Below are 72089 nucleotides of genomic sequence, written 5' to 3' on the forward strand. Positions count from 1 at the left end.
CATGCTAACGGCCAACAAAAGAAAGCCGGAGTAGCCATACATATATCAGACAATCTAGATTTTAAAATAAAGAATGTAACAAGAGATGAAAAAAGGCATTATATCATAATAAAGGGGTCCATCCACCAAGATCCAACAATTGTAAACATTTATGCTCCAAACGTGAGAGCACACAAGTATATAAATCAATTAATCACAAACATAAAGAAACTCTTTGATAATAATACCATAATAGTAGGGAACTTCAGCACCCCACCTATAACAATGGACAGATCATCTAAACAGAAAATCAACAAGGAAACAATGGCTTTGAATGACACATTGGACTGGATGGACTTAACAAATATATTCAGAACATTTCATCCTAAAACAGTGGGAAACACCTTCTTCTCAAGTACACATGGAACATTCATCAGAATAGATCACATACTATGTCACAAATAAGCCCTCAATAAGTACAAAAAGATCGAGATCATACTGTGCATATTTTCAGACCACAATGCTATGAAACTTGAAATCAACCGCAAGAAAATAATGTGGAAAGATAACAAATACTTGGAGACTAAAGGCCATCCTACTAAAGAATGAATGGAATAACCAAGCAGTTAAAGAGGAAATTAAAAAGTACATGGAAACCAATGAAAGTACTAACACCACAGCCCAAAACCTCTGGAACATAGCAAAGGTGGTCATAAGAGGGAAGTATATAGCAAGCCAGGCCTTCCTAAAGAAGGAAGATAGGACTCAGATACATAATCTAACATTATGCCTTAAAGAGCTGGAGAAAGAACAACAAATAAAACCCAAAACAGGCAGAAGACAGGAAATAATAAAGATTAGAGCAGAAATCAATGTTATGGAAACCAAAAAAAAGAAAAGAAAAGAAAAAAACAAACAGTAGAATAGATCAATGAAACCAGAAGCTGGTTCTTTGAAATAATTAACAAAATTGATAAGCCACTAGGCTGTTTGATCAAAAAGAAAGAGGAAATGATCCAAATAAATAAATTCATTAATGAAACAGGAGAGATCACAACCAACACAGCACAAATACAAACAATAATAAGATAATATTATGAGCAATTATACACCAATATAATGGGCAATCTGGGAGAAATGGACAAATTCTGAGAAACATAAACTATCAAATCTGAAACAGGAAGAAATAGAAAATATGAACAGACCTATAACCAGTAAAGAAATTGAATTAGTAATCACAAATCTCCCCAAAAAACAAGAGTCCAGGGCCAAATGGCTTTCTAGGAGAATTCTACCAAACATTTAAGGAAGAGTTAACACCTATTCTCTTGAAGCTGTTTCAAAAAATAGGAATGGAAGGAAAACTTCAAAACTCTTTCTATGAGGCCAGCATTACCTTGATTCCAAAACCAGATAAACACTCCACTAAAAAGGAAAACTCTAGACCAATTTCGCTGATGAACATGGATGCAAAAATCCTCAACAAGATACTAGCCAACTGGATCCAACAATACATTTGAAATATTATTCACCACGACCAAGTGGGATTTATACCTGAAATGCAAGGCTGGTTCCGTATCTGCAAAACAATCAATGTGATTCATCACATCAATAAAAGAAAGGACAAGAACCACATGATCCTCTCAATAGATGCAGATAAACTGTTTGACAAAATACAGCATCCTTTCTTCATAAAAAAACCTCAAGAAAGTAGGGAGAGAAGGATCATACCTCAATATCATAAAAGCCATATTTAAAACACCCACCACCAATATCATCCTCAATGGGGAAAAACTTAGACCTTTCCTCCTAAGGTCAAGAACACTACAGGGATGTTCACTCTCACCACTGTTATGCAACATAGTATTTGAAAATCTTAGTCTCAGGAATGAGACAACAGAAAGGAATAAAAGGCATGCAAATTGGCCAGGAGGAGGTAAAACTTTCCATCTTAGCAGATGACATGACATTCTATATGGAAAACCCAAAAGATTCCACCAAGAAGCTGCTAGAACTGATCCATGAACTCAACAAAGTTGCAAGATATAAAATCAAAGCACAGAAATCATCAGTTTCATTCTTATACACCATTAATGAAGTAACAGAAAGAATTATCGAGGAATCAATCCCATTTACAATTGTACCAAAAAAACATAAAAACCAGGAATATATCTAACCAAAGATGTGAAAAATCTATATACTGAAAACTATAGAGCTTATTCAAGAAATTGAAGAAGACAATAAAAATGGAAAAATATTCCATGTTCCTGGTTAGGAAGAACAAATATTGTTAAAATGTCAATACCATCCAAAGCAATCTACATATTTAATGCAATCTTTATCAAAATAACACCAGCATTCTTCACAGAGCTAGAACAAACAATCCTACAATTGGTATGGAATCAGAAAAAACCGCAAATAGCCAAAGCAATCTTGAAAAAGAAAACCAAATCTGGAAGCATAACAATCGCAGACTTCGAGCTGTATTACAAAGCTGTAATCATCAAGACAGTATGGTACTGGCACAAAAACAGACATTCAGATCAATGGAACAGAATAGAGAACCCAAAAATGGACTCACAAATGTATGACCAACTAATCTTTGACAAAGCAGGAAAGAATGTCCAATGGAATAAAGACAGTCACTTCAGCAAGCGGTGCTGGGAAAACTGGACAGTGACATGCAGAAAATGAACCTGGACCACTTTGCAACACCAAACAGAAAAATAAACTCAAAATGGATGAAAGATCTCAATGTAAGACAGGAAGCCATCAAAATCCTTGAGGAGAAAGCAGGCAAAAACCTCTTTGACCTCGGTCACAGCAACTTCTTAACACGTCTCTGGAGGCAAAGGAAACAAAAGCAAAAATGAACTATTGGAGCCTCATCAAAATAAAAAGCTTCTGCACAGTGAAGGAAACAATCACCAAAAGTAAAAGGCAACCTATGGAATAGGAGAAGATATTTGCAAATGACATATCAGATGAAGGGTTAGTATCCAAAATCTATAAAGAACCCACCAAACTCCACACCCAAAAAACAAATAATCCAGTGAAGAAATGGGCAAAAGACATGAATAAACACTTCTCCAAAGAAGACATCCAGATGGCCAACCGACACTGAAAAAATGCTCAACATCACTCATCAGGGAAATACAAATTAAAACCACAATTAGATATCACCTCACACTTTTAATGGCTAACATTAACAACTCAGGCAACGACAGATGTTGGTGAGGATGTGGAGAAAGACGATCTCTTTTGCACTGCTTGTGGCAATGCAAACTGGTGCAGCCACTCTGGAAAACAGTATGGAGGTTCCTCAAAAAATTAAAATTAGAACTACCCTACGACCCAGCAATTGCACTACTAGGTATTTATCCACGGGATACAGGTATGCTGTTTTGAAGGGACACACGCACCCCAATGTTTACAGTAGCACTATCAACAGTAGCCAAAGTATGGAAAGAGCCCAAATGTCCATCGATGGATGAATGGATAAAGAAGAAGTGGTATATATGTACAATGGAGTATTACTTGGCAATCAAAAAGAATGAACTCTTGCCATTTGCAGCTACGTGGATGGAAATAGAGGGTATTATGCTAAGTGAAATTAGTCAGAGAAAGACAAATATCATATAAATTCACTCATATGAGGACTTTAAGATACAAAACAGACGAACATAAGGGAAGGGAAGCAAAAATAATATAAAAACAGGGAGGGAAACAAAACATAAGAGACTCTCAAATATAGAGAACAAACAGAGGGTTGCTGGAGGGTTTGTGGGAGGGGGAATGGGATAAATGCGTAAGGGGCATTAAGGAATCTACTCCTGGAATCATTGTTGTACCATAAGCTAACTAACTTGGATGTAAATTAAAAAAAATGTATTAGGAATACATCTTTAGCACTATAATTAAACATATCTTTGTGTTGCTGACAGAGAACAATAAAAAGTATCACTATCTTAAAATTTAAAAAAAATGAAGATAAAAAAAGAAAGATAAACTTTTTGGCAGATACTTTTAAAAATATGCTCTTCTGATATAATAGTGTAGACATTTCTTATTTTGGGCAACTTACATACATTTTTTCAACAGATCTTTAAATTAGTCAATAAAAATACCGTTGGAAAAGATGTAGTTTGTGCTAACACTGGGCACGTATTTAGAAATGAGTTCTCATTACAACAATACAGTAAGAAAAAGTGATTTCAGGTAGATAAAACAGTTTATCCAAAAAAAAAAAAATAAAATAAAAAGGACATGAAACTGTATGATGTGCCAAAAAAGAATTAGCAATGGGGCCAGGTTTCAATGCACCAACATTTAGAAAATTCCATCTCTGTCATACCTGTCATATGAGGAAAATTGCACACATGAGAATTGAATGATCATCTAAAGACAAACAGGCCAAATTGATAATTGAGGTGAATAATTTGTGTAATAAAGTAAATTTATTTAAGGGACTTGATTACTCATATTCATTATCTGTATGATGTGAAGTGCTCTACTTTCAACTCTCCTTGAACCAATGAGAACATCTTAACATAATTGATGTTAATATTATCTTTTTTATGGATTTTATTATTTTTTAATGTATTGATATTACACACATTTTTTTATTTCCTAGGACAAGGATTTTTAGCATCTCTAAAAATTAACATATGTGATTCTATGATATATTGAGATATTAACCTATGTTTTTCTTTTCTCATCTATTTTCCCTGGAATTCTTTTTTCTTTGTTCATTTTCAAGTGAAAGCTATGAGACAGAAGACAAAAGTAGTCTGTAAGTCTTGGTGCTTGTTTCCAAAACCCTGTCTAGAAATGTTTATAAGACTGGAGTATTTAGTAGTGAAAGCAGGTGAGGGTGAATTTCAGATACCACATCACGCACAGACTCAATAAGGAAGAAATACTAAGGTTGGGATGATTTCTCCTTTATGAACTTGGAGAGTTGTTGCAAATAAAACAGTGGCTCAGGTTACAGAGATCTGATAGGCAGAATAATGCTGCCCCAATAATGTTCTCCTAATCCCTGGGATCTGTGAACGTGTCTACTTTATCAAAACACACTTTACAGATGTAATTATGTTAAAGATCTTGAGATGGGATGATTATCCTGGATTATCTGGGTGGGGTCCAGGTAATCGTAAGTGTTCTTATAAATGAAAGAGAGTTGCAGAGAATAAGAGTGATATAATGTCAGAAAGGCTGAACAAACCTTTGCTGATTTAAAGATAGAAAAAGTCCAGGGACTTTTCTGGCAGTTCACAGAAGCTGGAAAAGATAAGAAAATGGTTCTCCCTTAGATCCTCCAGGAAAGAACACCACTTTGCTGATACCGTGACTTAAGCTCAGTGAGATCAATTTTGGACTTCTGATATCCAGAACTGTAAGATAAATTTTTGTTGTCCTAAGTTGCTAAGTTTGTGTAATTCGTTACATCAACCATAGGAAATAAATACAAAGGAAATATCAGGAAGGTGGCAAGAGAACGGATGGAATGGTTCTGTGGTTGATGTGTTTAGCGGAGTGTGTGAGTGACAGACTCACAGGATTTCTTGCCCCAAGCATGGCCCAGAATCAGAAAAAGCAAGCCAATGGACCTGAAGAGTATGCTATTAGAATATCTCAATGTGGACACAGGGAAAGCTATGGCCAAATGAGTTTGGGGACCAAAATTAATTTTTTTTTTCAAAAATTAATTTTTACGCAGAGTTCATGACCTTATGCCGAAATTTAATACCATCCCTCATTCTGGGACTCAATCAGATTCTTTATTTTACTTACGTTTTGTGCACAGACAAATATTTAGATACATTATTTATGTGTATATTTCTAGTTCTTTAATTTATTGGCAAATCTTAAAATACTAATTTGATATTATTGATAATAAATAATACCAAATGCAAGTGTCTGTATTTCATTTATTTTTACTGAAAATCTATTTTAGATAGGGAGCCAAATATATTGTTTCTTTCTTTACATCTCATTAGAATCTCAATAAAATGTTGACTGCAAACTTTTGATGCATGCCCATAACCTAATTCAAAATATTATAGAGTTTGAGATATTTTGAAACTCTTAGGAAAAATAAAATACATATAGTAGACAAAGAGTATCTGAGACTATATACATGACAGTACTTACCGAGGGAGAATTTTACCAATATTTTTTTATAATTCTTAAGTTAATCACGAATTTAAAATAACACAGATATCTACATGGAAAATAAGGAAATATTCAAAATATATGTATAAACCCAACTGGACTCATTTTTTTCTCTTAATCAGTTTCAAGTTCAGGTTCTAGATTTTTTTTTTCAAATAAAAGATAGCTAGAACAAGGCCATTGGCATTCACTTTGCTATACCTTTAAAACTGACATTTATATTAGAAGCATTAAAAATGCTTCATATGAACTTAACAAGAGTTATCACCTGGTTTCAGATAGTTAAAACATTGGACATTATTTTTTAGTCGCATAACTTTACCCGTATTCTTTCTTCTAATTTTAATAAATACTTAAATTGATGCAGCATTTAATGAGCATTTTGATATTAAAAGAAGAATCAACCTTGCTAATTTCAAAAGAATAATAAGACTTTAAGATTATTTGTGAGAGTTGGGGGAGCACTTTGCCCTGTCAAGTCAATTTGGATGACCCCAAATATTCGTTTTATTATCATTGCACTTTAGAATCCAGACAAGGGAAACAATTTAGCATATTGATAACATTTATTTTTCTTGTATTGGCTAGACATATAGTATTTTCAATTACCTACACCAGGGAGAAGAAGGGAAAATAGACTCAAAATATCATTTAGTGTATATTTATTACATGGTTATGTCTGGTAGCAATTCAAATTAAGTTGGTTATTAAAAAGGTTCAGATCTCATTTTTCATACTATTATAAAATATGAAGGAAATATTTTCACTGTAAGAATAAAGGTAATTTATGGCAACAAAAAATATAATTGTATATTGATAGGGTATTAGTGATCATCCGATCTAAATTTTCTTTTTAATAGGAAAGGAAATTGAGAGTAAAACGTTTATTGACTTGCTCAGGGTTTTTAACTTCCTAGAGACATTTAAAGACATGAAACGTTGTCTTCACTTTAGTGCTTGTTTTTTTGTTTTTTTTTCCCCCCTTCAGGTTATTTCAGTCAATACATTGATTTTTACAGACAATACTATAAGGATGTTTTGCACATGATTTGTTTTTTCTTTGAGTACTATAATATATGTGATAGCTGTGAAGTGTGCATTTTATTCTGGCTTAAAGCATCTTCTCAGTCCTTCACCTTATACTTGATCACAGAAATCAAAGAAATCTTTTGAAGATTTAGTACTTACAAAATGAGTACACAAAACATCTCTACCCTTTCCCCAGTCCCTCCACGCAAGCTTCAACACTGGGGAAGGAAAATAGATGCAGAAAACACAGAATGAGTGGTAAAGAAAAAGAAAGAGAATTAAACACACCATGCCATTTCTTCACTGTCTACCTGAATTATGAGATCAAATGTGAACTAAGGAGACGGATGGTAATTTAACTAAATTTGGTATTAACGTTTTTTGTTTTTTTGGTTTTTTTTAACTGAGTATTATAGAATGAAGGTATCCACAGGAGAAAACAAGAAATGATCCTTTGGCTGCATTGAAGACACTGTTTTAATAGCCTAGTAGGGATAAAAATATGAAGACTTGCAACGACTCAAATGAGAGTGCTGCCACCCAAATAACTATATAAAGACAGGATCCCCCCAAACCCAGCTCTCTCATGGTAAGGGTAGGGTAGGAAATATAAAATAAGATTGCAGTAAAGCGTGACCAGAAGAGAACTGTACTTACTATCTTGACCCCTACTGGAGCTGGATACAATTAGAAAATAAATAAATAAAAAAGAAAGAGAGGAAGGAAGGAAGGAAGGAAGGAAGGAAGGAAGGACAGAAGGAAATAAATTTCCACCCAAATGCAGATCCATAATCTTGCCAGCACAGAAATTTGAGGGTCAAATGTATACACATACAGGAAACCTAAAGATTGGAGACGAACGTAAAGTGGACTCAACTTTGTTATACCCCAGTTCACCTAAAAGATATAAATACTAATTCTTTCTAAAGGAAGTCATCCTCAAGATATAACCTTCATAATTTTGTACATTTAGATCAGTTAGATAAGAGCTTGCAAACATAAATAGAAGAAAAATATGGAAACAAAACCTATAGCAAGACATGATTAAAGACATTAAGAACTATTAACAGCAGAAATAAACTTTGATGTTTTCAAATAGGATATTATTCAATACAAAACCTGGGCAAAAAAACTATATCGGTTACAGATAATTGAAAGGAAACATTTTGTGGTTATATTATATTGTTAAATAGACTTTAAAGCAAAAACAGCATTAGCAGCTTTAAAGGAGTGCATTATATAACTACAAAGGTTTCAATTAACAGAGAAAATAAGCATTCTAAATTCACCTGAAAGGAGCACCTGGTGACTCAGTTGGTTAACTCCCCCACTTTAGCTCAGGTCATGATCTTGTAGTTTGTGAGTTTGAGCCCCGCATCAGGCTTTCTGCTGTCAGCACAGAACCCACTTCACATCCTCTGTCCCCTCTGTCTCTGCCCCTCCCTTGCTTGCACTCTCTCTCTCTCTCAATAAAAAATTAAAAAAAAAACAATAAAAAATAAATAAATTCACCTAAAAAGCTGTCTCACTTCTATTTTTTTCTTTCATTTCTATTTTTAATGAGAAGAAGACATGCTCACTTTGATATTGGGGACTTTATCTCTATTTCCCCTTTATCTACAAAGTTCTAATAAAATATATATTCTCTATTTTTTATATAAATCATTCATTTATGACAAAGACACATGCATATTCAGTCCAAATTTATTGAGAGTTTCCAATACTGTGAATGGCCGCTGCAGTATGTGCCTATTGCTTTTTTTACCCCTTCTGATAAAGAAGTGAATCATCTTGGGGCGCCTGGGTGGCTCAGTCGGTTAAGCGGCCGACTTTGGCTCAGGTCATGATCTCGCGGTCCGTGAGTTGGAGCCTCGCGTCGGGCTCTGTGCTGACAGCTCGGAGCCTGGAGCCTGTTTCGGATTCTGTGTCTCCCTCTCTCTGACCCTCCCCTGTTCATGCTCTCTCTCTGTCTCAAAAATAAATAAACGTTAAAAAAAATGTAAAAAGAAAAAAAAGAAGTGAATCATCTTGATAGCCGCATTCTCCCTATCCCTGCCTTTGGGGGTCATGATAACTTTATCATTGTCAGAACATTTTTTTCACCTCCAGGAAACTGAATTCGAAATGAAAGTAAACTAAAATTAAGGACTAAACCTCATTTCACGTAATAGAAAGTACAGAGGTATTATGATTTCTGGCTATGGAGCACTCTATGAATCCATTTCTGCGTGGTTCTCTTGACTGCCACCTTCCACATGAGCATCAGCCTTGTGATGGTTGCCCTCCTCTCAAGAAGGCAGTGGAAGCTACTAAGAAAAGATAGTTCACATTCATATGGAAGAAGGGAAAAACCTTTGCCTAACAATCATTTTTTATTGAACTTTATTAAACTATTTTAGGTTATCTACATACACCTAGCCCATTGACTCATTAGATTGATGTGGATTATGCTCATGTTCCTGAACCAAACACAAACTCCTGCAAGAAATGGCATCACTAGGAATGACTGACACTAATCAGAACTCAGCTGTAAAATGAGGATTGGCTTCAGCTTCTCCTGAGTCACCTGCAGTTTGTAGGGCTGGATAAATACAGGATGAAAATCGTAGTTCTCTAAGTAACATTGACAGGACGGAATTGGTAACCCAGTGTGGGCATTACTTAAGGGTTAGTGTGTGGTTAGAAAAACAGTTCCTTTCGCGGTGCCTGGGTGGCTCAGTTAGTTAAGCATAAGACTCTTGGTTTCCGCTCAGGTCATGATCTCACGGTTTCCTGAGTTCGAGCCTCGGGTGGAGCTCCGAGCTAGCAGTGCCAAGCCTGCCTAGGAGTCTCTCTCTCCTTTTCTCTCTGACCCTCCCCTGCTTGCGCTAGCTCTGTCTCTCTCAAAAATAAATAAATAAACTTGTAAAAAAAAAAAAGTGTAAAGAGAAATAGCTCCCCAGTGCGTAGCGTGCTTGAGATTCTCCGTCTCCCTCTCTCTCTGTCGCTTCCCTGATTGTGCTTGCTCTGTCTCTCTCAAGATAAATAAATGAACTTAAAAAACAAAAGGCTAAAGAAAAGCATTTCCTTTCTCTTGAACGTAACTAAAAATCTTAAAATTCAATTTTTGCTTAAGAAAGAAAATTCTACAAAACAAATATATCTAATTTGTCTATACTATTTGATTTTATTATTATTTTTTAATGTTTATTTTTGAGACAGAGAGAGACAGAGCATGAACGAGGGAGGGGCAGAGAGAGAGAGAGGGAGACACAGAATCAGAAGCAGGCTCCAGGCTCTGAGCCGTCAGCCCAGAGCCCGATGCGGGGCTGGAACTCATGGACCACGAGATAGTGACCTGAGCTGAAGTTGGACGCTTAACTGACTGAGCCACCCAGGCGCCCCTAATTTGTCTATACTATTTTACAAACACTAATATTTTTATGTAATTCAAACAAAAATTATTGTTTTATTTTCAATTAAGCAGAGATAATTCACTTTAACAATTAAATCAGAGTCTAAAATTATCTTCAGTAGTTTGAATATTTTAAAATGTGATTAGATCATAGCACGACTTTAGGAAATGTGACTATGTTCTATTCATTGGAAGGTCTGTAAGATTAGCCTTGCACTAGTCTGGGTTCTCCAAAGAAACAGAACTCATAGGATGCTATATATATACATATACATATACATATACATATACATATACATATACATGTATATGTATATATACATATACATATATATATATACACACACACACACACACACACACATATTTAATTTTTTTTTAACGTTTATTTATTTTTGAGACAGAGCATGAACAGGGGAGGGCAGAGAGAGAGGGAGACACAGAATCTGAAACAGGCTTCAGGCTCTGAGCTGTCAGCACGGGGCCCGACTTGGGGCTCGAACTCACAGACAATGAGATCATGACCTGAGCCGATGTCGGACGCTTAACCGACCAAGCCACCCAGGTGCCCCACACACCCACATTTAATAGGAGAGAGACACAGAGAGAGAGAGACAGAAAGGAAAAGGGAGAGAGATTTACTGTAAAGAATTAGCTCTTGTGAGTATGGAGGGTGAGAAATCCAAAATCAAGTCAGAAGACCTAAGAAATAGAAAAGCTGATGCAAATTCCATTCCAAGTCTGAGTCTGAAGGTAGGTGATTAATTTCCCACCTCAACAAAATCATGTAGAGAAAATTCTCCCTTACTCATTTGCTTTTTCTAATTGTAGCATGTATTTTTATTAAATATGTGCTGCAAACCCAAGTAGATTATCAAATTTGGCTACTCTTTCTCCCTATAAAATACTTCATCCCAAATTATGCTTAAAAATATAAAAGTGCAGTTTTTGATAATCTTTTAAATGTGTCCTCATTTTAATGGCTTTAGAGGTATATGAATGTGATTGGACAATAACTTAATGTGGCCACGTGTCTGTACTCACAGAAAGTCTCTCATTATTTACCAAGCACTCAAATCTTCATTAACAAATACAGAATTTCCATTTCCTTTCTTCACATTGTGGCAATTAAATAATTATACTGCTAGCTTAAGAAATCAGATATTTTGATTAGATATATACTAAATGTCACCAAGTCACCTGATTTTATCCACTCATTGCTTTGAATTGATTAATTTTGTCCTATGCAATAATGAATTTTTCATATTCCTACAGTTAGTATGAGCATGGGCTCATGTACTTCACTTTGGATTATGGTGAACTAACTCTGCCCCCTCTGCCTCTTCTCTCTTTCTACAAATACTAGTTATGTGCAATTTAGGGAGACATGAATGTGTTTTGAATCGTTTAGACTATGAGCACGTTTCTGGTGCTATATCTAATCCATTCTTACAATGTTTTTTAAAAAGTTAAATTGAGAAGAAACTCCATTTTTCTCTTTAACCAAATTATTATTGCACTATCAATATTGTTTCTTGGGTTATTTCTATGTATACATCAAGGCCATCAAGATAATAGCCGTCTTTAACTACTCAGAGAGTCACTATTTACGCTTCCAAGTCCAAAGTATGACTGTCAGCAGCCTGGCCTAATCTATTCACATTACTCAGGTTTTTGTTCTATTCAGGCTTTCAATGGAATAGATGAGGCCCACCCACATTGGGAAAGGCTATCTGCTTTATTCAGTCTACTGATTCTAATGTCAATTTTGTCTAGAAATACACTCACAGAGACACTCAGAAATAACGTTTATCCAAATATCTGGCAACCTCTTGGCCCAGTCAAGTTGACACATAAAATTAACCTCAAAAGACTTACACAGTCAAGGAAACAATGTAAAATGTTTGGGAAATGCTGGGTTTTCAAAAGTACCTATTATCCAGTATGGACTGTGGAGATTTTATAGGTTTGCATTTCATGTTTCCAAAGAAACTGTGAACGTTGTTAGCACTGCATATCTGTATTTTCACATGAACTTGAAATCTGTTGGTGACCTTCACAATTGCCTTAATTAGCCAAGTCTTCCTAAGTGAAGGCAGTTACACTGGTTTACTACATTACTTAAATACGTTCATAGTTTAACACCATTTTCTTCAAAGGAAAACTGCAAATATGCCCTTACCTTGACCCATTTTATTAATTTAAGTGTCTGGAAATCAAACAGTATGGAAATGGGGCTTTTGTATAAAACTGGGGTTTAAATAGAAAGCACATTTAGGTAGTAAAACAATGAAGCAGTAAATCTGTAAGAAGATCCTATGTTTGTTTTTATGAATCTGAGATCATATCTGCTGTCCGTGCATATCTATATAATATACATAGTATTTACACACATATATAATATTAAATAATTAATAACTTTAGCTTATATAATTTATGGATTTTGTCTTTGATAGTCTACTAATCCTCTCTCTCCAGAGAGTAATAAACTGCCACTATTTTAATTTCTTTAGAAAAATGCTTTTCTAATGTTTACTCTGTCTTCTCCAAAAAGAAGTTAGAAATTACATTTTGAACAATCAACCACTTGGCCATTGATAAGCTTATGTTTATGAACCCTAAAGAAAAGGTACCAAAGTCAGCTGTAAGTCATTTAAAAATGTTTCTATGCCATTAAGACAATTAAAAACATTTTTTAAATCTTTATTTTTGAGAGAGAGAGAGAGAGAGCAAGTGGGGGAGGAACAGAGAGAGAGGGAGACACAGAATCTGAAGCAGGCTTGAGGCTCTGAGCTGTCAGCACAAGGCCTGATGTGGAGCTTGAACGCAGGAACTGTCAGATCATGACCTAAGCAGAAATTGGATGTTCAACTGACTAAGCAACCCAGGCGCCCCCCACCCCCCATTAGCACCATTTAAAATGTTTCTCAAATAATTTCAGAAAATGTTTTTGTTCATAAATTATATATATATATATATATATATATATATATATACACACACACACACACACACACACACTTCTTTAAGGAAGACACACTTTATGCCCACAGTTTCTAGCATAATTACTGACTTAACTAATCATAGTTGAGGTTCAGTAAAGTTTTGACAGTAAATGAATGCATGGATCAATAAAGGATAGAAGTATCAGGACTTGTATTTTTTCAACTTTCTAACACAGTTATATAGAAAATACCTCTTGCAAAATTATTATTACATGTCATGGGCTAACTTTATTTTCTTTTTTAACTTATTATTAATCCAAACAAAGTATGTTATTCATGGAAAAAAAAATTAAAGCCCAAGTTTCAAAAGTTAATATTGAGTGAATAGAACAAATCAAACCGAAAACTTTCCCATATGTTCAGTAGTAAAGAAAAAAGAAACAACAAACCTTAAAATATGCCTTCGAAAACACGAAGAGCAGAGGAGGTCCTGAGAGCCCAAGATAGAGTGTTTCAAATGGCAGGGGGATAATATGAAAATGTGAAATGTGAAAATGAGTGAGGAACACAGTCCTCCACTCCATCAACACTCTCTGAGATGCTGTAAAAGGGACATATGGGAGCTCAAGCTTAACTAAGAAGTGGGAATTTCTTTGCAGTGATCATAATGATTTTATAACGTTTCTTATACTTCGGAGGAGACAACGTGTGTTAAAGATAACAAAAAAATGTCATATTTATTATAATCTGTTTAAAATGTTTTCTTTTAAATAGACCATTTTACGCATGCATATATACATGAATATGAATATACACTTTCAATCATAATTATTGCAGAATAAATACATACCACCTATCTTGATGTTGCCAAAAATGTATTACAATAATAAATCACAAATTCTTTGTCAAAAATCTGCTGTGTTGGTTCATTTATTTTATATTTAAAAAGAAATTTGAAGATATTATCAGCATCTAGGGCTACCTTACACAAAAGGCACTTGCGTTCTTAATTCTCAGTGTGAAGTTAATAGCATTCTAGCTCCATCTACTAAACGTGAAAGCCCATAGATGACGCAGATATCGACTTATCATCTGGCATGGGAGTTGTAATAGTCCCTGGCATAGGTAGATAGTATAAAAAAGTTAATAATGCTATAGAAGAACGTGATCCATAAGCACAGATAACATTGTCCTGACACAAGCGCTTTTCTAAGTGACCCGTGGATATGATTAGGTGCAGTATTTGAAGAGGTTCTCCCTAGAAGAAAACAGAATATGCCAATATTAGTGATTTTACTAGTGCCATCAACGTAAAAAAAAAGTGGCACATTTTAAAATTATACATACATGCCTATACATTACATATATACATACATTTATATAAAATTGCATTTATATTCTTTTGTCATTCCAAAAACGTTTTCAAGAGATTATTCGTTGACTAGTCTGAACTAGACTGAGCACATCAGTACTTCTTTATATTGTTTCACTTTTGAACTATACAAAATGTTTTAGTTACCAAAAATGTAGCGGTGCTCAATATCTAAATTATGGCAAAACAAATTTCGTAAAGCCAATCTATTTTTGTGGTTCAATTGATGGACTCATTCATATAAAATTATAGTCAATGTATTTTTTCACATGTGCAAGCATGCATAGGTGATGAGGAAGAAATCTCAAGTATTAACTTATTTTATTTTATGCTTCACTTTTGCACTTAAATTCCCAAGACTCCAACTTCACTCAAGACCTAAGTCACTCATTTCCTCAAGGAGACTATTGTCTCTGTGGAATCAATAGAGTAAAGATGTAAGATGAAATTCTTTATTTTTCACGCAGATAGAAAAACTTTCATGAGCTAAACAGTGAGCATCAAACTGGGAAAAATCCCCTTCTCAGGAGACAATTGGCAATGTCTGGGGTCTTTTTTGGTTGCTGTAACTGAGGTCAAGGGGTACTATTGGCATTCACTGGATAGAAGTCAGATCTGCTGTATCCTACAATGCATAATACAGCTTCTTCAACATAAAATTACCCAACCTAAAGTGTCAATAGTGGTATACTGACAAACTCTTGGCCAGAAGAAGTAGGAAAAAAAAAAAGGGAACCTCATTAATATGAGAAAAAAGGCAAAAGCAAGAGATCACCGATGCTACCTACAAATGCACCCTTCTCTGGGATTAGGGAGGCCTGTGGAAATTGAGTCTGTCTGCAGAGAACATGAGTCTCCATTTCTGTAAGTACTCAACATCACTGGGCCAACAAGATACTATAGGTTCCTCCTCGTGGCAACCTAGTAAGGATTTTCCTTCTTAACAGTAGCAACCATGTCACCACTAATCGTCCAAGGAGTTCTGACGCCAACTTTTGACTTCACAATTTGTTACTTGATCAGATGAACTCTCCATAGTCCACCTGCATTTCAACAGCCCAGGACACTGGACACTGGACACTGTTAATGGTGGGTGGCTGGGAAAAGTCTCTGCATCTGGCCCAAGCGGTCTCGCACGGCAGTGGCTCAAGATTGACTCTCGAGCAGTGTGATGGTTGTGTACACTTCACTCCTCATGTCCATCTCATCCTCTTAGAAAGAAAAGTTTTTACCTGATGCTATCATAAAAAGAAATAATGTTTCCATCCTAACAAAAAATTCAAAAGATATTAGAATATCATATTGAAAGAAAATGATGTTGATTTGTATTTCTGTTTGCCTCATACACACAATAGTTTCCCTTGTAAGTTCGTGTCAATTTTCAGGAAAAGTCACCATGATGTAATTACTTTCATGAGATTGACAGCAGCAGCCAATCTATTATAGATTTTTATGACATGCTAATTTCCCATCTGTCCAGGGCACTTCTTTTCATGTGCCAATGTTTTAGAGAAAAGTTATAAGAATTGAAAGCCTGCTCTTCTTCTAATTGTGGGTTGAGAATTATTAATGCAATCTCGCTAAAGGAGAAGGCACGCCTCTTCATTTTTTAAAAAGGTCACTTTTATAAAAAAAAAGTTCATTACAACTTCTAAATTGAAAATTATTTTCTAGCAATATAAGTAGGTTCTGTCCCTCTTTCATGCATATCCCTGATCCTAAAATGACTCCCCTTTTCACATTTATCTCTAATATTCTCTGTGAAATTTCCTTTACATCAAGAACCTTTCCAAAAGGCTTCATTGCAACATACCATGTAAGGAATTACAAAGGTAATGTTAAGACTTTTATAAAAACATTGGGAATGCTATAAATGAATCAACCAAGGACAAAGTGAATGCTTTGTTTTCTCTCCTAGGAAAGAAAGCAAAGCGATATGCGTAGACGGCTTAAGAAATCTCAAGTTGGAGTAAAAATTTAAGCTACATCCGAAAAGATCATGAATGCTAGTGTTTATATTCCATTTTTCATGTTGCTGGAAGTGAGTTGCATTGGTGCCAGTATATTGCTGGTTGCAACCTGGGTTGGTTGCTTCACCTCACAAGAGACCTCATACTCTTATTCATGTGTTGGACACATGGTGTTTGAGTGGAACATCTGAAAAATGTTAACAGGCATTACTCCCTATTTCAGTTTTTAGATATACCACTTCATTATCAAGTAAATTAGAGAAAAACGAGATTGATGGCATTGAAAAGGAAGAAGAGAGAAGGCATGGAGAAGTAGTAGGGTGATGAGAACAAAATGCACAAGAAAAGGTACTGTTGAAATCATTGTAATTAGCGACAGCATACGTAGTGTTGTCGGCTAATGAAGTCTTTCACAACACTCCGCAAATGTATATGGTAAGCAACATTACAGAATGCAAAAGAAATAGACTAACATTCATAGGCACTTCAAAGGGATGGTTCTTACAAGAGAAGCAAAAATAATTTTTTTTGAGAAGCAACATTATTTTAGTATGACCCCACGATAGCTTCTCCCATGTAATATATCGTTCTATGAAAAAGCACTTTACAGTCTTCTTTTTCGTGATTCCGGAGGAAATCCTCAGTTTAACTAAAATGCCACTAAAATGATGTGACAAAAAAGAAAAGCAATATTAGCGAGAAAGGTAAATTTAGCAGTGCTGATTAGATAAATACTCAGCTGATGTGACAATTATTGAAACCGGCATTTGCAAGTTGCATTAGATCTGCACCCTTTTCATTTAATTTATTAGAATGCTCTGAATACAGATTAACTCCCTTAGCCTAATATTTCTTGGTTCATTAGCATTAAAATGAGAACTGCAAGTTCCTTGGAATAACCTTTAAATTGTTTCTTCTAACTTCAGCATAACTTCTGACAGTATCTCTAAATCTCCTTGAACTATTATTTTGTCATGTTCAACTCTTCTCAAGCTGTTTTTAATTTTGTCTTCACCAAGGGCTAGAGTTTTTAAATTGACTTTTAAAAGCAGCTACAAATTCTGTCTTGGAGACCAGGGGCACACAGCAAAGAACTTCCAAGTCTTTATTTAGACATGCTAGCAAAACTTCAGGCCATATGGTGACTTTGAGAATTTTTAAGTCCCTAGAATATACTAAGGGGCATAGTCAGGGTGGTCACACAAAATGTTTATGCATGATGTTTTCTTAAGGAGCAGAAAAGAAAGGGTAAACAGTAAAGTTCTTGTTACCATGTCTTTTGCTTTTTCAAAGGACTCAGAAAGGAAATTGGCTGAGGGTACTGCACGGTAGAGGTTACCCTAGATAGATGGCAAAGGAACTGCATCGTTTCAGAGAAAAATATCTGAAAATGGAGTAAAAACTAAAAAGGAGGTAGGGGAGGGAGAGAGAACCCTAATGAAAAGAATAAAGAAACATCTGTAGGCGATGCTGGAAAGAAAACAGTCTCAAGAATTCCCAGATGACAAACAGCTCAAAAGTCTGATACGGACAGCTCCCTTTTAAATCAAATGATAGTGGGAGTATGATCTAATAGTTTTCTTATTCATCTGTTTTGTTTTTAATAAATATGGTAGTAAGAGTGTGGGAGGAAAATCTAGTGCATTTAATTCAAACATTAAAAGTGCATTTCAAACAGCAAGCAAATGAGATTTTGTAAGTCCAAACAATCTTCAGAAAATAAGAATGAATTAACTTTATGAACGCTCCAAGATGAAAATGGACAAATCTTAAACTCCGTGATTTGTTATTGTGTGTGAGAGAGAGAATTTTTTGAAGCCTCTATAGGAAATTACATCTTTGTGCTTCTTTTTCAAAAGTCTTAAAAGTAAAACAATCATTTAAAATATACCACCCAATCAAACATTTTGACTTCAATTTTCAACAAACTTGAAAGGTAGTTGTATTATTGATTTGAAATTATTATATTTTACTAATTCTGATATGTCTAGTAGTTCAACAATATTAATTTGTCACGTAAAATAATAGGTATTTCAATGATTACTATAGATTTCTTAGGTTTTCCTATTTCTATCTGCAGGAGTCCCTAATCTTTTATCACATGTGAAACGTAATTTTATATCTTTTTATTTTATTCATGATATTTATTCTGTAAGATGTGATTGATCCACTCCAAATTAACGACAACAAATGAAATTGAAGATTGACTTTTAAAACAAATTCAATTTTTATGTAAGTGAAATTTTTCGGTCCCTGTGAGAATAACCATCAGTGCACATATGTCCCTAGTAGCCACATATCCTTTGCAAAACTCTGTTACAAGTAATAAAACGCAGTGAGGGGAATGGCTTTGGATTGTCACATTTGGTTTCCCAGTATGACCTTCACAGGAGTGTATTCTACTCCAGTCTAGTGCTAAGTGCTTAGAAAAGTTAGATCATAGAGCCTACTCATTGAAAAAACACTTTGTAATATATTTCAATTTCTACAGAAAGAATAGTTAACAAACATTGTTTCTTGCTGACGCCATTTTGATCTAGAATTTTTTTTTTTTTTCCTGGCAGGGAATATTTTTTCTATGCATTGCATTGCTTGTGTTATGTTGCATGTTCTACATTCTTATGCCCTACATTGCACACAGACGGTTCCCATTTAGGCAAACAATTTTGAATTGATTCTATTTGAAAATAACAGATTGAAATTAAGAAAGCAGCTATGATTTCACCTGCCCAGAGGAAATAACCTATTTGCCTAAACTTTGGCAACCATTTTTGTTGTTGTAGCTGTTGTTAACATAATTATGTCAGTTGTCGCATAACTACTTGAAAAAATGTAGCAAAATCTAACTCATTTGAAATATTTTCAAGTAATTATATTAATCATGGGACAACCTCTATTTAGTGGGTAATTAGATACGATCTTTTCTTAGCAAGTGGTATCACGGTACAGGGAAAAAGTTTTCAGATCTGTAATTAGCAGTTCTTGTTCTGCCTTTGAATATATAAATTTTTATTTTTTTCAAGATCCTCAGGCTCTTAGAAGCTGTGTATGCTTACCATAAAATCACGTCTGTTGTACTTGTTAGGCAAGTGCAAATCCCTGCCATCTTTTAAAACAAATGTGCTTTATTTTTTTAGTAAATACCTCCAGTGCCTCACTTGTAGCAGATGTGATGATGGATTTGAGTTTCCTTACTGGAAGCATGAGTTTTTTCTCTGGGTTTATTTTTCTCCTCTATAAAGAGTAATCCTTATAGTTATTTGATAGTCATTTTAGTGACATTCTACTAGTGATAAACTCTAATGTTTTCATATGAATAATTTAGGTATATTTTATTTCATTCTTAAATGATAGCTAATTCAGATGTAAAATTCTAAAATGAGAGTTTTGGGTTTTTTCCAGCAATCTTAAACTCCTACTGCATGCTTTCTGGCATCTATATTTACTAACGAGAAATAATGTCCTGAAATCATGTTTCTCTGGGTAAATTGCCTTTTTTCTCTGGCTTGAAAAATGTGTTTGTTGAGTTATAGTTTCACTTCATTGAATATAGTTGTACATTTATTTTTATAGATTTTACTTAGTAATCAAGAGCTTACGGAGGTAAAGCATATATTCTGCCCGTACAGGTACTCCATACCCAGAGGAAATCAAATGGACTCTGTAAAAAACTATCAGTTTTGAGGACTCTCTAAATTTTGGGTCAAAAAAAAAAAAATGAAAACAGGCAATGGGATTATTGTTCTGGACAACATGGAAGCCATTTTCTAGGTTTCTAGGGAGCCACGCTCTCAGTCACCAATAAGTCGGAGCCCTTGTGTTGGGTGGCTAATTCCATGTGATGACTTAGGTCCTGACATTTCTTCACATCATCTCCAAAGATTAACTGTTCATTTCTTTTTCTTGAGAACCCATTAAACCTGCACTACCACATTTTTCAATCTATGGCAAAGAATCATTATGGGGGAAAAAAGTGAAAATATAAATAGTTTATAATTCCCACTCTCACTTCATTTTTGTTTGGAGTGTTTTATTCTGATTTTTTAAACTATTAAATCCATTGCAGATCAATTTTATTTCTTTTTCTCCCATGAATTAGATATTATAGACTATCAAATAAAATGGCCATTTCTGTATTTTGGGATTTTTAGCTTTTTTATCAAGTTTGTGTTCTACCTCAATAAATTACTCTACTGATGGTGTTAGCTCTTGTTTGTTTCTCTCAAATAATGAAATTAACTGTTAACATGCTATAGGCATAGAACTATCTTCCATCTTTCTCACACACTAACAATTTTTATTTTTAATCAATGTCTGCACCTCTCTGTGCACCTTCTTCCCTCCTCTCTCTTTAACCAACTCTATCATTTTCCTTCCACAGAGGGTTGGCTATTGTGGCTTCTCTGACTTTTGGTATATGATATTCATTTAGATTTATCAGTTGGTCTATCCTAAAAATTGGCTAAGTCATTTAGAATATTTTAGATAAAATCCCAAAGGAACGAATCCAGTGGGTCCATGTCTCTGCCATGCTCATAATGTCCTGGCCACACTATTGTTGAGCTCAGCATGCCTGGATTCGTCATCTACAGCCCAATGACTGGGACGGTGCACTGTCAATCAGTAATTCAGATTTTCCAGGTAGTCAGGGAGAACAGACACATTTGTGAGTTGGAGAGCAAAAATAGTGTTGATCTTAATTTTCAATACATATATAGACTGTGACAGCAGGGCCTCTCAATCCTTCTGACCTTGGTTGTGTTCGGCAGGAAGTGTCAAAGGTTACCACAGTGATGATTGGAATGTGGTGGCCAAGTGTTTATAGCAACTCCACATTTTAGTCCTAAGATACTGGATCTTTGTTGTGAAGCCTACTTCATCAAATGCTGGGTTGTTTACCCACTACTAAGAATGTGAGCTGGCATTAGGCCATGGTGAGATATGGCAGTTTTACCCTACTGATTCTGCGATGTGTGGTTACCACAGAAATCGTGCTCCATACAAACAGAAAAGGAGGTAAGGATCTGTCAACAGCACGTATGACCAGTGCTATATATGCATATAATTTAAAGGTAAAAATTATATACAACATACATTGCTTAATGATGTGAGCAAAAATCATATTTGTTCAAAATGTATTTAAAATGTGTTTATAAGTGAGGGGTGCCTGGGTGGCTCAGTCGGTTGAATGCCCGACTCTTGATTTTGGCTCAGGTCATGATCGTGGGATCCAGCTCTTGTGTCAGGCTCTATGCTGAGCATGGGGCATGCTTGAGATTCTCTTTCTCCCTCTGCCCCTCTCCCCTGCTCATGCCCTCTCTCTAAAATAAAAAAATATATATATTAAAATGAAGAAATAAATAATAAAATTCGTGTATAAGTAAAATAAGTCAGACTGAGAAAGACAAATACCATATGATTTCATTCGTATATGGAACTAAAGAAACACAAATGAATGGATAAATAAAACACAAAAAGCAGAATCAGACCTATAAATACAGAGAACAGACTGATGGTCGCCAGAGAGAACGAGAGTAAGGGAATGGGCAAAATGGGTGAAAGGGAGTGAGAGATACAGGCTTCCAGTATTATGGAATGAATAAGTCGGAGGAACAAAAGACACAGCATGGAGAATATAGTCAATGGTACTATAATCGTGTTATATGGTGACAGATGGTAGCTGCAATATGGTGAGCATTAGCTTAATATATAAACTTGCAGGATCACTATATTCTACACCTGAAACTAATGTAACATTGTTGTCATCTACACTCAAATAAAATTTTTTAAATAAAATAAAATAAAATATGTATATGCATGTTCTCATGTCTAGATAAATATGTCTTTAGGAGAACATAGGTGAAGCAAGAGAGGATACCAGAAGAGACTGAATGAGTGGCAGGTACATGTAAGGTATAGAATAATTCTCTTAGTTAAAATAGGATAATTTTAATAAATTAATGGCAAGCACTATGTGTGCATGAGTGTGTGCATACTATGCATTAAGACTAGGTAGAAATTACATTTAGGATGCAGTGTGACACTTTTCCTTGCTGTATGAGTTCTACTCAATGTAACTTGCACATATTAAAAGCTTTTATTATGTGCAAGTTACATGCTAGTTCCTGGGGATACAGTTGTAAATGTGATAGATATTCCTTCAAAAAGTACTTAAATTCAGAAAAGAGTAACAAACAAGTACACACACAGAGATATGGTGTATTGCATGCTATGATGACCAATGATAGAAAATTTTTTTTAAGTTCATTTATTTATTTTGAGAGAGACCGAGAGAGGGTGGGGGAAAGGGGAGAGAGAGAGGGAGAATCTCAAGCAGGCTCTGCACCAGCAGCACGGAGCTCCACACGGGACTCCAACTCACAAAACTGGGATTACGACCTGAGTCGAAATCAAGAGTCAGGTGCTCAACCGACTGAGCCATCCATGCGCCCCCAAAGGTAGAAATTTTTAAAAGGAAAAGTCTCATTAGATGAAGAAGCACATAAAACAAGACATAAAGTCAAATGAAAGATTTTCAGATGAAAGGAGGTATAAAGAAGAATATTCCAAAAGAGAAGGCTATACATATAAGTACTTCAAGACAAAGGAGAAAGATCGTGAAATTACAGTCTCCAAATTAATTTATCTACCTGGAGTAAAAATCATGAAGAATGGGAAAGTGGATGGGAGTGGAGTGATAAGATTTGAAGTTCGATAGACAATAAAAGGCTCGTTCATATAGAGTTCATGCAGTTCATGTATAATGCTCTATATGTATATGCATAATAGTCTAAGGCCAACGGCAAATAAATAAACTTGGAAAGTAATGATGGGAGAAGAGAAACGTGATCATGTTTGCATGTTGAAAGATCTTTTTTATTTCAGTGTGGTAAATTTTTGAGGAAGGCATCTGTGAAAGCCAGTGAGGCCAAGCAGGAGGTAAGACAGCATGCTACATGAGCAGTGAGCCAGGAGTTTCAGTATTTTGTGTGAACCATAAGCCAAATAAGCAATCTGCTATGTATATTAGCAAAAAGAAGTGATTTAAAGTCATGTTTTATATAAGACTATTCAGAAATTTATTCAAAATGTTAATATTTCAGAGCATAAATATTGCTCATTAAATAGAATAAGACTTCCACATTTTTGTGACTAAATTCAGAGCTGTCCATGTTCTTCATAGATATACTATACCAGTATTGAACACTGTCTAAAATATGTGTAATTGAAATTTTTGTGTATTTTGCTGACATTTAATCTAATAAAATTTTCATCTGAACAGTACTTAAGACTCTTATGTCTATATGGGCTATGTCTGCCCTTAGCTTTGCCAGAGGCAAAATATATTTATGTTGCTAGAATGAGCATTATGCTTTCTTCTGGAATTCCCTACCCATTGCTTATTCAGTAGATTATTCTCCCTATTCAAAGTATTCTTCTTATGTTTTTTTTTCTTTTTTTCTTTTTTTTGAACACTGGTGAAAGCCTGTATGATTTTATTTTCTATGAATTAAGGTGATAGAGTATCCTTTTTCAAAATGAACTGAGTGGGATATAAGTAGACATTTTTTCTCAGTGACAAAGAAAATATTACAAGGAAACAAATCATGGGATTTGTATTATGAAAAAAATAAGGGTGTTCTATGACTTTAGAGAAACATAAACCGTTGATTCATGAAGATGATAATTATCTTATTTTAAAACACGGTACTTAAAATAGGGCTTGTGTGTGGACGTTCCTTCTTTTCAACATATCTTTTCCTTCCTCTTTCTTCATCTTTTATTTCTGCTTGGAAATATACTTAAGATACATAAATGTAAAGTGACTTTGTTAGATTATCTGTTTAAAACCTGAAATATATAAAGAAACATTTTCACATTTATATCAAAATTATACTGATGAAAAAATAAATAGATTTAATATTAATAATTTTAAAACAAATATTCACCACAAATCTGTTAATCCCATTGTACCAAAATACCAAGATATTTTCAGTAGTAGCTATTTAACTGTGTAGTGACTTTGCAAGTTTTCTAGTGTTTTGTTGGAATCAATTTGAATCTCCTCAAGAAAGTGAAAATATAAAGTTATGTGATAATTCAGTAATAAAGATTCAGATTTATATTTGTACTATGTGATAAAGGAAATACACTTGCTTTATCCTTAAAAAATAATATTCAGTGAATTTAAAAGACTCAGAGATGCACAGAGCATGTTTCTAAACACACTAAAAGCAAGTGAAATCAGTAACAAAAGATTTCATAGGAAATATCAAGTATTTAGAAATTTAGCATCACTCAGGAAAAAAATCAAACCTAATGATAATGGGAAAAATCGCATAAAAATTAATGATATACAGCCAAAATGCTGCTTAGAGAGAATCTTATGGCTTTAAGTATTAACATTGTAAAAGTAAAAAAGGTCCAAAACATTTAAAATCAATCACTCAAATTTTCACCTTAAGATACATAAAAAAAAGTAAATTATCCCCAAACAACAGAAATGAGGTACAGAATATAGAAAAATGGAAAAAATTATAAAGCCACATATTGACTATTTGAGCAGATTGAATTAAAAAAAAAAAAAAACAAAAACATGACAAGAACAAAATACAAACCTTTATAAGCTCTTAGTCAGATTGGTGAAAAGACAAATATCTTACAAATTATAATAATATCATGAATGAAAAAAAGATTATCGCTGTAGAGCCTACAGATAGTCAAAGGATCAATTTAATACCAACACATGGGAAAACTTTGATGACGTGGATCTATTCCTTGGAAAATGTAATCGATAAAACTCACATGCAACAAAAAAGGAAATTTTAATAGTCCTATGTCTACAAAAGGATAAAGAATTTGTCATTAAAAAACTTTGATAGGTCGCCTGGGTGGCTCAGTTGGTGAAACGTCTCACTTCGGCTTAGGTCACGATCTCCTGGTCTTGTGAGTTCCGCCCCACGTAGGGCTCTGTGCTGACAGCTCAGAGCCTGGACCCTGCTTCGGATTCTGTGTCTCTGTCTCCCTCTGCTCCTCCCCCTGCCCTGTCTGTGCTTTGTCTCTCTGTCTCTCTGTCTCTCTGTCGTGCTCTATCTCTCTGTCTCTCTGTCTGTCTCTCTCTCTCTCTGTCAAAAATAAATAAACATTTAAAAAAATGACTTAAAAAAAAACTTTGATAAAAAGGAAATTTTAGACACAGATGATTTTACTGTTGAATTTTATCAAACATATAAGAAGAAATAATACCAATTTTATAGAACTGCATCCAGAAAACAAAAATATCTCTTTCCACTTGCTTTATGAGGCTATAAAAAAGCACAATCTCCTAAAGACAGCAAAAGACAACAAAAGAAACTTATGGACTGATATTGGTCATGAATATAGGTATAAAAATACTTTAAAATATTGGCTATTAAATCCAAAAATATATCAAAGGAATAATACATCATGACCAATTAAATGTTATCTCAGTAATGTAAACTTGCTTTAAAAAACCTTTTTGATGATTGCAAGAAAAGAATAAGAAAATTCAAAGCCAATTTCTGTTAAAAACTCTAGGTAAGAAGAGTCGGGAACTTCCTCAATCTGATAAAAGACAAAATGATAAATCTATAGCTAATGTCATAATGGATGATAGAATACTGAACACACACCCCTAAGGATATCCACTCTTACCATTTCATATTTTGAGGAGTGCACAGAAAGGCAACTACAAATAACTGCATTTAGCACACTGTATAATACAAGTTAATATACAGAAGTTATTTTTATTTTCCAAAGAACTAAGAGCAAACAACAAACACAAAATGAATCTTAAAACATTCTATATATAATAGTGTCAAAATTCATGTAAGTTAGCCAAACATTTAACAAGAGGTAAGAGACAACTGTATAATGAAAACAAAACAAAACAAAAACCACAGATTTGCTAAAGAAATGAGTTATTCTATATTCACAGTTTGAAAGATCCAATATTTTTAAGAAATCAATTTACCCCCAAATGAATGATACATGTAATGTAATCTTAGTCACATTTCCAGTAAGCTTTCTCTTTGTTTGTAATAATCAACAGTTTCCAAAATTTACATTGGATACAAAGGGCCTAGATGACCAAATCTTACTAAAAAATGAAGAATTATACCTGATTTCAAGATGCATGCACATTTACATTAATCAAGACAGTGTGACATTTAAGTGAATGAAGACCCATAGAACATGGAATAAACTAGAAAGTGAACTGATAAGCAAACAACAATGAAGGAATATTATTTTAAATTGCATTTAATACTCTCGTAGGTAAACCTCTTTCCAAATATTTAATAACTATTCATTCAAATACTTTGTCATTTTATTTTGTTATAAATATTTTCTATATCTCCTATAAAGGTTTTTTTTTTATTTCTTGAGCATTCTCTATTTTAATCATGTTTATAGTAAATATTTATCAAGGGTCTTTGATTATTTTCCTGTTTTTGATATTTTATTATACAAAGTTGTTTTGAATCTTACATCATGAAATGCACCATGAGATGTTTCATCAATATTTTTTCACTAGTTTTGACTCTCCTCATTGTTATATGTCTTTTCCTTCTAATAGTTTACTCTCTTTAACTTAATCTGTAAAAAATATTATTTCTATTATTATTATTATTTTGAGAGAGAGAATGAGTGAGGGAGGGGGCAGGGGGAGGGAGGGAGAGAGAGAGAGAGAGAGAGAGAGAGAATTTTAAGTAGGCTTCATGCTTAGCATGGAGCCTGACACAGGTCTAGATCCCATGACCCTAGGATCATGACCTGAGCTGAAATCAAGAGTCAGACACTCAACCAACTGAACCACTCAGGTGACCCTATAAAAATTCTATTGTGTATTTTGTTTATGGCACAGTGATCATTTTGAGACACTACTTCTCACTTTCTTCTCCCCAGCTGTTCCTCTACTAGGACTTTTAGTTTAAAATGGTGCCAGCCTAAGCACATATAATATTGTCTCTCCTAACTTTTCAGTTAATCACATAAGAAAACACAGAAAGAACCAAAAATGTATAAAAACATCACTAAATAAGAGATATCAGTTATTGTCAGAATTCAAATCCAACAGCAAAAAATTGACAACTCTGAAGTAACGTAAAATGACAAAGTCATTTCTTACCAATTTCCTCAAGACACTGAAAAAAAATAGAATTTTCCATTCCAACTACAGTATTATTGCATCTTCTTTCCTTTATGTAGAAAGATTTTGGAGGTACATTTAAACTTCTTTTTATTAATTATTTATTAATTAACATTTCTTTCAAATTTGGATATATTTGCATCTAACAGTAAATGCAAGATTACCATCAGATGGCTGCCCTCACAGGAAATATGGCGAGTTGCTATTTCTGAGTGAAATTTGCCTATATCTTCATAAAGAATTAGCTAACTTTTTATCTTCGGTACTATCACTTTTGTTTCTCAACTCTTAAAATACAACTTCAAACATGCTATTAAAAATATTTTTCACTTCTTATACGGACTTGATTAATTTAAATTCAATATTTAAAAATTTCTCTTTTTAGGAGACTATTTGCAAGTTCTTTCATAGTCCGTTATTTAATGTTCTACATTTTATTTATTTATTTATTTATTTATTTATTTATTTACTTATTTATTTATTTATTATGAGACTGTGCACGATTGGCGTAAGGACAGAGGGAGAAGGAGAGAGGGAATTCAAACAGGCTCCACGCCCAACATAGAGTCCAACGTGGGGCTGGAATTCATGACCAGGAGATAAACCAAGCTGAAATCAAGAGTTGGACACTTTACTAACTAAGCTACCCAAGCACCCCTAATGTTCTATATTTTAAATAATAGAAGATTTTTTAAACTAGAAGAGATAGTTTCACCTTAATACTTAGTATTTGTTTGAAATGTCAGGATTAAAATCTTACAAGAAACTATTCATGTCATGTAAGTATTTATTCATGAGTATCTGCTAAATAATTTAATGTATAGATTTTGAAGCAGAGATAGATTTAATGTATAGATTTTGAAAGCATATCAATAGAAGCCACAATCTTTATTAAAAATGTCAGTGTATTAAACTTTTTAAGTATCTTTTTTTTAAAAAGATTTTATTTTTACATAATCTCTATACCCATCATGGGGCTAGAACTCACAGCCCTGAGATCAAGAGTCACATGCTCTACCTAGTGAGCCAACCAGGTGCCCCTGAGCTTATAACATCTTAATGGCTTCTCATCACTTGTTTTTTTAAAAAAATAAGTGAAGGATTATTTGAAAGCTCTTGTCTTTTGTATAAGATTTCATTAATTTTTGAGGTGAATATTTCCCAGAGATGGTTGAGTGAAGAACTGATTAAAATGAAAATGTGCCTAAAATACCTAACAAAACAGCTGACCTAAGACATGTTCCTTGAACATGTTTGTCAGTACGGGGCACCTGATAAGTTCTAATAAGAACATTTTTACTCCATTAAAAATAACATTGCACCTATGACCCATACGTAAAATATATGTGTACATTTTTAAAAATAAGAATATTTTGTAACTTAAGACTATCTCTGTGATAGTTCTGAGGTTCCTTTTTTTTCCAGTGGGAATTTATTTAAATCTTTCTGAACTTTTTTTTTTTTTGACATAATATTATAGGATTAACGCAGTGTTAATGAAAGCCTTTTTCATTCTTTGATTTGTTATTAATTCCAGTATTCTTTCATTGCCTACCACCAAGCATTATCATCATCTACTTGGAATATATTTGCACACCATAGATTTTATTAGCTTCTTCATTTGTTTAAGGGCTGCCTTGGCCAGCAACATTTGAGAGGTTTTGTTTTGTTTTGTTTTGTTTTACTTCACCTTTCCTGAGCCCTCTACTTGGTTTAGTATTTCTCAGTTAAACTATATTCTCACTATTTCTCAATTAAACTATATTTTACCCCAGATGCAGGTCACCACATGTCATTTGATAGTTGGTATTGATTTTCTAATTTGTGAACAAGTACATGACATCTTCTTCAAAAATTAAACCAAGTATTTGCTGCTAATGTCACCAAATCACATAAAAAGGTGTGTATAAGTACAAATACCCTTAAAGAGTAGTGAATATGTAAATTTCAAATATATCATGTCATATATTGTATAGATATTGAATTACTATAATTATGTGGTCATATTTTTGTTTTCAGTTAATTCAACATTCCTTTACAAGAATAAAGTAAATCTGACTTGTACAGCAAACTAAATGTTGAATCAGAGATTAGGATTTTGAAAAAATGTTAACACTGTTAAAAATTTAATGGCATTTTGCTTTGCTTTAAGTTGTGAGACCTTGAGGATAAAGTTATAAAAAATATAATTTCCATTTAAATATGACTTTCTGCTCCTTAGGGTCATGAAGCACATACCCACAGTTATAAACACACACAAGTAATTCATGGTAATTATAAGCCATAATCATGATGCTAACTTAGGTCTTCATAAAGTTAAGTGTAGCCTGTCTTAGGCTTCATTTATTAAGTTGTTTTTCAAAGGTTTCAGAGATGTTTTCCTTGGTGTAAAGTCCTCTTAGAGTTTTAGTTTCCTTCAGGGACAATTGAAGCAGGTGAGATGTTATAGATCCATTTTATAATAAGGTTCTGTATGGCATTCATATTTAAATTCATTATTTAAACTCTCATTTTATTCAGATAAAAAGTGCCATGATGAAGGAGATAAATTACAGTTAGCTTTAAATGGTGAATCTCATAGCCAGGTGCACATTATATTCACTGAGGAACTTTTGTGGAATGCTGATGCCCTGGAACATTGGAGTAATTGGTTAGGGATGAAAGTATCAGTATTTTTAAAGATCTCCAAATATTTTAATGGTTTAAAGCTTGAGCCAATAGGCTAAAGATTTCATAGCTATTACCTAAACTTGAAGGGAAGATTCTTCATCTTTGGTGAAATGCAAAATTGAGACCAGGATAACGTCTTATGTCTCTGTAGCTCACATTTCCAACCCTCCATCCATTCTTTGTTTCCTTATTCTGAAAATGCTAAATCTCATATTTGAAAATATGGCATCTTTTGAGGTGCCTGGGTGGCTTAGTCAGTTGAGCGTCCAACGTCAGCCCAGGTCATGATCTCTTCAGCCCAGGTTTATGGGTTTGAGCCTCACGTCAGGCTTTGTGCTGACAACTTAGAGCCTGGAGCCTACTTTGGATTCTGTGTCTCCTTCTCTCTCTGCCCCTACTCTGCTCATGCTCTCTTTCTCAAAACTAAACATCTTTATGGAATCTTTATGGTATCAAATTGCTGAATCAACCTTAAGGGTTTCTTGATATATAAGTAGCAAATGCTCTGTAGGTAAGTTTTATTTACTTACCACCAAATATATGATAACAGATTTAATTACTCAGGGAATAACTCAATATTTAGTACTTTTAGATAAATTAAAACAAAGTAAGTTTTTAATTTATTTTTTTTATTTTTTAAACATTTTTTTAACGTTTATTTTTGAGAGAGACAGAGCATGAATAGGGGTGGAGCAGAGAGAGAGGGAGACACAGAATTCAAAGCAGGCTTGAGGCTCTGAGCTGTCAGCACAGAGCCCGATGTGGGGCTCGAACTCATGAACCTTAAGATCATGACCTGAACTGAAGTCAGATGGTTTACCAACTGAGCCACCCAGGTACCCCAAAACAAATGAAGTTTTTTAGATAGTAGATTTAAATCATTGCAATCTATCATTTTCTTCCAACGAGTCATTCCCCAAAACCCAAGTTCTTCAAACTAGACTTAGACTTGCTGCTGTGCATTTTGACTAATGTCATGACCTTAGATTGCTCACACTGGGTTCTAATCATGTAGTTGCAGTTATATTTGACCCATCAAATATTATCAAACTAATGCCTAGTTTAAAAAGTGTGGAAAATTAAAGTCCAACCATTTTCTAGCATTTTGCTGTGTTCAGAATTAAATTATTTAAACATATTCATTGAGACCCATCCATGAATAGATTTAATGTAATGCACAAATGTATGAGATTCAGAATAAAACTTGTGTTCAAATCCAATCTTTGACACTTATTGATCATTTAATGGGAAAGTACCAGTGGCCTTTCTAAGGAGAACGAAAGAGTTAAAAAGATGGAATAACAGAGAGAATAACAGAGAGAAATAAACAGGAAGTGTATAGGATGGGCCGTACAGCTTTTGAATTACTCAGGGGTCTTTAACCCAAGTCTCACAAGAGGAAGCCACTCAAAAGATTAAAAAGATATAAGTCTAATTGTCATATTTTTAAAATTTTTTTTAAAGTGAGAGAGACAGAGCATGAGTGGGGAAGGGGCAGAGAGAGAGAGACACACACAGAATCCAAAGTAGACTCCAGGTCTGAGTTGTCAGCATACAGCCCGATGTGGGGCTCAAATTCATGAACCACGAGACCATGAAATTATGACCTGAGCCGAAGTCAGATGTTTAACCGACTGAGCCACACAGGCTGCCTGATAATGTTTATTTATTTATTGTGTGTGTGTGAGAGAGAGACACCTCATGCAAGTCAGGGAGAGGCAATGAGAGAGAGAGAGAGAGAGAGTGAGAGAATCTCAAGCAGGCTCCACACTGTCAGTGCACAGCCTGAAAGCCTGACATGGGGCTCGATCCCACAAACCATGAGATCATGACTTGAGCTAAAATCAAGAGTCAGATGCTTAACCAATTGAGCCACCCAGGCAACCTTACATTTTCTTCATATGAAGAAATGAAGGGAGGAGAGGTCAAATAAATTCCCACAAACAAATTATGTATAAACCGATGAAGCCAGGAGTAGAATGTTCCTCTACTTTTAGCACTACATCATACTTCAAAAATTCAGGTTGATATGTCATTTTTCTTTCTGATGCATGCTAAAACTGTGATAAATGAATATAGGGATATAAAAATGGGAACACATTAAAAATAAACAATAGGAAACTAAAGTAGTAGCCAAAGAAACAAAGCTGTAAAATGGTAGAAACCAAGACTGTTCAGAGCCCCTGAGGGACCAGCACCCAGAACTGGAAAGCCATTAGGACGCCTCTGTTTCTCTCTGCATTCCATTAGATAAGCTTTCCTTCTGAGGCAGGAGCAAGTGTGACCGTTTCTATTGTAGGAGCAAAAAGGACTTTATATCTTCAGTGCAATATGAAAAATAAAAATCCTTGTAAAGATCCTGATTGTCCTAAATAAGACAACAGGTTCGTGCTGTGACCACAAAGGTCCCATTAGAACCCAAAAAATGAGAGTTGGGAGTTTGGGGATTTCCTGGAAAATGTCCATAAATCAAAAGAAAACAAAATGGATTTGATGATTCAATCAAACAAGGGAAAATGTACTTGGAAGATACACATTAGACACCATTATATCATGTAAGGATTTTGGATCTTACACTAATTTCAATGGAAGCTACTGAAATGGCTTAAATAGGAGTAATGTAAACACTTATCTATTTTAAAAGGGTTTTTTTAGCCTCTGTGTGAAGATTGAATTAAGGAGACGTGTGTGTATAGACTAGGCAGAAGAATACAGCTTTGTAAGTGACCCTTTCCAAACAAAATTAAAAGGAAAATGAACTCCTAAGATGGTACTAATATTCATACAAATTTCAAATCTCAAATATATTGTAAGTCACAAACACATTGAACATACCTCTAATTCCAAATGATTATGGTTTTTCACATAATCTGCACATGAAAAAGTAGTTAGTCAAAGTTAATTATAAACAAAATGAACATTAAATAATATGACATGTTAGGTTTCCTTATGTTATGCTAATTATTTATTTTCTGAAGCAGTTTCTGTTTTAAAAAAATAAGTGAGGGGGTGGGAAAGGATTGGGAGAAAAAACATCAATGGTAGATTTGAGAAGAGATAACTTTTTTTAACCATTTGAAAATAATGGGAATGTAAATATAAACTCTTTTTTTCAAACAAGTTGGACAGATTAACTTTTTTTTTTTAAACCCAACAGACTATTATTCTTCATTAAAGTGTGCTTTATTTCTATCATTTAAGGTGGGCTTTGAAATATACCCTCAAAAAGGATTCCTTTCTTTAGTTTACTCAGACCTCCGAATCATCTAATGACCATTAAATGAACATTTCCAATTATTCTATTTCTGTTTGTTTTCCGAATTCTCTTCTCTGTCCTAAGTGTTTAAAAATATTGAATTTTGTGTGTGGGAGGGTGGGTTAAGCAGGTAATGAGGATTAAGGAAGGCACTTGTGATGAGCACCGTGTGTTGTATGTAAGACTTGAATCACTAAACTATACATCCGAAACTAATATTACACTGTATGTTAACTAACTGGAATTTAAAACATTAAAAAAAAAGTCAATTATAAATAAATTAAGACATTTTATGTCTGATCATAGGATGAAGACATGGGAAAATAGTAGTTAGAGTAGGGTCAAATATTTTAGTAAAAGGTTTCAGTTGCTATGTAATGAACACATCTCCTTCATTATGTTCAGCCACGTTTCAATGGCCAGAACAGTCAACTGAATAGTTTATATATTTATTACTCTTTATATTAATCTTTTAGTTTAATTTATTTGTTATGTGTAGTTTCATATGACATCCCCAAACCTATTGTCTTCCACATCAGAAATGATTGAAAGTGGATTATGTCTTACAATATATATCTAAATAAGTATAGCATACTTGAAAACTTTGAAAAGGTGTATTTGCTTTAGACACTGCAAATGTACTTGTTTGATATATGCAGGTAAAATCATAGGCAAACTAGTGAAAAAAAAGTGTGTCTTCTCCAAAACTTATCATTATCTCAAAGTTCTCTTCTGTCTACTTCTAGCTAGAGGCTCTGTGTTCCTTGAGATATATCTTCCTTGCCAATGTTACCCTGGACCTTTGAGTGGATAAATAAACATCTCAGGTCCCTGGGTGTGCAGTTATGTCTGCAAAGTACCTAGGGGGGTGATAACACTAATCCAAAGCTATATACAAATAAAAGAAAATTACTGGGACTTATTCAGAATCCAAATGTAATGCCAGCATTTTTCCGGGGTCTCGCTTGAGATAGACCCCTCCACCCACACTATGTTTTCAGTTCAGAAGAGGTTACTCAAGGGCAGAGGTTAAGACAAAGCAGAGGCAGGGACAGTGTTGTTCCCATAACAGAGGAAGAGATTTTCAGGAAACATTGAAACCCCATGCTCTTGTTCAAAATACTTCAAATTAGTCACTGCTTGCATAGCATATAAAAAATTCAAAAGGGAAAATAAATGGCTATGAGTGCCATAATATACACGGGATTTTAAAATCCATTATATGTCTGGACGCCTAGGTGGGTCAGTTGGTTAAGCAACCGACTTTGGCTCAGGTCATGATCTCACGGTCTGTGAGCACAGAGCCTGGATCCTACTTCAGATTCTGTGTCTCCCTCTCTCTTTGCCCCTCCTCTGCTCATGCTCTGTCTGTCTCTCCCTCTCAAAAATAAATAAACATTAAAAGAGTTTTGAAAATCCTTTATATGTCATATACACAGTAACCAGAAAACATAAAAATTGACTAATTTACAAAGATTGCATATTCCTTTTGCATAAGTATATGGGAATTTTTTTCTCTTCCAATTAATTTATTTATTTAGTTTTTTTATTTCTTTTTTACTTAAACTCAATTTAGTTAATGTAGAGCAAAAAATTAGTTTTGAATGCACGATAGTGATTCAGCACTTTCAGACATCACCCAGTGCTCATCACAGCAAGTGCCCTCCTTAGTCCCCATCACCTTTTTAAATATTTTTTTTAATTTTTTTTTTATTTTATAGAAAGAAAGCATTAGCAGTGGGGGAGAGGGACAGTGGGAGAGAGAGAGAGGAGAGAGGGAATCTTAAGCAGGCTCCACCCTCAGCACAGAGTCTGACACGGGGCTCAATCACGTGACCTGGGATCATGACCTGAGCAATAATCAAGGGTCAGACTGAGCCACCCAGATGCCCTGATACCCATCATTTATTTAACACATGCCTGCACCGACCTCCCTGCTAGTAGCCATCAGTTTGTTCAGTATATGGGAGTATTTTAAAAATTATTTATTTATTTTGAGAAAGAGAGAGAGAGAGAGGCAGAAAGAGAGAGGGGGGGTAGAGAGAGAGAATTCCAAGCAGACTCTGTACTGTCAGCGCAGAGCTGGACATGGGGCTTGACTCCATGAACTGTGAAATCATGACCTGACCCGATATCAAGTGTTGGATACTTAACCAAATGAGCCACCCAGAACCCCCAGTATATGGGATTTTTAAATCAGATAATTCTAAGTAAATTATTTTATTTCTTTGTAATACGAAATTTATAAATCTTCGTATTGTTTCGCAACATAACAATTGTGAGTAGTCAAAGATGTCTTCCAGATAAAAATACTTTTTGGGACATCTGAGTGGCTCAGTCGGTTAAGCTTCTGACTCAGGCTCGAGGCCCTGCACTGACAGCACCGAGCCTGGAGCCTACTTCAGATTCTGTGTCTCCCTCTCTCTCTGCCTTTCCCCTTCTCATGCTCTGTCTCTCTCTGTCTCTCAAAAATAAATGTTAATTTTTTTTTAAAGATAAAAATACTTTCTATCACTTACTATGAACCTCTCAGAAGATGTAGAGAAAAGTAGTCATTGAGGTAATTATTTGAGGGGGACGAAAACACAGGTGCAATAATAAAGACCAAGTAAGTTCCCAAAGTGGACTAGATAGGACCAGGATTTAAACTCTACTGAATCTGATTTCAGAAATTATTTCTTTATATCCCAGCCTTTTTTCTTAATGATTAAAACCAAGAGACACTAATAGTAAAAATTAACAAGATAACATTATTATAGAATTGGCTATGTTGGTAGGTTTTATATATATATATATATATATATATATATACACACACACACACATATATATGTGTATATATATGTGTGTGTATATATATACATGTATATAAACATATATATATACACATAAATATATGTATATGTATGTATATACACATATATACATGTATATAAACATATATACATACATATATATGTATATACATACATACATATATATGTGTGTATATACACACATATATATACACACGTACATATATATGCTTATGTACATGTATATATATATGTTTTATAATATTTTATACTAACCTAACAGATGGCACTGCCTCTATCAAATGATAGCATCAACATAGAAATTAATAGATTTAATTAACAGTTATATTTACATTAGAGAACTAGAGTATTTTCATAGCAGGGTTGGTTTAAATTTTATATGAAACAGAGAGATGAAAAAATCTCCATGTATACATTATAGAGCATGCATGTTTATGCATATATTATATACATTATATATCATATATTATGTATCATGCATATATAATACTACTCATTATATAATTTTAACACAAAAAGTAGCTTTACAGCTTGGTTAATCCAAGAATGCTTTGGTATAAGGAATCATTTTCTTGGCTGACAATGGTAGCATGTATTATAATAAGAATCCCCTTCACTTGCTCTAACAAGCAAATTCCCTGTTTCCCAGGAACATTCTTTTAGAGACTCTTGAATGTCTATCTGCCTTGAAAGGATGGCCTATCTCCATTGCCATTTTCTCTTTTTATTTTCAGTATTTGGGATTCAGCTCAGGTCGAGACCAAAGAAGCAATTCTACCTCGCAAGTGCTGCAGCTGGTTTCTTCCAGTGTCCCTCCATTCATAGCAAGGGAAGGAGTGACCGACTCATACAAGATTAGCTTAAAAGGAAAATCAATACCGCTCCCTCATCCTCATCAAGTCTTGAGCCACGCTGGCCAGGATCCAAGGAGGAAAGGCTCAAGTGGAAAACACTTGGCTGCCAGCGAGAACGATACTCGGAGATGCATACCAGGTTATTTGAACTTCTGCCAATGAATGCATCACTAGAAGTTGGAGGTAACGTGGCTTTCTTCCAACCATCTGGTTTAATTGAAAAATATAAATGTTGGAAAACAATAAACCAAAGCTTGCTTTCCTTGAGTCGTGTGGTACTGCCTGGTTATGAATTGTGCTCTTCAATATTAAAAGGTTTCTTAAATATGTATATAAATATAACATAAGAAACCAATAATAATTCATCCTTATTATACTAATATTATAATTTAATAGTGAATTTTATCAAAATCTTACTGATGTGAATTATGCGGATTTGCTCAATAGTATTTTTTTTCTTTTCCCTTTTTTTATAGACACGTTAGGAAATCTTAACCAGAACTCAAATCCAGAAATCCTTTCAATTTCATAGACATATATATTATTTCCTTATGTACATGGTTAACCATTCTAAATAAAAAGTGCCTAGTACCAAGCAGAATCAAAGGAAATGTAAAATCCTATCTATATGAAATGAAAATTTGACTGACATGTGTACATTTTTCTCAAGTTATGTAATTTTTCCTTTCTACAAATAATGCCCATCATGTATTAGATGTTGTATAAAACACTAAAAAGAAAAATAAAATAAATAAATAAAGATCATGTTCTCATAGAGATTTAATCAAATAGACCGAGACTGATGTTAATTTAACCCATGTAAACAAATCACTAAATGAGCAAAAATATAGTTTTCTTTAATCCTAATACATGTCTTTCCCCACTACCATAATTCCTCCAATTTGAGAATTACATAAGGAGAATTTTAAAATATTCTAAACAAGGGCGCCTGGGTGGCTCAGTTGCTTAAGTGTCTGACCTCGGTTCAGGTCATTATCTCACAGTTCAAGTCATGATCTCACAGTTCGTGGGTTTGAGCCCCAGGTTGGGCTTTGCGTTGTCAGCTCAGAGCCTAGAGTCTGCTTCAGATTCTGTGTCTCTCTTCTCTCTCTCTGATCCTCCACTGCTAACACTGTCTCTCTCTCAAAAATAAATATTTAAAAAATTAAAATAAATTCTAAACAAATATTTTGGGGTATTTTGATAGAAATGATGTTTTATTACTCTCCTGGATGAGGGTACACATGGACTCCTAAAATGCTCCACATTTTTATCATCATAAATAAGCAGAAAGCACAACGCTTGGTGACACAAATAATAATTACTCCAAATTGTTCAGTTAAGGATTAGAAAAAGTGAGGTTCTACATGACATAACTAGTCAATATTACACTAATAAATATTGGGAATTTTAATACAAGCGATTTAGATTTTAAATATCATCTTCAGAATTCTAAATATAAATGTAAACAATTTTAAATTAAAAACACCAGAGTAGGGTAACCTGGTGGCTCAGTCTATTAAGCATCCGACTTCGGCTCAGGTCATGATTTCGCGGTTTGTGAATTCAAGCTCTTTGTCTGTCTCTGTGCCGACAGCTCAGAGCCTGGAGCTTGCCTCAGATTCTGTGACTCCCTCTCTTTCTACCCTTCCCCTGCTCATGCTTTGTCTCTTTCTGTCTCTCAAAAAATAAGTAAACATTAAAAATATTTATTAAAAAATACCAGAGTATATGAAAAAATATCCTTAAAATCAAAATATATTCCAGGTGAATTGTTATATCATATATGTATATGTATCATGTATATACACATATACATGTATCATGTGTATATACATATATATGTATCATAGACATGTATCATATATATCATATGGATAGATGATAGGTAGATAGATAGATAGATAGATAGATTTGCCATTTATTATGAAAACATGATCTCTACCCTAAAAATGGACAGAGTTTACTGAGAAAACTATGAATGTTAAAAAACTTTCCCAGATTTACATAGTTAATAATTTTCAGTAACTAAATTATAAAAACTGCATTTCTCCCAACATTCTAACTCCTTCCCACCTATATATTTACCCCTTTCATACTGTCTGTAATAGGAAATAAAATCAGAAAAAAATAGAATGTAGAAAAATAAAACTTACATTAAGTAGCAAAATACTGGGGCACCTGGGTGACTCAGTTGAGCATTTGACTCTTGATTTTGGCTCAGGTCATGATCTCAGGGTGGTGGGATTGAACCCTGTGTTGGGCTCTGTGCTGAGTGTGGAGTCCTCTTAAGATGCTGTCTCTCTCCCTCTGCCCCTCTCCCCTACTTCCCCCTTCTTTCTTTCCCTCTAAAAAAAAAAGCAGCAAAATACTATTGTCATTAGAAAAGACATAATAAACAAGAAAACTATAAAGGCATAAACCCAAAATTTAAGAAGTCGTGTTAATCAGCTAGAAATGTTATAACAAATATTATAGACTAGGTGGCTTAAACAACAGAAATTTATTTTCTCACAATACTGGAGGCTAGACTTCTGAGATCATGTGATTATTAGGGTTTGTTTTTTCTGAAATTCTCTCCTTGCTTTGCAAATGGCTAATTTCTCTGTCATCACAAGGTCCTTCTCATGTAGGTGTCTGTGTCCTATAAGGACACCAGTCATACGGGATTAGGCCCACTTTGAAGATTTCATTTAACTTTAGTGCCCTCCTTAAAAGTCCTTTCTTCAAATGTAGTCACATCCTGAGGTATTGGGGGTTAGGACTTCAACATATAAATTTTGCAGAGACACAAATCAGCCCATAACAAAAGATAAATTATCTCTCTTTTAAATTAAAAAATGGTCCCTTTCAATGTAATTAAAATATAAATTTAATACGTATAAAACATTAAAACATGTATATAAAGTTTAAATAAAACTAAAGATTGTTGCGTATATATTTTAATCATCATGTACATATAAGCCATGATGACAAAAGACATTACATAATGACAATATCTAACTTTATGTTCCAGCTTTATGTTTTGAGCATCTTGCTATTTTCCATATGTTAATGATTTCATTGCTCAAAACAATTTTATGAGATTGGTTCAGTTATTACTTAAAATTTTTTGATATGGGAAACAAAGCCTAGACTTTTTATAACTTTTTCAGGGTCATATAAATACTAAGAAATTCAGCACAGCTATGTAGCCCATTCAGTTTTAGTACAAATCCGAGCAAGTATTTATTTCCTATAGAAAAGGACTTTTTGTAACTCACTATGCCATATCTTGGTTAAGAAATAAAGCATAATATAACATATAACATATTCTATACTTCTGGTATACGAAAATATTTTCGAGAATTCTCACAAGTAAAAGAAATATTTCATTTTGCTCTATCATGTGAATATTTGTTTCCATCATTACTTGTAGAGCATGATGATAATGAATTTAAAAGGCCATATTCTGGATAAACCACTGCAATATTTACTTTAATGTAATCTGCTTGGTGACACAAATACACAACGTAAGTAAAAATAAAACTTCACATATATTTCATGTAATTCTATTTCACTTTTCAGTCAATCAATATTTATGAAGTTGGAACTTTTTTTTACTAAAATATTTCTTTATTTGAATAAGGTCAATGTCATTTCTTGAATTTCAACTAACATCAAATAACAATCAGAAAAAAAAAAACTCTTGACAAAATGTTGTCCAATTGAAATTAACAGCGAATAGAAAACCCTTTTAAACTTTAAAAGAAATACATCAAACAGGCAACATACAAATCTAAAAAGTTCCAAGTGGTGATTTTACAGTAGATCTTATAAATAAAAGTAACATATAAAAATTTTTTGGTATAAATCATTTAGAATCCTAGATCTATCATTTTTTTCCACATTATTGATTTATACTAATAGTGTCAGTCTGACAACAAAAACTTCAATGTTGACTCTATTGACTATAAATCATTGTTTTTCTTTCAAGGCCTAATTGATATTAGAAATCCAGACTTCAAAATTAAATTTAGTCTTCTAAATAGTTTTTCTGTGAACACAGCATTGAGACAGTATCACAAAAATTATTCCCCTTTTGTACAATATTATTATTTTTCAACATACAGACAAAAATTTTGGTGTTGACTTTTGGTTTAATAGGGTATTTTCCCACTTTTATCTTATCTTAATATTTTTGAGCAAAGATAAGACACAAATACTTACGTTTTAAAGTGGAAAACAACTTTAAGCTTTCACACTCAAGACCACTTTACAGGGTCAATAATGCTATATAATATGACATATTTCAAATAAATCATAATTTTTTGAGTTCAGAAAAATGAAGAGCAACTGTAGTAACCAAATTAGATGTCACACTGTGCTAAATATGCAAGAAAAAAATCTTTGTGCAGATGGTGAAAATCAAATCCATTCTCAACTTCACAAGCCATGTCTATATGATGAGAAATATCAGCTCAACAAACTATCCATCTGCCGTATTCAATCATGTTAAAACCAAATAAATGAAATGTAAATATCTTATGACTAATTGTACAGAAATGTTTTGACTTTTTAAAGATTATAAACTATAGATGTAATTCCATTCAACAATTCTTTGATATTCCCATTGGTTATAGTCACTGATAAGATGGATATGGCATAAAGTATATTTTGGATATTTTGAAAGTGAAGGCTTTAATATAAAATGAAAGAGAATACTTACCCAATGGGAATATATATATATATATATATATATATATATATATATATAAAATCCCATTTCTTCTCTTCTGAATTAATCTTACAAAACAAAAATCAGACAAAAAAAAACAATGCCTAATGTTCACCTATAAAATTGTGTGATATTAACATTTTCTTAGTTTATACAGTGACTACAATGCTGGTTTGGTATAAATCATTTTAAATAGTATATGTGAAATTATTTTGCAACAAAAATTGATAAAGGCAGAATATAAGATATTTTGTAATGAGATTATTTGGGGGAAGAAATGCAGTTACTGAATGCTACGGACTTTGCATTTTCCAATGCCTGTCATTGGAATCAGACTCACGCCTACAAGAAGGTTGCTGGATGACTGTGAATAAATCGATTAAAATATCAGTGTTTCAGTTTTATTTCTTCAAAAAAAATAAAACCTACTACTCTTAAGGACTCTTGTTTCAAACTGTTTTGAGCCTATGATGCTACATATGCTACGGTAGACCTATGTTTAATTGAAATAGATGGCTGCAAGTTAATCACAAATATAATAGTGTCATGTAACTTAATATTTAAATATGTTTCAAGTTAAAACAAGCATGCTTATTTAACCTTTATTCACATATATAATTATCTCATTCTAAGTGATAAAGTACCTGTATCAAACTCAAAGTTTTGGTGTACGAATGACTAATGTATAACAAAGGAAGCTCCACTTTCAAAGTATACCAAAGGAACATTTGCATATTGGTATTAATACTTTGTATCAGGTGACATAAGGCTATCCATTATTGAAGAGAACATTTTAAATGACCATGATAAAACGGATGAAATAGCTAAATGTGAGACAGGAAACCATCAAAATCTTAGAGGAGAACACAGGCAGCAACCTTTTTAACATAAAGTATAGCAACTTCTGACTAGACATGTCGTTGGAGGCAAGGAAAACAAAACAAGCATGAACTATTGGGACCTCATCAAGATAAAAAGCTTCTTCACAGCAAAGGAAACAATGAACAAAACTAAAAGACAACCTATGGAATGGGAGAAGATATTTGCAAATGACATATCTGATAAAGGTTATTATCCAAAACTATAAAGAACTCAACACCCCAAAACCAAATTATCCAGTTAAGAAATGGGCAGAAGACATGAATAGACATTTTTCCAAAGAAGACATCCAGGTGGCCAACAGATACATGAAAAGATGATCAACATCACTCATCATCAGGAAATAAATCAAAACTACAATGAGATATCACCTCACACCTATCAGAATGGTTAACAACACAGGAAAAAAAAAAGGTGTTGATGAGGATGCAAAGAAATGTACTTACAGTGTTGTAGGAAAGTAAATTGGTGTAGCTGCTCTGGAAAATAGTATGGAGGTTCCTCAAAGAGTTAAAAACAGACTTACCCTACAACCCAGCAATTGTATTACTAGATATTTACCCAAAGGATACAAAAATACTGATTCAAAGGGGCACGTGCACCCCAATGTTTATAACAGCATTATTAACAATAGACAAATTACGTAAAGAGAACCCAAATGTGTGTGCGTGTATACATACATATATATGTCTATAACTCAGCCGTAAGAAAAAATGAAATTAAGAATCTTGCCATTTGCAATGACATGGATTAAGTTACAGTATATTATGGCAAGAAAAGTCAGAGAAAGACAAATAGCGCATCCTTTCACTCATATTTAGAATTTAAGAAACAAAACAGATGAACATAGGGGAGGGAGAGAGCAAAAGAGAGGGAGAGAGGCAAACCATAAGTGTTTCAACCAAAAAGAACAGATTGAAGCTTGATGAGGGAGGTGGGTGAGGGATGGGCTAAATGGGTGATGGATATTAAGGAGGGCACTTGTGATGAGCACTAAGTGTAAGTGATGAATTACTAAATACTAAGACTACTAATACTAATACTGAAACCAACAAATATTACACTATATGCTAACTAGAATTTAAATAAAAACTTGAACCAAGCAAAAAAGCAAACAAAAATAAAATAATGGAATTGTTAAAAGTACCAACATTTGGTATAATAACCAATTTAAACACACCCTAGGTACATATTAAATATGTCACATAGAAGCCTAGATTATTACATAGAATCAATTAAATTAATGTAGAGACTGAATTTAATATTACTTTTAAAAATAAATATTTATGCATTATCAAATAATAAAACGAAAAGGCCTGCTTCCTAATAGAAAGAAAAGCAGAAAAATATCGAAAATAGAGACTTTTCCACACATACACACATAGCTGAATGACTGCGTGACTGAATCAATAGCAGTCACTTTAGTGGAGTTTGGATGTGGTTATGAAGAATCTAATATCTTTGACAAAAGATGGAAGATTTACCAGAAAGGAGTAATACAGAAAAAGCAAAATTAATAAAGCAATACTCTTCTGAAGAAAACACAAAGTAATCCAACTTTTTTTCAGAGACAAAAGTAAAGCTTGATTTTTATTTATTTATATTTTTAGCATAGAGTAATACACAAAGAATAAAGTAAGGAAGATTCTAGCCCTAAAATTAAGAGGTCTTTATTGTAAATATGGCTTAAGTTAAACTGTTCTTATAAAATTAATATGAGTGTGGTTTCTGTTTTGACTTTTTTAAAAAATTAAATAAATGTGACTGCATTACAATATAATAAAAATGGAGTCTGTATGTAAGTGTTGAATCTCTAAATTGCACACCTGAAACTAATATGACACTGTAGCTAACTAATTGGAATTTAATAAAAACTTTTAAAAATCTTAAAAACAAATTGCAAATATTCAATTTTTTAATTATTAAAAAATAAAAAATAACAACTTGAAGATACAAATTTTATCTTATTTTTCTTATCCTTTACAGATATCTGTGCACATCACTATAGCTCAACAAAGAAGTCAAGGACTACCAGTGAGATCATTTAAACTTGACTTCAGTTACTACTAAATAGTGACCATGATTAGTCTTCACAACATTGTACATGGAATTAAATAAACTTTTCCTTTTTAGAACCTAGATTTGACAATTCAAAAGACAAATATTAATCATTGATTGCAAACAATAGTCATAACTAATCAACTAAAAATAAGCTATGTTCTATACTTCTTAATTTCACATTTTTATCAGTATGTTTACATGTTTATGTTTGCCTTCCATATATTAAAAACATTCTCTTTATTAATCTATGTATCATCTATCCATCTACCTATCTATGTATCTATCTCTTATCTGTCTATCATCACAATATGTCAGTCTCACAGTACTATTGACGAAGGCACGGAACAACTAACACCCTGCCTATTGCTAATGGGAGTGTAAAATGTTTTGCCACTTTGAGAAATAGTGTGGATTTTTTTTATATATATATAAAGTTAACATACACTTACTATATAAATGGCCAATTCTACTCCTAGGTATTTATCCAAGAGAAATAAAAACAAAACAAGAAAAAAAAAACTTTTACACAAATGTTCATGAGTTTTATTCATAATAGCTTTAAACTGGAAACAACTCAAAAACCTATTAATAAGTGAATGATAAATAAATTGGGGTATATTTATATAATAAGAAAAATGGATCAAACTAATGATACATTCATCCACACAAATGAATCTCTTAAGCATTATTTTTGAATGAACAAATCATATGTAAACTTACTTTGTGAGTCTATTTTTGAGAAATTTTAGAATAGACTAAGCTATATTAATACGAATCAGATTAATTGCTAGCTAGGTTAGGCATTAGGTAATTTTATTGTACAGGTTGTGTTACAAAAAGGGATATAATGGAATTTTCTGGGTAGGTGGAAGTTTTCTATATATTGATTTTGGTAGTAGTTGCACAAGGGTATGCATTTGTTGAGAATTACCCACTGCACACTGATTTTTAAGATAAAAACTCAAATGATTGAGAAACTTGTGATATAGTAACATATTCTCATGTTTTCTGGAGACACGCTCTGTTGAATCATGTGATTATGACTTTGTTAAGTGTTTTGTAGTTTAATTCAAATAAAAAAGAAGTCAAGGGGCTCCTGAGTGGCTCAGTTGGTTAAGCGTCCTACTCTTGACCTTGGCTCAGGTGGTGATCTCACAGTTTCGTAAGCTCAAGTCTCACCTCAGGCTCTGTGCTGACCATGTGTAGCCTGCTTGAGATTCTCTCTCTCTCGCCTTCTCTCTCGGTCCCTCTGCCTGCTCGTGCTTTCTCTGTCTCTTTCATAATATATAATATAATATAATATAATATAATATAATATAATATAATATAATATACAATTATACATAATATATAATGTATATAATACAATATAATATATATTTAATTTTTATTTAATTTTGAGAGAGAGAGAGAGAGAGAGGAGTGGGCAGAGAGGCAGACACAGAATCTCAAGCAGGCTCCAGGCTCTGAGCTGTCAGCACAGGGCCTGACGCGGGGCTTGAACCCACAAACTGTGAGATCATGACCTGAGCCAAAGTTGGAAGCTTAACCAACTGAGTCATACAGGTACTCCTCTATTTCATAATAACTAAATAAATATTTAAAAAAAAGACTTCAAATTATAAATTTTCAGGGAGTATTGTGACATAGCAAGTGTCACCTATAAATATGATTATTAATGAGTCTTCACCTTGCAATAATATATCACAACTATTTAAAGATTTTCTTCAAAGATACTTTTTATCAATTAGAAAATGGGACACATGTGCCCAAATCATCTTTAACACAAAACGTTTGAACACTGAAATGTTATGTATAAACACGGTGCAATTTCTGTCCTGTGTTTTACAACTTGGGTTGTTTGTTATATTCAGCCAACATTTAATTCTAGGCCAGGAGATATGCACACAGCATATTTTCATAACAGTGTACATCATTCTGTTTACCTAAAATGCAGTCACCCTGTGTGATTTGAAAATATGACAGGGGTAGGGTGAGAGTCTATTTCAGGAACATGAGCATTTTGAAGGAATGTATGAAATGTATAATAAGTTTATATAATAAGAGAACAATTAATAAGAAAGAAAAGAATAAAACCATGTAAATTAAAGTCATTTAATGGAGAAATATGAAAATCTAGCAATAGTGGCTGCTTTTGAAGTTTTATGAAGAAATAATTTATATAAATTCTCCACCTTAAACTTAACTTCTAAAGAATAGATATTAAAACTATATTAATCCAGAAAATTTATAGTAATGGAAAATTCCAGATCATATTTTGCAGAAAGAAATGAGAGAGAAGAGTGAATCTTTGAAGTGATCTAAATGAAAAAGCAGCAGTATTTGTGGTTTAAATAGACAGGAAAGTAGGGTGAGAGATCAAATGATAATTCCAAGATTTTTTGCTTCTTAGAGCAGGATGCTGGCAATATGTTCTGCAGATATCAAAGTCTGGCAATGGAAAAATACAAAGCTGCCTCACTATCTTATATTTCAAGTGGTGAAGTTACATCAGGATTTTAAATCTATATTTGATTCTTCCATTTCATGCAATGGTATTTCACATGACAATCACTTAAATGGAAAAGTATTTCGCAGCATACTGTAAAATTATATCTTTATTATCATGATGTAAAAATCCTGAAATAAATGCTATTTAGTAGGCAGATATATGTTAGGTGCTCAAGGATTTAAATGCTTTTTTTTCAGGAAAAAGATTACATGGTGTTCAAGTAGAGAAACACTCATATTTGGCTAATGTTAAGAAAAAATTACTTTCATGTTAGATTTAAAAGTTTTAAGCCTTTTCTGACACAATCCAAATATATAGACTTATTTAATAGTGGTACTTGTGACAGTATTTATTAAGTAAGCAATTATACATGATAGACTCTGCATTAAATACATGGAATGTCATATTTAACATCCATTAAGATTTTCTGAATTAATAATATTAATCTCTGTCATTCATGTTTGAAAGAATCCTTTTGAAGGTATCATTTCATCTGTAGAGTTTATCATTTCAGTGGTCAAGATATGCTGTAATTACATGGTACCATGAACAGATTCATGGTTTAGAAAGACACATTTGACAATACATAAATTTGTAATACACACAAAAAGTTATGAGTTTTGTCTCTGTATTTCCTGTCACTACTGTCAGCCTCATCGCTTTCACATTTCACGTGGCTTCATGTAAAATTAACCATTGTAATCTTATTGAATGTTTGCTGTGCTAGGCATTCGTAAAAAGCAGAGGGGGATGAAGACACGCATTAGAGACACAGTGAGAGAGAAAGAGAAAGCAAGAAAGGGAAAGAGAGACTTTATCTCAGTTGCTCATTTTTCTATGGAAGACATTTTTTCTTGTTTTCATTAATAGTGTGTGTGTGTGTGTGTGTGTGTGTGTGTGTGTGTGTGAGTTCATACCCTAATTTTTCCTGCCACAGAAGTTAGTCTTCTGATTTGTTATTTGCCTTTTCATTTTGCCTGTTTTTGAATTACACACACACACAAAATTTTTTGTGTAGACAGATATAGATTATATTTGTTTTCATAGAACTCTTTTCTTTTGTAATTTTGAGAGGTGGGTGCGAAGTGATCATTGACATTAAGAGTTAAGAGTCAGACATTTAACTGATTAGGTCAAGGTGCACCAAGTTTCACTCTTTGTGCTCTACAGTTGAATGAGTTTTGACAAACGTATTGCCATGGACCCACAAATACAGTATCATATAAATTAGATTCATTGCTCTATGATATTCCTGTGTGTTCAGGAATTCAACACTCCCATTCTGCCTCAAACCCTCCACAACCACTGATATCTTACAGTCCCTATAGTTTTGCCGTCTATAGATTTTCATATAATTGTAATTATATAATTTTTACAATTTTCAGGCTGGCTTCTCGCACTTAGCAATATGAATTTAAAATTCATTAACATACTTTCAGACCTGTTACCTCATTTCTTTTTATCATTGAATAATATTGTATTGTTTGCATGTACCACAGTTTGTTTACCCATTCACCTTTTTGGAAGGACACCTGGATTCCTTCCAGATTTTGGCATTCATGCTGCAGGCTTTTGTGTGAATAATAGTTTTCAAATTAGATGAGTAAATATCTAGGAGCAAAATTGTTTAGCCTTTTAAGAAACTGCAAAAACTGTTATCCAAAGTGGCTATGACATTTGTATTTCCAGTAGCAATGAAGAGATGAATAGAAGTTTCCACTGATTCACATCCTCACAAGTAATGGGGAATGTCAGTTTTTTTAGGTTCTTTTTTTTCTTTCTTTTAGTCATTTTAATAAGTGTGTAGGGATACCTCCTTGTTTTAATTTGCACATTCTTAATGACAAGTTCTGTTTAAGGGTTTTCATGTGTCTGTTTGTCATGTATATGTCTTCTTGGATGAAGTGTCTTCTGATTAGATCTTTGCCTAATTTTTTAACCGTTTTCCCCTCTTTATTTCAGAGATCTAAGAATATATACATAACAAGTTCTTCATCAGATATGTGTTTCACAAATTTTTTTCTCCCAATCTGTGGCTTTTTCTTTTGTTCTCCTAACTATGACTTTTGCAGAGCAGGAGTTTTTAATTTTAATAAAGCCCAACTTACCCATTTTTTTCTTTCATGAATGATACTGTTGTATTATACCTAAAAATGTAACTCTGGATTTAAAATAACTTAGATTTTCCCTTTGTGTTAAAAAGTTTTATGCTTTACATTTAGTTTATGATATATTTTGGTGAAATTTTTGTGGAATGGGTAAAGTTTGAACTTACATTTATTTTTTGCATATGTACCTCCAATTGTTGCTTTGCTACTTTGTCAAAGACCAGTTGTCAATTTTGCCATCGGTCTAATTCTGTCTATACTGTCATAGGTCTATTTTCTGAACATCATGTTAGTTTCCAGTTTGCTGAGAAATTTTATCACAAGTGGTGTTGGATTTTGTCAAATGCTTTTCATGCATCAATTGATATGATTGTATTACTTTTGTTACTTTGCATGTCAATGTGGTGGGTTACATTGATTACTTTCGGTTATTTTGAGGTACAGTTGACACAACATATAATATGAGTTTCAGATGCACAACATAGTTATTTGAAAATTCTATACATTACTCAATGCTTACCACAATAAGTGTAGTCATCATATAACGTTATAACAATATTATTAATCATATTCCCCATGCTGTATGTTTTATCTTCATGACTGATTTCTTTACTTAAGAATCTTTTTTTTTTTTGGTTGTTGTTGTTGTTGTTGTTTATGGATTAGATTTTGTTGTTGAACCAGCATTGCATGCCTAAAACAAATTCCACTTGATCGTGTTGTACAAATCTTTTCAGAAATTGCTGTTTCCAATTTGCTAATATTTTTAAGGAAATTTTTGCATTTATGTTCATAAGTGGATGTTGGTCTGTATCGTGCTTCTTTTAATGTCTTTAGTTTTGATGATAGGGTAATGTTGGTCTCATAGAATGAGTTAGAAAGTAATCCCTCTGCTTCTATTTTCTGAAAGCTATTGTGGAGAATTGGTATTATTTCTTATTATAAAAGTCAAAATTTATGTCTTTACTGTCCTTTCCCTTTTAAAGCTGGCCATATTATATAGTGGTAAGGGAGTGACAAAAGGGAATGGCCTGAGTTAAATCAATACAAGAATGAGAATAAAAAGTATGAGAGGGTGGTTCTAATATCATTGGTGTTTGCTACAGTTTATGTAAGGTGGAAATTTTCAGCCATTAAGATGGACTAAATCTCCCTCCTTTTTGTTTGAAGTTGTTCAAAAAAGGTTAGCAAAACACAGCCTCCAATAGTTTTTAGTGATGATACCATGTCTTGTGAGTTTATTTAAATTCTCCAGAACTTATCACATTATACAATAACCATCTTTAATGTATTACATTGTGATTTTGAGCAAAGTGTTTGCTTTCATTATTATTTTAATGACTATTTGTGGAGAGAAACTAATTTGCCCATATTCTCCCCTTATATCTAAGAATTATTGGTTCTTAAACTTTTGAATGCCTTCCTCAAGAATGCAGTGAATAGCATTAGTAGGGATAATAAAAAGCTGGTAATAACCAAATATCTAATAATAGAAATCATATTAAGTATTCTTTATCTATGCATAATTTTGAATTATATTGTCACTAAAGATTTTTTTATGAGAAACATTCTTAAGTTAAAAACTGCCAGTTATCTTGTGAAGTACAAAAGAATCAGAATGCAAAAGATTAACAAATACCTCATAGCCTTTAAAAATGCATAAACAATTGAAAATATAACCAAAGGCACTATATTTTTCCTTCTATTTTTATTTTTAAAACTTATAAAACTGACATGTTACTCATATAATTAGAAAATATAAAATAAACTTTTACCTAACATTAGTACAGTGAGTAGCTTCTACCTAGTTTTTTGTTTTTTGTTGTTTTTTTTTTTTTTTTTAAAGAAAGAGAGAACGTGCAGGAGCATGAGTGAAGGGGGTGTGGAGGAAGGGGCAGAGGGAGAGAGAGAATCTCAAGCAAGCCCCACTCTCAATGCTGGGCCAGATGCTGGGCTCTATCCATGACCCTGGAATCATGACCTGACCCGAAATCAAGACTTGGGCACTCAACCAACTGAGCCACCCAGGCACCCCATCTTCTACCTAGTTTTTAATCGTATCTATTGCTAAAGCTAATCAAAGAAAAATATTTTCAAAACGTTGCCTTGCAATATCCAGATTGTATATGAACACAGAGTAAACTAAACCGTACGGCTAGAATTATTTTTCTTAATTTTTAAACATACATTTCTCAAACAGATTTTTAGTCTGTTCCAATTTGCAGAGAGCACATTGATAAGATCGTGGATATGGATATACCAACAAGCTGATTTTTTTTTTCTGAAGCTATGAATGTATCACACAACTTTCTTTTCCAAAAAAAAAAAAAAAAAAAAAAAAAATTGAAGCACCACTTCATTTGCATCACAAGGTTTGAAGGCTCTTTAATGAATATCCTAACCTAAATCTGGTTTGACATTCTTTTAAAACACTGACCTGCCTCTGGCCTACTGCCTGGGCAGTGTATGGAGATCACATCCTACAGCTTCTGGTGGAGATACCTGAAGACTCCCATGCGTCAAACACCTCTTCTGTGCAGCCTTGAGAAAACAAAGTGATAGATCACGAGCATTTCACACTTATGTAGAATTTTAGCATAAATTAGAAACTCTTTCTCTGTAGATGGTCACGTGCGTATTTTAGGCATTGGAGGCAACACATGATCTCTATTGCAACTATTTGCCATTATAGTGAGAAAAAAAGCCATGGATAAAACTTGAACAAATGGATATGGCTCTGTTCCAATAAAGTTTATTTATAAAACAGACAGCCAGCTAATAGGCCACAGCATGCTAACTCCTAAATGAGATTACAAGATTGACATTATGTCTTGTACATAAGAAGTTTCATGTTAAATATTTATAAGATATAGAAATAATTGTTATGTTTTTTTTAGTTTGCATTATCAAAGATTAGGTACTTTCTATATAACTCACTATTTGAATAATTAATTATAAAAGTGGTTATTTTTGAATCATTATCTAATATCCCTTGGTATTAGGGTGAGAAGAATTCCATTTTATTTTTTAATACACAATACTGCTAGTTGACCAATCTAACGATAAGTAATAAAACATTCATTCTTCAGGTGGAGAATTACCATCCCATACACATACACAAGTCGAGAACACTTCCTTAGTACAGTGATGAGCTTTCCTTGTATAATTCCATACATGTGTTAGCCCACATTTCACATTCTATAAAATTACATTAAAAATACATGGCAATAGGTGCACCTGGGTGACTCAGTCTGTGTAGCCTCTGACTTCAGCTCAGGTCATGATCTCAGGGTTCCTGAGTTTGAGCCCCGCGGGGGGCTCTGTTATGACAGCTCAGAGCCAGAAGCCTGCTTCGATTTTGTGTCTCCCTCTCTCTCTGCCCTGCCCCTGCTCACGCTGTCTCTCTCTGCCTCTCAAAAATAAACAAACATAAAAAAATACATGGCAATAAATATGGTAGCCATTTAATTTGTCAAATAAACCAGGACACTTTTGAGAATGAAAGAAGACACTGCTCATAATGATTCCAGAAACAAAACAAAAAAACCAGGATTGTCAGGACCCATCCAGGAATTAAGATCATCCTATTTATGGGAAAACAAAAGGGAAGACAACTGAGAAAATATGCAAGCTTGTACCAAAGCTGTAAGTTAAGCAGTAATTGGTCTTGGGGGAGGTAGTTTAGACCGCTTAGGCAGGTCAGCCTGGTTAGAGGCTGCACCTGAGATATTAAATACACATAATAGCAACAATATAGAAATGCTGACAGTGGTTGACTTAGAGCGAAGGCTACTCAGCTACTATGAGCACAAAACTAAAGTGGAGCGCCCCCCCCCCCCCACCATTGGTGCAGCCGCCATTCAAGTCAGCACAGTGGGCTGTGCAACCTTGTCAGCAGCCCAGAGCTGCACAAGAACAAGAGTACGCCTCTGCGTGGAAGAAACCCCAGGGCCAGCGACTCATTTTGAATTTCGTTGAAATCCAGTCCAAAGAGGTCTGGCTTCAGTAAACCACACTTTGCTTTTCCTGTTGGAAATTTTAACTCTACCTCTATTATTTTAACTTTCCTTGCTTGGGCAAGATTGAGAATAAAACAATGCGACTTGCACATATCCCTGATGTTTCCCTATTTAGCAATTTTACATGAGAATTCATGTAATAAAAAAGGGCTGTTTTGTTTTCCTGCATCTCCAGATAAAACAGTGCATTAAATTAACTATTTTCAAGATAATTTTGGATTCATATGCAGCTGTATGAAATAACACAGAAAGAGCTCCTTTGTACATTTTGCTCTGTTTTTCCCCAATATTTTGTAAAACTATAGTATATCATAACCAGGATATTGGCATTGATGTAATCCATGAATCTTATCCAGCTTTGCCTAATTTTACCTATAGTCATTTGTCTTTCCTCCACCTCCAAATTTTCTCATTTCAAAAATACGATATAAATGGAATCATAAGTGTGTAAGCTTTGGGTGCTGGCTTTTTTTTATTGTTGTTATTCAACATAATTTCTAGGAGACTTATCTAAATTTTTGCATGTATCAATGGTTTGTTCCTTTGACTATGGATTTGTATTCCACCGAATGGATGGAACACTGTGTATGTAACTCTTCATCTACTGAAGGACTTCTGGGCTGATTCCAGGTTTTGTCTGTTAGAAAAAAAGCTAGCATGAACATTCCTGTACAAAATGGTTTTGAACATAAGTTTTTATTTATCTGTTGATCAATACCCCGAAGTACAATTGCTGGGTCATATGATAGTAATACATCTAGTTTTTACAAGAAATTGCCCAACTGTTTTCCAGTCTTGCAGTACCATTTTATATTTCCACCCCAAGTCATGGGTGATTTTGTTTTCTTACAACTTTTCTACTAGTGTTTGGTATTGATATTTTCTCTCTTTTTACTTTTAGCCATTCTTATGGATTTTTAGTGATATTGAAGTTTTGATTTTCATTTCTCTGATGGCTAATAATGTTGAACATATTTTATGTGTTTTGCTATGTTTTTATGTGTTTATGTATTTGCTACTTGAAGTACCCACTTCTTTTTTGCCTATCTCCTAATTAAAGTGCTCTTTCTTCTGTTGAGTTTTGAGAGGATTTTATATTCTAGACCCTAGTCAATTGTTGGATATGCAGTTTGCAAATATTTTCACCCAGAATATAACTTTTTTTTTTTTCATTTTCTTCACATGAGTTTTAGTCTTGATGAGATCTCATTGAATAGTTTTTCCTTGTGTGGACCAAGCTTTTTTTGGTCAAGTATTATAATTTTACCTGGCCAGCATCCTATGATTTTCTCGGATTTTTTTCCCTAGAAGTTTGATAGTTATATTTTATCTTTAAGTCCACAATCCATTTCAAGTTAATTTTATATAAAGTGGAAGGTTCGGGTTGAGATCTAATTTTTGGCTATGGATATATGACTGCTCCAGTACAATTTGTCCTCTATTCTCCCTTGATCTATGTGTTTATCAATTCTTGAATATCACATTACCCTGGTTATATACCAATCCTTGATACTTTGTAGAATAATTCATCCCATTTTAATCTTTGGCAAAATTGTTTATTTTAAACTTTAGAATACGTATGTCTACAGAACACTTTGCTTAGATTTTGGTAGGAATTCCATTACAAATGTAAATCAGATTTGGAGGGAATTGTTATCTTTACCATATTTTTTTTCTAATCTACGAATATAATATGTTTCTCCATTATTTAGCTTTTTATTTCTTTCATTAAGAATTTGCAGTTTTTAGCTATAAAACATCTGTAATGTTTTATTAACTGTATATTTAAATATGTCATTGAGTTTTGGGGTGATTATTGTAAATAGAACTGTATGTTTTATTTCAGGGCTCTCATATTCATTGTTAGCATATAGAAATACAACCGTGTGTGTGTTTGTGTGTGTGTCTGTTGCTCTTGCATCATGTAACCTTGCTGAATTGCTGGAAGCCGAGCTACCCAGCCTGAGTGGCAGGGCCCGGGCTGTGGCCGGATTGGTAACTGCAAGGCAGACCACTGACAGTGAAGCTTCTTGTACTCCCGCTTTTAGGTAATTTGGCCTTAAAAGTACCCGGGGTATTGTCTGTTGGGGAATTTTCCTCGGCAGGCCCCCTGGGAAAAGAACCATGAGGGAAGAAAATAAGGTTCCGCAAGAAATGGTGCGGCCTTACGTTTAGCCCTTGCCATTCCCCATGGAGACTCCTCTACTTGCAGGAAGGATAGCCTCATGCATTTGTCAGCAAAGAGGGCCTGTAAAGGAGAGACATGGATTTGAAAGCCTGACTCTGGCAACTAAGGAGTGTATCTCTGGGCACAGGTGACTTCAACCCCTAGGCCCACCTGGCCCTCCAGAGGCATTCCAGATGATGACTAACCTAGTCGGTTAAGGTACAGAATGGTTCATTGGTCCCTAGGTGCATTGTCTCTCTGAGAATGTGTGAGGCATGGGTTTCTAAGGCATTTTCAGCCCCTTTCTGGCACCTCAGACCAAGGCAAACACACTGTTCTTCTGGCCTCATGTGTTTAGGAGGTCATGTCCCTGTAACTGTTCCACTTGAGGTGTTGAGAAATGGAGGGCCTTTCACGAGAACAGCAAAGCAAATGCTTTGTAGATTATAGATAAACGCAGATGCATAACGGAATAATGTAAGAAATTAATCTATAATCAAAGGGTATGCGGGACAGTTAGGGGAAAATCACCATGTTATTTCTTAAAGGTCGTTTATACATAGGAACATTTTCAAAATTAAGTAATATTAGAAAAACATAGATGACGTATACTACAAGGAAATCACTAGCATATATAATGCCACGTTTGCTACAATAAATCGGCCAGTTCAACACACTGCCATTGTCTGTGCCCATTTTTATTTTAGTTTTAGTTTTTTATTTTATTTTATTTTTTAGTTTTTAGTTTTTTATTTTAGTTTTCTTTTATTTTCTCCGATGCCGTTCTTCCTTCGGGAACCCCTGGTTGCTGGAGCTGGTCTCCAGCACTGAATTCATTTATTAGTTCCAGGAGTTTTACTGAAGATTTCTAAGCAGACAATTTTGCATCAGCAAGTAAAGACAATTTTAGTTTTTTCTTCTCACAGTATAAGGCTTTTATTTCATTTTTTAAAATCTTATTTCAGGGCAGGGACTTTAGTATTATATTGAATGAGTGGTGAGAGCGGGTGCCCTTGCCTTTTTTCCCAATCTTTTGGAAAAAACTATTCTGTTTTTCACCACTAAGTGTCATGTTAACTGTGGGTTTTTTTTGTGTTTACCATGTTGAGAAAAGTTTCCTTTATTGTTAACTTGCTTGGAGTTTTTCCCATGAATGGGTGTTATAATGTCAAGTGCTTTTACTACATCAATGGATATAATATATATTTTTTTCATTTTTAGCTTTCTGATACAGTGGATTAAATTGATTGATCTGTTTAATGTTGTACCAGACTTGTATACTTGGAACATATTCTACTTGCTCTTGATATATAATTCTTTTCACACGTTTTTGGATTCTGTTTGAAATACATTTATTTTTGAAAATACTTTCTTTTGTGGCACCTGGGTGGCTCGGATGGTTAAGCTTCTGACTTAGGCTCAGGTCATGATCCCTCGGTCCATGCGTTTGAGCCCCCTGTCAGGCTCTGTGCTAACAACTCAGAGCAGGGAGCCTGCTTTGGATTCTGTGTCCGCCTCTCTCTCTGCCCCTCCTCTGCTTGTGCTCTGTCTTTCTCATTCTCAAACATAAATAAACATTATAATTTTTTTTTTAAAAAGAAGAAAATACATTCTTTTAAGCTCATGAGAAATATTGGTAATTTTTGTTCTTTCTTTTTTCTAAATGTGTTTGTCTACCTTTGGTATTAAGATAACCCCGGCCTTATAGAATAAGTTGAGAGTGCTCACATCGTATTCTGTTTTCTAGAAAAGATTGAATAAAATTGATATTAATTATTTTGTAAATGTTTTGTTATTTGTTTCATACAAGTTGTTAATTGTATGAAATTGTATTGACAAATTGTATGAAATTATCTGGGCCTGGAGATGTCTTCTTGGTAAGATTTTCAATTATGAAGTCAATAACATTATTGTTATAAGTTTACTCAGATGATCTATTTCATCGTGGTTGAATTTTGGAAGTTTATGGTTTTTGAGCAAAGTACCTTATATCTAAATTGCCAAATTTATAAGTATAAAGTGAATTGCAGAATTCTTTTATTTTCTTTTTAATGGCTCCAGAATTTTTTTAGGAATATATCTGTTTCATTCCTGGTATTGATGATTTCGTCTTCATTTTTTATTTTTATGACTGTGGCTGGAAATTTATAAATTGTGTTAATTATTTTTTTTTCAATGAACCAGTTTTCTATTCCATTGGTTTTATTTTATTTTAATATATTCAATTTTATTGATCCCTGCTCTTTATACTTTTCACTTGTTTGTTTGCATTACATTTTTTTGGTCTTTGGCAAAATTTATTTATTTTCTAGTTTCTGTGGTAGAAACTTAAATTATTGATTTTAGATCTTTCCATTTTTATAATCTAACAATTTCATGCTATAAATGGCCTTCTCAGCATTGTTTAGATGCTTCTCAAATCTTTTGATATGTTGTGCTTTCATTTTCATTCACTTGTATGGATTTTTTATTTCCTTTGAGACTTCCTATTTTATTTATGGATTATTTTAAAATAAGTTGTTTTATTTCCATATGTTCAGAGATTTTCCTATTGTTGTTTTCTGTAATTGATTCCTAGTTTTATTCTATTATGGTTGGTGAGCATGGTCTGTTGATTTCAATTATTTTAGATGTGTTGATATTTGTTTTATGGCCCTGGTTATGAGCTCTCTTAGCTAATGCTCTATTGGCCTTTAAAAAATATATATTCTGAAGGGTACCTGAGTGGCTCAGTTGGTTAAGCATCCAAACTTCAGCTCAGATTGTGTTCTCACAGTTTATGAGTTTGAGCCCCTCATCGGGCTGTCCGCTGTCAGCACAGAGCTGGCTTTGGATCCTCTGTCCTCCTCTCTCTGCCTCTCCCCAATTCACTCTCTCTCTCTCTCTCTCAAAAATATAAACATTAAAAAAGTTAGAAAAAAATTCTGTTTTTTAAGTGAATACAAACCTATTCACTTTCTTGGATGAAATGTTATGTGTCAATTAGATCTTACCGGTTGATTCCCTTATTATCTTTTATGTCCTTGCTAAATTTCTAAAGACTATTTATTTAGAAGTTCCTACCAGTTACTGAGAGGGAAGTATTTAAGTTTCAAACTATAATTGTGGACTTTTCTATATCTCCTTCAATACTAGTAGTTATTGTTTCATATATTTTCGGGCTCTTCTTTGTTTTCTTTCTACTAAATTAAACCTCTATCATTATATAATATTCTTCTTTATCTCTAGCAATTTTCTTTGTTTTGAATTATAGTCTATCAGGATTTAATTTTTGAAAATTTAATTTTTTAACTAAATTGATTAAAAACCTTACTACGCTTGGGCCACCTGGGTGGCTCAGTTGATGAAGTGTCTAATTCCGGCTCAGGTCACGATTCACAGCTTACGAGTTTGAGCCCCACATGGGGATCTCTGCTGACACCTGAGAGCCTGGATCCTGCTTCAGATTCTGTGTCTCCCTCTCTCTTTTCTCCTCCATGCACATATTCTGTCTATCTCTCTTTCCTTCAAAAATAACCATTAATTTTTTTTTTAAACTTCACTAAGCTTTAATTTCCTGTTTAGGTGAATCATTTTGAATATGTATACTTCCTTAACATTCATTTTAATCTCTAACATTCATCCCATGTAGATGTACATTATAAAATAAAGTTTATTTTTAAATCAAATATTACTTTAATTTTTTTTTAATGTTACTTATTTTTGAGAGACAGAGAGAGAGAGAGAGAGACAAAGCACAAGCAGGGGAGTGGCAGGGAGAACAGGAGACACAGAATCCTAAGCGGGCTCCAGGCTCTGAGTTGTCAGCACAGAACCTGAAGCGGGGCTCAAACTCATGAACCATGAGACCATGAGATGATAACCTGAGCCGAAGTCAGAAGCTTAACCTAGTGAGCCACCCAGGAGCCCAAAATCAAATATTACTTTTAAGTTGTAATGCCACAACATCTATGGGCTTACCACATATCTATCTTTTTTTCTAGATGGGTCCCCTCGGGCAAGGAAACAAGCAAAAATAATCTTTTGGGACTCCATCAAAGTAAAAAACTTCTGGATAGCAAAGGAAAAAGTTAACAAAACTAAAAGGCAACCTATGGAATAGGAGAAGGTATTTGCAAATGACATATGTGATAAAGGGTTAGTATCCAAAATACATAAAGAACTTCCCAAATTCAACCTCCAAAATGAAATAATGCAATTAAAAGTGGTCAGAAAACGTGAATAGACATTTTTCCAAAGAAGACATCCAGATGGCTAACAGATACATGAAAAGATGCTCAACATCACTTATCATCAGGGAAATGCAAATCAAAACCACAATGTGATATCACTTCATACCTGTTAGAATGACTAAAATCAACAACACAAGAAATAACAGGTATGGCAAGGATATGGAGAAAGGGGAATCCTCTTGTACTATTTGTGGGAATTCAAACTAGCACAGCCACTCTGGGAAACACTGTGAAGTTTCCTCAAAAAGTGAAAAATAGAACTATCTTATGAGTCAGCAATAGCACTACTGGGTATTTGCCCAAAGAATACAAAAACAGTAATTTTCAGGGATACATGCACCCCTACGTTTATAGTAGGATTATTTACAATAACCAAGATAATGGAAGCAACCCAAGTGTCCATTGACTGATTAATGGATAAAGAAATGATATATAGGAGTACTTGGGTGGCTCAGTTGGTCAAGCATCTGATTTTGGTTCAGGTCATGATCTCACAGCCTGTGAGTTTGAGCCTGCATCCTGGGCTCTGTGTTCCCAGCTTGAAGCCTGGAGCCTGCTACAGATTCTATGTCTCCCTCTCTCTCTGCCCTTCCTTACTTGCACTCTTTCTCTCTTTCTCAAATATAAATAAGCATTAAAGAAAGAAAAAAGATGTGATTCATATACAAAATGGAATAGTATTCAGCCATAAAAACGAATGAAATATTACTGTATGATATGGATGGAGATAGAGAATATAATTTTAAGTGAAATAAGTCAGTCAAAGAAATGCCTTATGATTTCACTTGTATGTGGAATTTAAGAAAAAAAAAAAAAACAAGGAAAGCAAAGTGAAAAAAAAAGAGGTGGGGGTAGAGGGGCAACCAAGAAACGGACTTGTGACTTTAGAGAACAAACTGAAAGTTACCAGAGAGGAGGTGGATGGTAGGATGGGTGAAATAACTGATAAGGAATGAAGATTGTACTAGTCATGATGAACATAAGGCAATTAAAATAAAAAATTAAAACCAAATTGAACAGTGACTTTCCATTTCTCTCTGGCTTAAATCATTTAAATATAGAAAGGACTAAAGCAGCTTCCTTATATTAGAATATGGTACATTCATATTCTATAATTCTGCAGTTGTATATTCTGAAATATGTAAAACACATAGTACAATGTGAAGCAAAACATCTCTGAACTTACTTTTTTTTTATTTAAATTTCTAATTGACTCCAGCATCACCTATATTTATATGATTTTTTTATGTTTAAATTCCATTACTGATAAAATTCAAGATTTTGATATATAAGACAGTTGTGTTTAGTACACCTTTAAATTACTACCACATTCTTTGATAACTTTCTATTTTTTTCTAAAACCTACTAGCACTTACCACTTGTCATCATATTAGAATATTGTTTTATCGCCCTTTTTTCCTTTAGAAAAGCCCTTAAAATAATACTGGAGAAAGTTTTAGGCTGTTAACCAGTATAAAAGCATTTATAAGGATAAATGTGTTTCTTCTGAAATTAGAACACATGCGCTTATGACCCCATTTTCAAAAAGCTTAATGAAAGTACTCAAAGGCTATAAGTAACAGAAGACAAAAAGTTTTGAAACTTTTTATGTGATATCTAGAAGTAGTTGAAATATTTCCAAAATATGAAAATAGGTTTAGGACTTAATTTTTAAAGAGGAGATAAAAGCTATCTTGAAGAATTAAATGAACTTCTTAGTGAAAAGCAAAAGAAGGAAAAACAATTTCGTAATTAATATATGGGTTTGCAGTGAGACCGAATAGTGGTTTACATATTGAAGTGCAGCAGCATTCGCTTAGATTCTCGGTACCAATGTACTAACTCATCATAAAAATAAGGTTTGACTTCTGGATATAATATATTTTCTTTATAAAATAATGTCCTGAATTTTAGATGAGAATTTTACATTATAAATGTACTGTACAGAACATTCTGACAAAGATTATAATAAATCCTTCTTCAAATTTTACTCTGATGTATCATATATAACAATGAGGAATAGAACCACACACATAGAGAAGAAAAATGAAATATTCATTTTATGTGGTGCTTCTACAAATCTCTCTTAACATCTAAAGATATAACTCTCCTATTTTTAATCAAACATATTATGTATACAATTATTGCCTTCACTATTGCACTTGAGAATATTTTTTGAAAGAAAAGGATACTCTCTTTTAAATATGTGAGAAAAATCACTTTAGAATATGCTAAATTAATTCTTTTTCTCCTTGAAGTCATATTTCGTGTGTTATATTTTTAATCAAATGTCAAAATCTCAGTAACAGCTAAAGGCATAAAATAGGAATATATGAAAAAACCGATCTTCATTAACTTAAAATTATGAAAATATTACTTATTTTATACAAGTTAGAAGTTTTAAATTAAAATTCTAATTACTTATGCCAAAAGTAAAATAATATACAAACATAAAACTATTACAAAATATATATATATACATGTATTTTATATTTAAATAACATCAAAGCAAATAAAATTAGTTTAAATGTTTAAATATGAAATTAGACAATATTTCATGTTTTAATTCTTTACCATACACTACTTTGTTAATTATTCATGATTATTAAATAGAGCTATCTAATGTAAATTCTAAATTGGCAATGTATTTATTTGCTGGAATAAGGGAAAACACCTACATAAAAGAGATGTAGACTATGAAGCAAAACTCAGCTTTTGTTTGTGACTTTTCACAAATAATAAAAGATTTATGAAAAAATAATCTAAAGTGATAAAATTTTGTCTATAAAATGATACACTTTAGGAAAGGAGCAGGGAAGATGGCCGCAGAGTAGGAGGACCCTAGGCTTGCCTCGTTCCATGAACGTAATTAGATAATTATCAAATCATCCTAAACACCCCAGAAAATGACCTGAAGACTGACAGAACAATCTTGACAACTAAAGAGAAAGAAGAGGCTACATCAAAGGAGAAGATAATAAGACGTGGTTTAGGGGAAAACTCATCCTGTCTATATCACATGGAAAGGAATCATTGTGAGAGAGAAAGGCGCACACAAGGGAACACACAAGGAATGTTTCTCCAAAGCTATTGGCTGGGAAAACAAGAGGAAGTGTATTTCATAAATTCTGGCAAGCAGTCAGGCTTCAGGCCCCAAGGTTTGAACGTCAGTGGGCTTGGCTGGGATACAGCCCAGAGGGCACTGTGCTGCAGCCACGAAGGTAGGTAAACACCCCAGGGGAAGACAGCATGGAAACAGCAATCTGAAGAGCACCTGGGGCACACAGTGGGAAGATTATTTGCTCCTCTGGGAGCATCCTTGAGAGGGAACATTCACCAACACACCTCTCTAGCAACAAAGGATCTGGCTGGCACCATTTCTCTTCCCCACCCTTCAGCATAAACAAAGAGCTACCTACAGAAAGCAAGACACCACCAACACTGGCTGCCTAACGTGCTTTCACCAAGCCCCACCCCTCTGCATTCCAGTGGAACTGCCCTACTCAATCACATTTGCCTCAATCCGAGCATGGGAAAACCAGCACAAAACCCTGCCCACACCACATTTCCCAAAAAGAAAGTTTTGCAGGGCCTCAGTTGTAGTAAAGGTGGTGACAGGTGTATTTCACAAGCAGACCAGAGCACACCTAGTTAAAACTTGCCACCAGGGGGTGCCTGAGTGGCTCAGTTGGTTAAGTGTCCGACTTCAGCTCAGGTCAAGATCTTGTGGTTTGTGGGTTCGAGCCCCGTGCCAGGCTCTGTGCTGACAGCTCAGAGCCTGGAGCCTCCTTTGGATACTGTGTCTCCTTCTCTCTCTGTCCCTCCTCTGCTCGCACTCTGTCTCTCTCTGAAAAATAAATGAACATTAAAAAAACAAACAAACAAACAAACAAAACTTGCCATATTCAGGCAAGGGACCAAACGCTGCTACAGCAGGCAAGTAGAACCTCAGCAAACTACTGGCCGGATGGATAGAGCAGCCAGAACACAATAGCAGAATGCACGTAGCACATAACAGAGCGAGGACTCCCTGAAGCGCCAGTCCCTGGGCACTATATGACCTCTTCTTCCTAAGGCCATTACTTTCAGAGGCATGAGACATAACTGACTTTTCTAACAAAGAGAAGAAGGCAGAGACTTAGACAAAATGCAATGTGAAGACAGAGGAATTTATTCCAAATGAAAGAAGTAGATGAGCCCATAGCTATGATCTAAGTGAAAACAGATGTAAGTAACATGCTTGATGGACAATTTAAAGCAACAATCATAAGGATACTCACTGGGCTTGAGGAAAGAATAGAAGACATCAGACAGTGAAGTCAGTGATTCCATCAAACATTATAACATTCATATTATAGGAGTTCCAAGAGGAGAGAGAGAAAGGGGGACAGAAAATTTACTGGAGAAGTAACAACTGCAAACTTCCTTAATCTGGGGAAGGAAGGAGAAATCCAGATCCAGGAGGCACAGAGAACTCCCATCAAAATCAACAAAAGCAGGCCAACATCAAGGCATATTGTAGTTAAATTTGCAAAATGTAGTCATAAAGGAAAATATTTTAAAAGCAGCTAGACAAAAGATGTCATTAACTTGCAAGGGAAACCCATAATGCTGGCAATTTTTCAACAGAAGGTTGGCAGTCCAGAAGGGAGTGGTATGATATATTCACAGTGCTGAATGAGAAAAATTAGCAACCAATAATAGTGTATCCAGTGAACCTATTATTCAGAATAGAGGGAGAAACAGTTTCCCAGACAAACAAAAACTAACGGGGTTCATGACCACTAAACCATCCCTGCAAGGAATATTAAAAGGGAATCTTTGAGTGAAAAGAAGAGACCAAAAGTGGCAGTATAATGGTAGCAAACACAAAAGCAATAAAAATGAGTATTTCTGTAAAAACCAGTCAAGATAGTCACACAAACAAAAAGGATATAAAATATAATAACGTATACTTAAAATGTGAAGAGGACAGAAGAATGGATTCAAACTTGAACAACCATCAACTTAATATAGACTGTTATTTTCAGAAGAGTTTATATAAAAACCAATAATAACTATAAACCAAAAATCACTAACAAACATGCAAATCAAAAAAGAAAGAAATCCAAATATTTTACCAAAGAAAATCAGCGAAACATTAAAGAGAGAAAGACAGAAAAAGATCAAAGAAAATATCTAGAAACAACCACAAAACAAATAAAAAATGGCAATTAATACGTATCTATCACTATTCATTTTGAATGTAAATGCAATCAATGTTCCAATCAAATCACATATGATGTCAAAATAGATAAAAGGAAGCCCTCATTCTGTTTCTTACAAAAGACTCCTTTTAGTAACAAAGATAACTGCAGATTTGAAGTGAGGGGATGCAGAAACATTTATCATGCAAATGGTTTCAAAAGAAAGCCAGAATAGCAATACTTAAATTGGAAAAGCTAGACTTTACAAGAAAGACTGTAAAAATAAATAAATAAATAAATAAATAAATAAATAAATAAATAAATAAATATTGTAATAAAGCACAAAGAAGGGCACTATACAGGAAAAAGGGGGACAATCCAACAAGAGGAAATAACCATTGTAAATATTTGTGCACTCAACATCAGAACACTCAGGTATATAAAACAATTAATAAAAACCATAAAGAGACTAATTGATAATAATACAATAATAGTAAAGAATGTTAATATCCAACTTACATCAATGGACAGACCATCTAAATGGAAAATCAACCAGAAAACAATGGTTTTGAATGACACCCTGAACCAGATGGACTTCACATATATATTCAGAACATTTCATCCTAAAACAGGAGAATATACATTCTTTTCAAGTGCATATGGAACATTCTCCAGAATAAATAACACTATACGTCTCAAAACAGGGATGAGCAAATACAAAAGAATGATGTCCTACCATGCCCATTTTCTGACCACAACACTTGAAAGTAGAAGTCAATCACAAGAAAAAAATCTGAAAGACCACAAATATATGGAGGCTAATTAACATGCTGCTAAAAAATGAATGGGTCAGCCAGGAAATCAACGAAGTAAAAATACATGGAAACAAATGAAAATGAAAACACAACAGTCTAAAAACTTTGGGATGAAGCAAAATTGGTCATGAGAGGGAAATATATAGCAATACAGGCCTAGAAGAAGCAAGAAATATCTCATATAAACAACCTAACCTTACATCTAAAGGTGCTAGTAAAAGAACAATAAATGGAGTCCAAAGTCAGCAGCAGGAAGGAAATAATAAATATTACACCAGAAATAAGTGATATAGAAACTGAAAAAAAATAGAATAACTCAATGAAACCAGAAGTTGTTGTTTTGAAAAAAATAAAATAAAATTGATAAACCTGTAGCCTGACCTATCAAAAAGAAAAGAGCAAGGACTCAACTAAAATCACAAATGAGAGAGGAGAAATAACAATCGACACCACAGATAATACAAACAATTGTAAGTGAATATTATGCAAAACTGTATGCCAACAATTTGGACAACCTAAAAGAAATAGATAAATTCCTAGAAACACAAACTACCAAAACTGAAGCAGAAAGAAACATAACCTACCAAAAACTGAAGAGAATGTGTACAGACCGATTACCAACAAAGAAATTGAATCGCTAATCAAAAAAAATTCCAACTAACACAAGTCCAAGGCCAGATGGCTTCACAGGTGATTTATGTAAAACATTTATAGAAGAGTTAATACAGATTCTTCTCAAACTATCCAAAAAAATAACAAAGGAAGGAAAACTTCCAAATTCATTCAATAAGGCCAGCATTAGCGTGATGCCAAAACCAGGTAAAGACATTACTAAAAAAGAGAACTGCAGGCCAATATCCCTGATGAATATAGATGCAAAGTTTCTCAACAAAATAGTAACAAACTGAATCCAACAATACATTAAAAAAATCATTCATCACAATCAAGCGGGATTTATCCTGGGTTGCGGTGGTTCAATATTCATAAATCAATCAACATGATATATCACTTTAATAAAAGAAAGGATAAGAGACATATGATCATTTCAATAGATGCATAAAAAGCATTTGACAAATTACAACATCCATTGATGATAAAAACCCTCTACAAAGTAGTGATAGAGGGAACATATCTCAACATAATAAAGGCCATATATGACAAACAGACAGTTAATGTCATCCTCAATGGGGAAAAACAGAGCTTTATCTCTATGGTGAGGAATAATACAGGGATGTAAACTCTCACCACTTTTACTGAACATAGTACTGGAAAGCCTAGCCCCATCAATCAGACAACTAAAAGAAATACGAGTCCTCCCAAATCGGTAAGGAAGAAATAAGGCTTTCACTATTTGTAGATGACATAATACTATATATAGAAAACCCAAAAGACTCCACCAAAAACATGTTAGCACTGACAACTGAATTCAGTAAAGTCACAGGATACAAATGAAACGTACAGAAATAAGTTGCATTTCTATGCACCAATAATGAAGCAGCAGGAATAGAAATCAAGAAATCAATCCCATTTACAATTGCACCAAAAATGATACGATACCTAGAAATAAACCTAGCCAGAGGTAAAAGATCTCTACTTCAAAATTATAGAACACTTTTTAAAGAAATTGAAAATGACACAAAGAAATGGAAAAACATTCCATGCTCATGGATTGGTACAACAAATATGGTTAAAATGTCTAGACTACCCAAAGCAATCTACATATTTAATGCAATTCCTATCAAAATACCACCAGTAATTTTCACAGAGCTAGAACAAACAATCCTAAAATTTGTATGGAACCAGAAAAGACCCCGAAGAGCCAAATTAATCTTGAAGAATAAAAGCATGGGACACCTGAGTGGCTCAGTCGGGTAAGCATCTGACTGTTGGTTTGGCTTAGGTCAAACCCCGTGTCCAGCTCTGGGCTGACAGCATGGAGCCTGCCTGGGATTCTCTCTCTCCCTCTCTGTCTGCCCTCCTACCTCTCAAAATAAATAAACATTAAAAAAAAAAGAAAGAGTTGGTGCCTGGGTGGCTCGGTCAGTTGAGCGTCCACATTCAACTCAAGTCATGATCTCACAGTCCATGAGTTTGAGCCCCGCATCAGGCTTTGTGCTGAGAGCTCAGAGCCTGGAGCCTGCTTTGGATTCTGTGTCTCCCTCTCTCTGCCCCTCCCCAACTCATGCTCTGTCACTCTCTGTCTCTCAAAAATAAAAAAAATGTTAAAAAAATAGAAACAAAACAAAAAGCAAAGCAAAGCTGGAGGCATCACAATTCTGAACTTCAAGCTCTATTACAAAGCTGTGGTGATCAAGTGAGTATGGTACAGGCCTAACAATAGACACATAGATCAAAGGAACAGACTAAAAAACCCAGAATGGACCCAGAACTCTATAGTCAACTAATCATTGACAAACAGGAAAAAAATATCCAATGGAAAAAAAAAAAGACAGTCTCTTCAACAAATGGTGTGGGAATACATGACAGCAACATGCAAAACAATAAACTAGACCTCTCTCTCTGAACCAAACACAAAAATAAATTTAAAATGTATGAAAGACCTAAATTTGAGGCCAGAAACCATGAAAATTCTAGAAAAGCGCAGAGGGAGTAACTTCTCTGACATAAGCCATAGCAACTTTTTTTCTAGATATGTTTTGTGAGGGAAGGAAAATAAAAACAAAAGTAAACCATTGGGACCATATCAAAATAAAAAGCTTCTGTATAGCAAAGGAAACATCAAGCAAACTAAAAGGCAACCTATAGAATGGGAGAAGATACTTGCAAGTACTATATCTAATAAAGGATTAGGGTCTAAAATACATAAAGTACTTTTAAAGCTCAACCCTAAAGGGGTTAATCCAATTAAATTTTAATTTTTATTTATTTATTTTTTTTTAACGTTTTATTTATTTTTGAGACAGAGAGAGACAAAGCATGAACGGGGGAGGGTCAGAGAGAGGGAGACACAGAATCTGAAACAGGCTCCAGGCTCTGAGCTGTCAGCAGAGAGCCCGACGCGGGGCTCGAACTCACGGACCGCGAGATCGTGACCTGAGCCGAAGTCGGACGCTTAACCAACTGAGCCACCCAGGTGCCCCTAAATTTTAATTTTAATACAATTAAAAAAAATAGGCAGAAGTCATGAATAGGCATTTTTCCAAAACAGACATACAGATGGCCCAAAAACAAAAGATGCTCAATATCACTCATCATCAGGAAAAGGCAAATCAAAACCACAATGAGATACCACCAAACACTGGTCAGGGTGGCTAAAATATAGAAACAACATAAACAACAGGTGTGGGTGAAGACATGGAAGGAAAAGAAGCCTTCTGCACTGTGGGTAGGAATACAGACTGCTGCAGCCACTCTGGAAAATAATGTGGAGGTTCCTCAAAATGTTAAAAATAGAACCACCCTATGATCCTGCAATCACATGACTAAGTATTTACCCAAAGAATACAATAATACTATTTTTGTATTTGTTAATTCCATTCACATCGTCCTCTGGACTGCCATCAAAAGTATTCGTTTTTTTTTTTTATTTTTTTGAAAAAAATTATTTTTTAATATGAAATTTATTGTCAAATTGGTTTCCATACAACACCCAGTGCTCATCCCAACAGGTGCCCTCCTCAATGCCCATCACCCACTTTCCCCTCCTTCCCCACCCCCATCAACCCTCAGTTTATTCTCAGTTTTTAAGAGTCTCTTATGGTTGGCTCCTTCCCTCTGTAACAGTCAGAGTGGCTAAAATGAACAAATCAGGAGGTCATAGATGCTGGCGAGGATGTGGAGAAACGGGAACCCTCTTGCACTGTTGGTGGGAATGCAAACTGGTGAAGCCGCTCTGGAAAACAGTGTGGAGGCTCCTCAAAAAATTAAGACTAAGAGTATTCATTTTAAAATGCAAATCTAACCATGTTCCTCCCCACACTACATCTTCTCAGTGGCACCTCATCCTGTCCTTACCTTTCATTTTCCCACACTTGTATTTTCTCATGTGACAATATTAAAATGTTGGAAACATCTGAGTTCTCTTCCCTTTCCCCCTAACCTTTTCCTTCCGTCATTGCCCTCACCACTCAGTCAACACAGCCAGGGATGTTCCCATGCTCACCGCATTCACTGTGCTTTCTTCACAATAAAGCTCTACCTTCGCTGTTCTCGCTGCCTCAAATGCTCATCTTCCACATTACCTTTTGTAGTATGCTATCATTTGTTATTCTTTAAAGCTCAAATAGACATCTCAGTATCAGAATATTGTGCTTGATATACTACATGTGATTAAATGCCTGTCTTTTATTTCAAGACTTATTTATTTTTAAGTTTATTATTATTATTTTATTTTATTTTATTTTGGGGGAGTGAGAGTGTGTGAACAAGCAGGGAATGGTCAGAGAAAGAAGGAGACAGAAAATCCCTAGCAGGCTCCGTGTTGTCAGTGCAGAGCCCATTATGGGGCTCCATGTCACAAATCATGATATCATGACCCCAGTCAAAACCAAGAGTCGGGCACTTAACCAACTGATCCACCCAGGTGCTCCAAGATCTATTTCTATCTTTGATATTCTATAGTTTGGAAATAGTATGGCTAGATATAATTTTTTGGCATTTAACCTGCTGCTGAGCTTTGTGGATCTGTGGTCTGCTGCCTGACACTGACTTGGTAAAAATTTAGTCTGTTCCTTTCTCTTTGTCTTCTTTTCTGGTATTCCCATTACCTATATGTCACACTTTTTGGAGTAATCCCACAGTTTTTGGATATCCTGTTCCACTTTTTTTTAAAGTGTTTTTTTTTCTTGTTGCTTTTCAGTTTTAGAAGTTACAACTGACATATAAAGCTCAGAGATTTTTTGTTATGTCAGTCTGCTAAAGAGCCCATGAAAGGCATTCTTCATTTCTATTATAAGTTTCTTAATCTTTAGCATTTCTCACTTATTCTTTCTTAAAGTGTCCATCTTTCTGTTTACATCACTCATCTGTTATTTCATGTTGTCTATTTTTTCCACTAGAAAAGTTAGCATGTTTATCATAATTATTTTAAACTGCCAGTCTGATAATTTCAATATTCATACCGTATCTAATTCTGGCTTTGACACTTGCTCTCTTTCTTTAAAATGGTTTTATCTTTTAGTATGCCTTGAATTTTTTGTTGAAAGCCAGTTGTGATAAACATGGTAAAAGTATCACAATGCTGTTTCCCATGGGGGTTTTCTGCTTGTGGGTCTCTACTCTGGTAAGTTGTGATTCTCTGCATCTACTTATGTCTTCAATTTGGGTGGCAGCAATTTGTCCTGTAACCTCAATTCTCTGAAAGACTTAAGAAGACTTGTTGATTTTCAATTTGCTCAGTTGTTTATATTTTGGTGGGGGTCGGGGGGGGGGGGTGGGCAGAGTGATGATTTCAGAATTCCTTTCATTCTAGACCAGAAACTAAAAGTGACAGTTTTTTCGGTGTCTGTTCTATCTCAATAAATGCATTTCTGTGATCACGTTCCTTAGAAAGCTGTATGTTACTCTAAAAGTTGTCTATATCAATTTTTAGTACAATTGTGTGTTTATTGTTCTTTTCTTCCTACTGAATAGCATGTAAGTATTTTGACAGTGGCTATTACATGGCTATTCAACTTCCCAACACTACAGATTAACAATGGTTGAGTGTTAAATGGTTTTGGAAGTGGATTACAAATAAGTGATAATTATAATAAAATATTATTTGTATATGTTATTAAGCTTAATTGAGGCTTAGATATTT

At 34.0% G+C, this 72089-nt stretch overlaps 1 long non-coding RNA gene across 1 annotated transcript; it reads left to right on the plus strand.

Moving 5' to 3' along the window:
* Positions 1-21706: 21706 nt before the first annotated feature.
* LOC132693261 (uncharacterized) lies at positions 21707-37879 on the plus strand. The gene is made up of 3 exons (XR_009616686.1): positions 21707-21882; positions 23752-23805; positions 37513-37879. It is a non-coding gene; the product is annotated as an uncharacterized LOC132693261 (long non-coding RNA).
* The last annotated feature ends 34210 nt before the right edge of the window (positions 37880-72089 follow it).

The sequence above is a fragment of the Panthera onca genome, chromosome B1 (assembly GCF_046562875.1).
Source record: "Panthera onca isolate mPanOnc1 chromosome B1, mPanOnc1 haplotype 2, whole genome shotgun sequence".
Lineage (NCBI taxonomy): Eukaryota > Metazoa > Chordata > Mammalia > Carnivora > Felidae > Panthera > Panthera onca.